Here is a 72,089-nt window from a genome sequence, read left to right as displayed (position 1 = left end):
TCATCCTCTTGTTCATTTCTAAAGTAATATTTTGATGCTCTAGTTTTAATGACAGTTTCAATAGGCTGTAGGCCCGCAATTAACAGAAGAGCCAGGGTTGAGATTGTTCTGAATGCACCCGTGAGGCGAAGTATCACTTTGCGTTGTGAAGATCTCAATCTGTTTTAAATGTACTGTTTGCTGGTTTCCATGGCCCACAGGGGCGAGCCGTAGGAAAAAATAGCATTATATATGGTAATGAGATATGTTTTTATTGTGATAATGGAAGGTTGTAGTTTGCGGAACTCAATGTGGCTAGACTGTTTATAGTTGTTTTGGCCTGGGTTGAGGGCCTCCCCCATGGCGCAGTGGTAGCGTCATTGCCTTGTAATCAAGGGGTTCGATACCCGGGTTCGATACCCGGTGGAGGCACAAGTGGTTCGGATCCCACTTTAAACTGTAGGTCCAGTCCCGATTAGCCTTACTGCGCATAAAGTGGACTTAAAACACCAAATCAAACATTTGGCCTGGGTTGTTGCCAGGGCTATGTGTCTGTTTAAAACATCTTCTCTTGAAGAGTAACACCAAGGTATATGGCTTCTCTTACTCTTTTTAAGTTTTTTTCTCTGAGTTTGAATTGAGGGTTTCTTTGTAACTCCCCCTTAAGAATAATATAATGCGTCTTTTCCGAAGCTATTTTGAGTTTAGCATGATCACACCAATTGGATAGCATATTGATTGCAGTAGATGCTTTATCTTCGATTTCCCTTCTTGAGTTACCGGAAGTGAGCATGATAATGTCATCCGCATAAGCTATGATCTGGTCTATGTCTGGATGGTCTTGTAGTTTCATAAGCGCAGGCTCCAAGATAATATTCCAAAGCTCAGGTCCCAGAATGGAACCCTGAGGACAACCTTTTGACGTATGTATGTATATATATATATATATATATATATATATATATATATATATATATATGTATATATTAGTTATTATAATATTATAATGAAGAATCTATCTCATTGTTTTACACCGCATTTGATGAATTGAAGAAAGGGGAGCCCAAGGTTTAATGATGGTCATCTTTTGCTTCCTAATTGCCACCCATTGTAGGGAAAAGTTATTCTTTCATACTCACAATAAAATATGGTAGTGTATTAACGTAATTTTAGTAACAGTCTGATAAGTAATGTCAATGACAAAAATAAAATATCAAAATGCAACATTTATTCGTATATTCACAAATTATGCAATACAAATTAAATATACATTTTTCAAAATTGTGTAGGGATAATCAAACTATCAATTGAAGCAATTTTTATAAGTAACTATCTGATTATCCGGCGTTGCCCGGGTATTTATTTATCCCAATCTTCTATTAGACAGGAAAATAATGAATTCTATTTAAATAACTATAGTGTAAAATGAACTTGGAGTTGAACGGCATTGGGAGTGTCACTATTCATCTTAGCGACCCAGAAAAATATGGATTCCACACTAATATCGGACGTTTTCGATAATTTTTACATGTCACCCCTTTCCCACCCCTAGGGGTACCTGAGGTGTATTGGAGTTGAACGGCATTGGGAGTGTCACTATTCATCTTAGCTACCCCGAAAACTATGGAATCCACACTAATATCTATCGTTTTACATTAGAGAATTCAGGTCTATCTAACGTTGAGTTTTAAACGTCATGCATTATACCAGGACTAAGATTAATATGTACTAACAAGTGGCTTTGTATGTAGCTACATACATATGAACTAAAAATTCGCAAAATATGGACTAACACATACGTAAAATTACCAAAAAAACTCCAAGGAAGACTTCTTCATAGTGATTCCTTATTTGAGTCATTTAAAAAATAAACACTTTATTATTTTCCATTGCATTAATGCACTGGTGGCGTTCTAACAGTTCACTCCCAAAACCCGTCTACACTGGTACGGAACTGCATCGACAGATAATACACGACCGACACTACCACTGCTTTGAGAACTAATAACGTGCGAAAGTGTAAAACCGCGACAATTGGAACACTCCTCCTCAAGCAGTATTATTGCCTCTCTGTGATCGGCGACAGTCGGTTGCATTTGTTTTACATTTACAAACGATGCCGGCTTCCACAACCATAACAAATACATATAATGCCACTAGACCATAACCTGCGCGGTTTTTTTCTTTTCTTTTTTTTCATTTTTTTTCCTATGAACTTGTCACTCGTCAAACCATGGCAATTTTAACACAGAAAACAATATACATCGCATTAAGCAGCAAAAATGACAGCCTCCTCTATGCAATTTCTACAATAACACGTGCCGGAGCCAAGAGTTGAAATGCTGTTGGAGCCACATAATTTATTTCTTTTGAACAATTCCAAAATTATGAAATATGAACAATTTATGAATTTCCCGAGCTTGGTTATGCAAGGTTTTTGATTTTAACTTTGACAGAACTGGAGGCATTATGGAATTTAACGTTCATTAACAAACGCATATTTTCACATACACACACACGGAATACATGCACACAACGTGAAACCGGTCAAATACTTAGTATAAAATAAAAGTATGGTGCTTCCAAACCAACAAAACTCACCGTCACTTTAACTGCCTTTCTCCTTCCGTGACAGAAATAGTGCTTCATTATTACAGTTGACAACACTAGTTACTAGCTAGCCAATGACCATGCACTGCATAAAAGAAGCAACTACTTCGTCATTCTATATTGCCACATTACCGTCCCTGCCGAACGGTGTGAACCGCGAGCTTAGCGCTATTCAATTGTTTTCAATGATGTTTGCGCGAGTGTGTCCAGGAATGGAATGAATATATGGCAACAATGGCGAAGATTGGCGAGCAGCGTAGAACACGTGATGCTAAGAGAGAGGGAGACGAAACGAAAATTGGTATGTGCGCAACGGCAAAGATATGTGTGTTGCACTTCTACAAAGGTGAGTAAATAACAGGCAGTGGCGTGAGGTGACATTTAAACTAGGGTACGCAACATGGGCCAACCGAAATGAATTATGGGGGCCAGAACCCCCCCCCCCCCCGGCCATCATGTTATTCAGAAAATAACTTTTTTCTACAATTTTATAATAGGAAATTTCTCATCCTTGTATCAATATCCAAATGTAACGAGGTAAAATATATGTATGATATTTTATATTCGCAAATATATTCTGATAGTAGCTACGTAGAGTCAAACAATTCAACTTTAGTTATTTCCTTCATGCAGTGCGATGAACATTGAACGGGAAGGAAATGGCACAATCATTTTCCGTCCTTTCAAATTTCATGTAATAAATTTGATAAATCTCAGTATCCTCTACTATTTCACATCTTTCGCAGAGGAAACCAACGAATAAGGCCAACAATAAAGTTTCACTGTTTTTCTACTCAGTCAATCACTCTGTAGAGATATTTTTTCTTCTTCTCAAAAATCAAAATGCCTAATACTGCTTACCATCCTTCACAACTCCTGCCTGAAACAATTTTATAAATCAGGAACAGACCTTCCATTTCGGATTGTTTACACGTTTTTCGTAAATTCCGAAAATCCCTTCTCCAGTATGTCATCAATAACTCCCGGTCCCCCTATTTTATCACTTCACAGCACCGACAAACAATAGAGATCCTGTAATGTAAATAATATGAACGAAACACTCGCTGCAAATTTCACACGACAGAAGAAAGCAAAAGTCAACCTCGCACGGTACGTTATGTCCGGTCCGCTATGCCCGAAAACCACGCGTTCTTTTGGACGAATGAATCGAAGTTGCCAGTCGACAAAGTATTTTGTAGAAGGAAGATAATTAAGGACAAGTAGAAAATACGTCAGCATACATCCCAGAACACTTCAAAAGCTAAACTACCGTACATCACTTTGCAATGTCTGGCGGGAGGAAGGGGGGCTCATTCGAATCCCATTGTAAGCATTGTGTTTTATTACGTTTTTCTTTTATCATTCATTCATATCGTCGGGTCAACAATCAACACCCATGCTATGGAACTCAAAGGAAATGTTGATCCCGAAAGGAGATAGACAGATACTTTCATACTCTGAGAATTGTGCGAAACTTGCAAATTGTTCACATATTTTCCCCTCGACACAGTGACAGTCCATTCTGGTCCTCACCTCCCTATACGAAAAAAAAAACTTGCTAGCGTAACTTTAACCTCACATAAATATTTTATATGTGATAGTTTACGCGTATAGTAAATATGATCTTCCACCACTACATATTCTTGCCCTCCTCTCTGATTCCTGTATCACTTTTTATAATGTATTTTTATTGCAACCCAACAGTGATCTATCTACGCGTGGCTGCTAAATGCTAGTAAGCTAAGCATTCCAGAAAAAAATATGTTGACTACTGTCAACACTGCATACGCTTTCAAAATCTTGGGTACCCTCGATTCTTAGAACCGGGAAAGAATTGAGAGAGAGGGTAAGCGCGGGCAGACCCAAACACGTGGTCGGGGCTGATATGAGCCAATGGGGTTACCTTCCGAATTTCTAGGGTACCAAGCAGAAGAAACAGCGTCCTTCTGCGGAAATCGGCAGGAACGCGGACCGGGTGGGTCCCGAAGTCACAATCGGGATCATTCGGGACTGCCTTCAGGAAGGCAGCAGCGTGTTCGTGCGGAAATCGGAATTTCTTGCAGTGGAACTGCTTTCGGAGCGATAATTGTTGAATTGTCATGTGCGGGGAAGACGAAAAAATGTTTATTTTTTCTTACTGTGTTGTAAGTACGCAGTGCGTACCTTGCGTATCCTGAATGCACGCCGCTGATAACAGGTATAGGTCAACGAACCGTCACGAAACAAGATACTCAGCATGATGCATTAATATTTCGTCGGGTGAAAGTACAAATGACACAATAATAGTAATTATTATTATTATGGTAATTTTTTTTAGTTTACTTCCATAAAAAATGTTATTTAAGTCGACTCACTTTCACCACTGATTTCAGATTTGCTTTGTCATTTGTAAGGTGGCCGCGGTGGCTCAGTCGGTAACGCGTCTGACTACCATGCTAAAGGTCCCGGGTTCGATCCCCGGCCGGTTCAAATCCGGGAACTTTTCTAACGGTGGAAGCGGCCCCGGCGCCCACCCAGCGTCGAATAACATGGGTACCTGGGGGGTAAAGGCGGTCAGGGGCGTGATGCTGATCACATCACCCCCACTCACGACCGGATCAAGAAAGTGTGGGGCGTTACCCCCGCACTACCTATACGCCTTCATGGCGTGGTGCTATGCACAGGGGAACACTTTACTTTACTTTTTTTGTCATTTGTAGCTAAGGTACAACATGTTGACGAGGTTGGTGTTATTCGTTTTTGGAATCTTCATTCTTTTAGGTATATAGTTTAGATGTAAGATACATTTTTTTCAACTAACTTGCAGTTGTAGAATTATCTTAATACATATATTAGTATAACAAATTGCTTCATGCTTGAATTTATATGTAGTTTTAACAGTCGACATGCTTCCGAAAAATTATATTCAGGCAAGAAACTCAATTGACTTCTGCTTCCATCCTATAAGTACTGCAAGCACCAAATTAACTATAAAAAGAAATATCATTTGTTAAAGATCTCATTTTTTAAAAAAGAAAGTTAATGATTTTGAATCCTTGATTTATTTTTCTCTTTCAATATGCTCCCCCTCTCTCGCTCTGATAATTTCTTTATCTAAGCTTCTCACATTTCACATCTAACATATTTTCTGACATCTTGTTTCGACGCTACGAGCCAGTGATGTGCCGTAGAGTATAAGTTTACGTCCACATGCGTTGTCTACACGTAATTTACGCGTAGATTACATTGGTTGTAGTTTACATAAACTACGTAGACAATCTAAAGTGCATTAAAATTAATTTTCAAGGGTTTCATGAAAGGAAAGTGACATTTTCAACTGTATTGGTTCCTAACGAAATGAAAAGAATCATATTTACAACAAAATTTCTCTTCTCTTCTATTACACTGTCCAACAATGGTTTTGTTAAAAGTAAAATTTCAACGGTTTCAACATCAATGTTTTGCCACCTGCTGATTCCGAAAAGGAAGTCAGAAATTGTCAATCACCCACCATTCTTTTGTCACAATAAAAATATACTTCTGCATTATTATTGCAGCATGCAGTCCATAATAAGCTGATTGGTAGGCAACATTTAAAATATTTTATGTCTTTGCTCCAACAATACACTAGTAACTCTAGGCCATTGATTCTGCATGAATGACAACAATTAAACTTGTTAAACAATCCAACTGAAAAATTTAACTTTTCAACACAATGCTGTGATTTGACTGTTAGGTCTACTTCTCATTTCAGTAGCAAGTTGTCTGGAGGAAAGAAACTTTTCCTGAGTGTTCTTTAGTTTCAGTGAGTGTTTTGAAGCAAAGAAAGAATCATGTCAAGAAGTTGCATAAACGACAGAAACAATTTCTGTTATATCTGTGGTGAGTTGACCTTAAAAGCAAGTAGGAGAACATTTACTCCTCGTGTAAGAACTGTCTAACACTTTTGAGTGGTTGGCTGAAAGGTTCTAGTCATATGCTTTTTGGAGTTCCTATGATATGGCGGCAACCTAAGGATCATATAACAGACTGCTATTTTTGCTTGACAAATATATCTGGAATAAATTCTAAATCAAGGCATACAGTTAAATATCCATCACTAGTAGAATCAGCAACTCGACCGGTGCTTCATGGACCTGGAGTTCCCATACCTGCTCCACGAGATGACATAAGTGTAACGGAAGAAAGTGAAAGTGTTCCTAACAAATGTAGTGAATTGCATAATGATCCTAATTTTGTTGGGAGTGTTTCAACAGCTGAACCTCACTTAATAACTCAAGAGGAAACTTAACGATTTAGCTCGAGATCTAGAGTTAAGTAAGGGTAAAGCAGAACTGCTTGCATTGCGATTAAAAGGATGCATCTGTTGGAGAGTGACACTAGTTACTTTTTTTCCGGCAACGCCAAAAAGACTTTGTAGATATGTATGCTGAAGATAAGGACCTTGTTTTCTGTTGTAAGATCGATGGTCTATTAGAGTCACTAGGTATTGCCCATAAAAGTGAAGAATTGCGATTGTTTTTAGACTCTTCGAAAACAAGTTTGAGTAGTTCTACTGCACAATGGAAATAAATATGCAAGCATCCCCGTAGCATATTCCTGGGGCATGAAGGAAAGTTATGAAAACATGAAACTGTTAACAAATATCCAGTACTGTAAATACTCTTGGCAGATATGTGGAGATTTAAAAGTTATTGCTATCCTCTTAGGATTGCAACTAGGTTACACCAAATTTTGCTGTTTTCTGTGTAAATGGGACAGCAGAGATAGAAAAAATCATTATGTTAAAAAGAACTGGCCGAAGAGAGTCACTCATCGCAGGACAGGAGAATGTTGTTCATCCACAACTTGTAAGTTCAGACAAAATCTTACTGCCTCCTCTCCACATAAAGCTTGGTCTGATGAAGAATTTTGTAAAAGGAATGGACCGTGAGGGAAGTGGATTTATGTTCCTCAAAGAGAAGTTTCCGCGAATTACTGAGGCGAAACTAAAAGAGGGAATATTTGTTTTGCACTCAAATCAGGAAACTAATGAAAGATAATGATTTTGAAAAGAGCCTAAATGAGCTGGAATTGGCTGCTTGGCAATCTTTCAAGGAAGTTTGCATAAATTTCCTCGGAAACTACAAGTCAGAAAATTACAGAGAACTTGTCAGTAATTTGATTCTGAACTATCATGCTCTGGGGTGTAATATGTTTCTGAAGATACATTGTTTAGACTCCCACCTCGATTTCTTCCCGCAAATCCATGGGACAATGAGCGACGAACATGGAGAACGTTTCCACCAGGAAATTGGTGAAATGGAAAGGCGCTACCATGAAAAATGGACTCCAAATATGTTGGCAGATCATTGCTGGACACTAAAAAGAGATGTTCCTCAGGCAAAGTACAGCCGAAAATCAAGTTCAAAGACATTCTAGATATGCCATTGTAAATAACATTGCATCATATCACTATAAGGCTATAGCCTATAAGATTTGTATGTACCCTGTTACTCAAATTTCATGGGTGATGGAAAAATTCTGTAATTAGATTTGAAATCAGCACATCAAATTCAATGAGAATCACCCCCCAACTTCTCATTTAACAGACAAAAACTTCAATTTTGTTGGACAGTGTTATCAACTATGGAGGAAGATAAATAGTATGCAAAAAACAACAACAGATGGCAGTCGTGAGGCAAGAGTAGTCTATTTCCCATAAAACACTAGAATTTTTCCTATATTAGGTTTCTTCCTAGGTGATAAATTGTTCGAATCTGGAAGAAAGAGTATGAAAAGTTTTCCTTACACATCAGCAACTGATACGCAGTATAATTTTCTTTTAATTCCACGGCCCCTTTGCTAAGTTACCACCTTTCGCCATGTTGTTTACATAGATTACTTAATCTACGTGTATAAAATAGTTTACGTGTAGAATGTAGGCTATCGTTGTTTACGCCTAGAAGCACATCACTGCTACGAGCCCTCGAAAACTGGAAATTTATCATGATTACATGTACAATCATGAAGTACAGGCTCAGAATTTGGTTTAGATAAATATTTCAAGTATGGATTCAAATTTCGGACGAGACCAAGAATCTCCGCTTGGTTTCGTCTGGATTTTGCAGAAGTGTCTAGTTCTCGGCCTCGCCTCGATAAATCTCGAAAGGTTTAGTCTCGTTCGCGTTTTGATCTCTGTGCTATCCCTATCTGAGGAAACCTATTTACAAATATAGCTGCTATACTGCAAATTATAAAACACAATCTCAATTCGAGATTTATGAATTACATACGTCAAAGTGTACCATGTTCACTCAAAATTTCATTCTTCCCTTTTGTGACGGGTAAGTATGATCTCTTCGTAAGAATGTAATTTTAAAATACTACATTAGATTATCTAATATCTATGATAAAATTTGTATTGATTTCACGGCAGTAAATGACCCAAAAAAGTATTTTGGAGCCAAAATAATTAAGGCAGTAACGTGAAGATACTGAGGTGAAAAGAATCATCGATTCTAACTTGGAAATTATCTTACACGTATTGTATGTACAGTGTCTCTCAAAAGTTTTAGGACAACGACATTTTAAACTAGGCAACCCAATTTATGCAAGGCGTTGGTGGGTTGCGTGTACAGTTAGGCTCAATTTCAGGGTTGCCACATGCACAATAGATATTTATAAAATACGCGAAAGAAATAAAAACAAGTATTATCGTATGAAATTATTAAAAATATCACTATTATATCGCAAGTGACAAAATTCTTTCTCAAAGAAAAAAAATAGGTTTTCTAGTATTTCATTGCTGATGAGTATACAGAAAGGAAAAAAGGTGATAGAAAACGAAAGGTGACAAAGAAGAGGAGAAAGAGAAAGCGAAAAGAGAAGAGGAAAAGTAGAGGAGAGAAGAAAGAAAGGATAGACGAGGAGAGGAAATGTCGTAAGGAGAACGGAAGAAGATTCTAGGAGAGATGAGGAAAATGGAGCAAAGAAGAGAAAAGAGAAGGAAAACGAGATGAGAGAAGAGGAGACGAGAAGAGTGGAGTGAAGAGTAGAGTAAAGGAGAGAAAAGAGAAGAAGGAAAAGACGATAGCAGTGGAGTCGGAAATCTAAGACAGGAAAGGAGATACTAGGAGTGGAGATGAGTGGGATAGAGATAAGATGCGAGTAAAGTAGGGAAGGCGATATGAGATAAAAGCAAAGCAGAAGGAGGGAAGAAGAAGGAGAAGAGAAGGACAGAAGAGACTGAAGAGAAGAGGTAGTTGCAGAAAATAACGTCTCAGCGTCAAGAATTGATGCATTGGTCAAATTATCGACATGAAACATTCGATAACATTTTGAAATGTATTGGAGAATTTATTAAATCGGTGCGAAATGCCTTTTGACTTAGTTCAGAGCAAGGTAAAATCTTCCATGTAAGATCTTTGATTTTACCTGCGATTATACCACTAAAAACATGAATGTAATTTTAATAAGAATTATCCCACTTTTGTCCACTTCTCGGTTCGTTGAAATGGAGATTTTGTAATTTAATATTTTCCCCTCCCCCATCGTTAATTCCTAACTGAATCATTCCGTTTCACATGGCGTGGACAATGAACACAATGTGATCTAAAACTTACGAAAATTTTCTGCTACCGGAAGGGTTTGAACCTACGACCATCAGATTGACAGTCCTGAACGGTAAACACTACCCTACAAGCTTTCGCTCCTGAAAGTAAGTAGAAGGAGCTGACCAATGTGAAATGTAGATGCAACTCTCCTCCTACATGTAATGTGCAAACAATACTTGTTTGTAACAAAGAAAACGAAGGTAGTACGACTCGGCGAAAACATTTAATGGAGAATTGCACATTCATTCTATATTTGCGGAGGTTTCCTTGCATTGAACTCGAGTGGGAAAAGGGGTAAAATTAGTATGTCCTGAATTTCCACAAATATAAATAGTTATTTCATTAATATTTGTCAATGTCTTTGAAGCAGTACACAATTATCGTTAGAGTATCATAATTCACGATCGTATACATGAAAATATCCCTTTGAACGTGTGTCAATTCATTTATTTCTTTATCTTTTTTTATAAATTCCATATGCAGAACAATGTAGCCACTATACACTGCTATTACAAATAATGTTACCATGCTCTTATTTAATAGAAGGGGATTTAGAAAAAAGAAAAAAAAGAACACCTAGTATGGAGGATCTAACCTGGGACCGTTAGCTGTCCAACCGAGTACTGTAATCACTATTTTTTTTATTTTTTTTTACTGCTATTACAATTTTTATTTCTATCTGGTTAACCTTTACATTTTTGTTTGACCTAAATTAAGTATAAAGCACTAATAAGAAATTTGCATACCATTTCTTCCTTGCTTGGAGAGGAATTTTTTCATATTGTTCACCACTACACCACGCCCTTACCTTCGATTGAAGAAACAATTTTCAAGTATTCTGTCCCTCCAATATTGTAAATGTCGTAGGGTATACATGTAGTTGAACTTTTACTTTAATTTTGAATTGCTTTCTTGTAGTATAGCAGATATCTTTGAGATATAATTTTCTAAGTGATGAAGAAATACGAGAATATTAGTAGTTGTGAAAATGCGAGTTATTTCTTCTAACTTATTATTGTGATTAGACATATATAACCCACAGCTCTACAGCACCTTGACGGCCCTTGGCTTACCTACCGACTGCTGGTCTCCCTCCCACACTATTCCTCCGTCACCTGTTATAGCGTGGAGGTCTCAGACTAGTATTGGGGTGACGGGTGATCAGCCCGACGAACCCCCAGCCGTTATTGTAGGTCTTCTTGACCAGCTCTCTCACTCGGAGCTCCCCAATTTCCTCACGATGGTGGGTTGCCACCAGCCCTGTACGTAGGCCGAATAAATTCCGACCAGAGCCGGATTCGAACCTACGCCGTCCCGCAGCGAGATTAGACATTATTAATGGAAAATATCTAGAGGCTTGAACATTGCAGGACGATATTCTTTTCCTGCGATACTGGAACAGACTAAATGCTTGTTTCCTGACGCAAGTCTCGTGTTCAGAAATGTATTTGCTGTTGCGTAAGGTAACATGAAACAATTACACCGTTTGCGAACTACCAAATCTGCGCAACGTTAGACTTAAACAGGCGGAAAATTTTATTCATAAAATCACTTCACATTTGACAGTATTAGTCAAGAGAGAATTGTGGGACACTGTGTTAAGGTGCTGGAGTAAATCCTTCTTATTTTTCTTCCTCGAAGAACAACAATTTTTAGAGTAGAGCAACAGTCGTTCCGCTCTTTCTTATTTCTTTTAAATTCTTCCACATTCCTTTAATTGGGTTAAAAATAAATAAAAATATTGCTTGCATTTCTGACATTGACGTACACAAATTTATATATATATTTTATTATATATTATATATATATATATGAGAGAGAGAGAGACACAGATATTACAAAATAGTTCAAATAGTGCGAGCGCCATTGAAAAGTCATGATAATTCTATGTTTAGAAAAAAATATATATATATAAATTAAATGTTGCGTACTAGGAATTATTATTACAATAAAGAACATGTCTAATTGTGAGTTAAGGAAAAAAAAATAATAAAGAGACATTCTCAAATCACGATTGCAGTTCGAAAAAGTCGATACAGGGATTGAAAGTAACGCACTGTCCTGACTAAATCGGTGAATCGGACGTCTGCTAGCCTTGCATTATGAAACTAAAAACATGCAATATTGCAGCCTGAAGACTTTTGCGCAAGAAACAGAATAATTAATGTAAAAACAAAATTGAAATGTTTACACATTTCTAAAATCGACGATGTTATTTACGTAGTTATTGATAGGTTCACATTCAAATATTTCAAGGTTCGAGGGGGCATGGCACCCATGCCCCCCCCCCTGGGTACTGGCTTGACGTAGACAGTGGGAGAGAAATTTTGAGAATCTTTCTATTAAATTTATTATTTACATCCACCTTATGCTCAGATAGGTTTATTGACAATCGTGAACTTTTCGTTTAATAGATAATATTTGGTTGTAAACGACGGGAGAACATTGGTCTAATTTCCTTTCTTGCTCTTTTGAGAGAATATATACTTCTACAATAGCAATCGCGTTCGGAAACGGTGAAAAAAAGTGACTTGGTTTTCAAAGGCAGACAAGCTTGGTAGGGCAGCTTGTTCGCGTTCAAAGTGACTCACTCACGCTATTCAAGGCCGCTTCTTATCGCAAAACAGTGTGCGTCCATGCACAGTGTCTGCACCCAGCAAGTTACAAGTGACCAGAGTCGAATTTGAAAGAAAATCTGAAGAATGATATATTTCATCAGAGGCGGCTAGGTGGGCACTAGCTCAACATGCAATATTTTAAGTGATAATTTCTGACAAACAAGAAACCTTATTGAATAAGTATTGCGATAATAATACGTATATCCGCTCCTTCTTAACAATGTAAGCTCAAAGACAATCTGTATTCCATTTGTTTATATTGGCAACTTGGTCAACCGGAGGTAATTATAAGGAACTATTTCGTAGGTGTTCATGTAAGCGTTATAAAATTACAAATAAAATATATATTCACAAGGTTAGATATACTAACAACGAAGAAATAAATTCAGAGTTAAATTACAAATGCATGTGTATAGAGTAATTCTAGAAGTACAGAGCTATATCAGAGTATTGAACTTCTTTTTGCAGGATAACGTTTACAATATTGACGCGACAGAAGAATTACGAACTGTTGATCCAAGGAAAACAAAGGGCGTAGTGTATTGGTTAGAGTTCTTGAAAGCATTGATTGCGGTCTCAGGTTCGATCCTCCATACTAGGTGTTCTTTTTTTCTATTTTTATTTCAATTCTATTAAACAAGAGTATGGTAACATTATTTGTAATAGCAGTGTATAGTGGCTACATTGTTCTGCATATGGAATTTATAAAAAAAGAGAAAGAAATAAATGAATTGACACACGTTCAAAGGGATATTTTCATGTATACGATCGTGAATTATGATACTCTAACGATAATTGTGTACTGCTTCAAAGACATTGACAAATATTAATGAAATAACTATTTATATTTGTGGAAATTCAGGACATACTAATTTTACCCCTTTTCCCACTCGAGTTCAATGCAAGGAAACCTCCGCAAATATAGAATGAATGTGCAATTCTCCATTAAATGTTTTCGCCGAGTCGTAATACCTTCGATTTCTTTGTTACAAACAAGTATTGTTTGCACATTATATGTAGGAGGAGAGTTGCATCTACATTTCACATTGGTCAGCTCCTTCTACTTACTTTCAGGAGCGAAAGCTTGTAGGGTAGTGTTTACCGTTCAGGACTGTCAATCTGATGGTCGTAGGTTCAAACCCTTCCGGTGGCAGAAAATTTTCGTAAGTTTTAGACCTATCACATTGTGTTCATTGTCCACGCCATGTGAAACGGAATGATTCAATTTGGAATTAATGATGGGGGGAGGGGAAATATTAAATTACAAAATCTCCATTTCAACGAACCGAGAAGTGGACAAAAGTGGGATAATTCTTATTAAAATTACATTCATGTTTTTAGTGGTATAATCGCAGGTAAAATCAAAGATCTTACATGGAAGATTTTACCTTGCTCTGAACTAAGTCAAAAGGCATTTCGCACCGATTTAATAAATTCTCCAATACATTTCAAAATGTTATTGAATGTTTCATGTCGATAATTTGACCAATGCATCAATTCTTGACGCTGAGACGTTATTTTCTGCAACTACCTCTTCTCTTCAGTCTCTTCTGTCCTTCTCTTCTCCTTCTCCTTCTTCTTCCCTCCTTCTGCTCTGCTTTTATCTCATATCGCCTTCCCTACTTTACTCGCATCTTATCTCTATCCCACTCATCTCCACTCCTAGTATCTCCTTTCCTGTCTTAGATTTCCGACTCCACTGCTATCGTCTTTTCCTTCTTCTCTTTTCTCTCCTTTACTCTACTCTTCACTCCACTCTTCTCGTCTCCTCTTCTCTCATCTCGTTTTCCTTCTCTTTTCTCTTCTTTGCTCCATTTTCCTCATCTCTCCTAGAATCTTCTTCCGTTCTCCTTACGACATTTCCTCTCCTCGTCTATCCTTTCTTTCTTCTCTCCTCAACTTTTCCTCTTCTCCTTTCGCTTTCTCGTTCTCCTCTTCTTTGTCACCTTTCGTTTTCTATCACCTTTTTTTCCTTTCTGTATACTCATGAGCAATGAAATACTAGAAAACCTATTTTTTTCTTTGAGAAAGAATTTTGTCACTTGCGATATAATAGTGATATTTTTAATAATTTCATACGATAATACTTGTTTTTATTTCTTTCGCGTATTTTATAAATATCTATTGTGCATGTGGCAACCCTGAAATTGAGCCTAACTGTACACGCAACCCACCAACGCCTTGCGTAAATTGGGTTGCCTAGTTTAAAATGTCGTTGTCCTAAAACTTTTGAGAGACACTGTACAAAGGCTGATACAGAGACTGTGCGTGATTTGTCTACAATGAGTTATTAAAATTTCTGCGTTCAATGTGTTATTACAATATTTACGTACTCACGGTGTCATATTAGTGAGTTAATTTGAGTTAAAGTTGGAGCAGTGGAGTGTACTGTTGCAGTGGAAAAATAAAACAGTGTTCTCTATTTCCAGAAATAACAATACTGACGTATTGGCTGAGTGGTATAACTTCGACACCCTCGTAAACAAAGGCTTCAACTGCTCAAAGAATCTCACGTTTCTCATCCATGGGTTGGGGATGAACAAAGAGGGGACACACAAGTTTCTCGTTGGAGGTAAATAACAAAGAGCGAATTGCAGAAAAATAGTGAAGAAGGGACACAGAGAGATTGAAAGGTAAGAAGATTAAGAGAGAGAAAGAAAAGAGGTAAGAAGAGACAGAGAATGAGAGGGGAAATAAAACTAGCATAGGAACTGGTATAGGAGGGAGAAAACCAAGCGAAAAGGGAGAGGAGAGATTAAGAGAAGTGAAAAGAGTGAAAATAAAAGAGAAGCTGCAAAAGAAATGAGGGAATGAGAATGGTAGAATTTAGATGGAAAGGTGCGGTACCAATTCATTTTTTTCAGAACGAATTCCAAATTTTTCTGTTAATTTTAAAAATTCGGACCATTATGTGATACTTTACCAGTCCAATAACCAAGATTTAAGTGTTATGTAGGTTGCACTTGGTATTCAAGAAAATAAAATTTAATGAAGTCTGTTCAAAATAAATCAGCAAAAATAAAGTATAGAAACGTTTGATGCAATCCTACCAACAAGACACTGGTTCAAAGGGGGAAAATAGTTTCAACGCTCTGACAAGTACGGAAAATAATTGTCATTCCATAATTTTTTCAGGTTTACCAATATATTTTCAATATTCCCTGGTTTTTCCAGGTTTTCCAGGTTAAGGGGAACCTTGCAAAGGGAAGAAACAGAGAGTGATAAGGAAAATGAGTGGAGCGAGAGAAAAAAAGGAGGGAAGAGTTTGAGAGAGAAGGAAGTGGAAAAGAAGGGATTGAAAGAATTGGAGGAGATGGAGAGTGGAAAGGAAGAGAGGTGGAGCGTAAAATAGGAAAAGGCAGACCTTATGCAAAGAATGTACCTATTAATGCAATGTCAACACAACAGCTGTTGTGTGTGGGTGAAATTCTGTGTCAACTGTATAAAACAGATCCATACAGAAAGTCGAAAAAACAGGAACTCGACTTAAAACGGCCTTATTTTTCGTCAAAGTACACCGTGTCCATAAATATACTGTCATACTTTAAAGTGGAATTACGTCGCTTTGGATAATCGTATTTAAATGAAATTGGTGACATTTGAAAGAAAAACTTAAATATTTTTGTGCATGTCGACAATGGACACCAATATCAGCAATGAATGAGATCAAACATAGAAACTGAAATAAATTCACTCCTGACAACAATGGACGATGCTGGTTCAATGTTGGATATTTAGCAGGCAGGCAGATTACATGTGAATGTTTTCCTTTAAAATTGTGTTGTTATTACAGAAGATTTAAGAACGTAGTTGGTGTGTTTTAGAATATCATTACACGCAGAGTTTGGTGAACGTGTTGGTGTGTTTTATCATTCGACGCAGAGTTTGTTGAAGGTTCAGCGTGCGATTGAAGTGGTTATAGCGACCCCACAAGAACGTAGTTGGTGTGTCTATGTACCCCCATTGCCTCAAAACCTGCAAGAACTGCAAATTCGCATCACTTCTGCAATCCAGTCCATCTCTGTGGATATGTTGGAGCGTGTGTGGCATGAATGGGAATATCGCCTTGATGTCTGCAGGGCCACTCGTGGGGGCCACATTCAATGTCCATGAGTTGTAAAATAAAATATTTCAGTTTTTCTTTCAAATGTCACCAATTTCATTTAAATACGAGCGACGTAATACCACTTTAAAGTATGACAGTATATTTATGGACACGCTGTAAATAATTATTAACGGTGAAGTAAAAATAATCTATTACTTTAAGTGCCATTATAAGTATCTAGTTACTTTCGGTGAGTGAAAACAAATTTACGTACCTAGCATGGCTTCCGCTTTCAAAGTTTAATGTTTACCCCAACAGGAAATGTGTTGCAAAGTTCGTGGACATATTGCACAAGTTCTGCCCAGGAACAAAAAGCCAACTGCTTTGTTTAAGCCTTGGTGCTCATGTTGCTGGTGCAATTGGTTCATGCGTAACTGGAGGCAACTGCAGTGTATCGATAATTGGTAAGTACAGTGCGATGCACAATTATGTTTCGGTTCGCTACTTTTCATTCACTTTTTTTCTGGCGATCAAGGAATGGATTTTTATGTATGCAGGTGCAGAAGTCGTAAGCAGCTTCTATCGCGTTTTGTTTCATGAAAAGAATGTTTCGTTTCAATTCTTGAAACACTCATTGGGTAAAATAATGAGAATAAAAATGGTGATGGACAATTTGCTTGGTAATATTTATGCATCACACTCTATTGTATTTCTAGGCAAATTGAACAAAAGCATTTCCATATTTTTTCTCTTGAAGTTGTCAGCAGCTTGTTTGGCAATTTGTGCCAATTCTTGAATCTCCCATTTGGTAAAACAAATAGAAAAACATAGTGATGAACAATTAGCCTGGTAATACATATGTACTTCACTCTACTCAATGTAGCCTACAGTGTCCGAGAAGTCCTCATACCCTCAAGGGATCCCGGGTTCGATACCCGGTGGAGGCACATAGTGGTTCGGATCCCACTTTAAACTGTAGGTCCAGTCCCGATTAGCCTTACAGTGCATAAAGTGGACTTAAAACACCAACTCAATCAATCATGTCCCCATACCCCTACTTGCATGTGTCCTGTTGCGATTGTGTTGAAAATTGGCCGGTATTCGGTGTGTCTCACTTATCGGACACCTTATTGAACACCGTCGTGAACTGACGTCACGATGAATGTTGTCGTTAATATTTTAGACATGCTAGGTTTAGAGATCTAAGCATAAATAATGCCTTTTCGGTCAAACCTCGAGAAAGTGCAGTGCATTTATGCTAAGAGAACTAAACCTATCAGACCTAACCTAACAACGAAGGCTCTCCGCGCTGACGGTGTTTAATGCGGCGTGTGATAAGTGATATCAGTGTTGGGTTGCTTGGGAATGATTTCGCATTCGTGGTTCTCATCCATGCTCTGAAGGTCACAGGCAACGTTCGCTCCAATTCGTGTCACAAGTCACGTCATGGCTGATGTGAGCGGGAATAGCTCTAGTGCTGAGGAACTGCTAGTGACGTGTGTGTGGGTGCAAGAACGACAACGCACGGGGCAATCGATGTATTGTAATATAGAGTTCCCAAGTATGTTATAATGTAAATAAATAGATACATAAGTAAGTATGTTATGATAAATAAATATGTCACATATATGTATATGGAGGTAATATGTACAAAGTAACATAATGTAGGGGTACGAGTACTTCTTGTACACTCTGTATAGTAAGCAACACGATTTTCTACATGTTAGATTTATGCAAAAAGGATTTGCACATGTGTCCACCGAGGTTAATTAGAAACATGCTAGATGGCGACATATGTCATTATTTGGTTTCTAAGAACTAATGATGTGGAATTAATTTCCGTAACTAATATATTTCAGGTGTTAACTTACATTTAATTAATTTCAGAAAAAAGACATTTCTGATTTGTTGCTGTTAATGGGCCTACCTACAAATCTATTTTGCAAAGGATAAGTTAATCGTCGTGATTACGAATTATTAGCTACATATTGCCAGGTGCTAGCCGAGTGTTGACCCGATAGTTCCAGGATGCTTCCCAGCACTCTTCGCGGACGACTCGGCCTTCTTCGCATCCAGAAGACAACTAAAGTTCTGCTACACAACACTAAGAAGACAGCTAGCTGAATTCGAACACTGGACAACGAAATGGAGAATCAAAACCAATCCAACCAAAAGCATAGCAGTTATCTTTGCCAGGAGGAGAAGACAAGAGCAAGAAACATTGAAGCTCTTTGGACAAGACATCACAAACGCCAGGAAGGCTAAATATTTAGGATTAACGCTAGACAGTGGACTTACGTTTAAAAACCACATAGAAGAAATACACCACAAAGGAAATCAGAGAATAGGAGGACTTTATGCAATCTTCAGAAATCTCCAGCTGTCATTAGACACAAGGATAAGCCTCTACAAAACTATGATTAGGACTGCATTACTTTATGCAATACCAGCATGGCATCATGCTGCGAAATCCTACATGGCAAAACTACAGATAATTCAAAACAAAGCCACAAGAATAATCAGCGGCCACGATAGATACACAACTAATCAGCAAATACATGAAGATCTCGAAATTGATAAGATAGAAGATGTCATCAAAAGGCTAACTGCAAAGTTCTGGAACGAACTAAGAGGACACCACAATCCCGCAGTAAACCAGATCGGAACTGCGGAATTAGGACGCCGCACTCACCGCACCCCACGGCCAGAGTGAACTTCAAGTAAAAAGAAGAAGAAGATAAAAACCTCGAGCGACAGTTGCAGAGGAAATCAAAATAAGATCGCACAAACATGAAAGAAACTGGGGAAAAATGGAAATAGAAGTCAAGGAAACGGCACTTCACAAAGAAAAAGTCAAGAAAATGCAACGTGCAACGTGCAACGTGAGTGTTGATTGCTCCCAGTTGGACAGACGGGTATTTTGGAATTCTTATGACTGTTCAGATAAAGTAACTTTTTGGAAACCTGAGTAAGTGTCTAAATATCGAAGATAATATCGTAGTTTATTTTTATTTTCTGCACAAATAAGTCAATATTTAAACACTGTATGCTACAAGTCACGTAAATAGGCGTCTGGGCGGGAGTACGCTGGTGACTGACACATCGAGCGAGGAACAACAATCGGTTCTCGCACACAATTTAGCAGCGTTCACAATACAGCTTTACGTGGTCCAAGCGTCAACTTGAAGCACTTCCGAATAGCTTAGTGTATAAACTTCCGTCCTAGCTAATGCTAGTCAAGGGAAAAGCTTCATGTGGTGTTTACAAATAAGTCAAAGGTGCAATTAGAGCTCAAAGTCGCAATAATCGATACTTTGTTATCTTTAAAGTATGTTCATTACAGAGTACAATAAAGGTAAATAAAGATGGAAAGAAATGAATATACGTTCTTGAAAATGCCCTTGTTTTGTCTACGTACATTAACTCTTTTACAAATGTAAAAAGTCTGCCTGATCAACACTATATAATATGATTGGATTGATTTACTTTACGTTGGTTATCAATCATTTTGGGCTAATCGTAATAATGGAGGAATGGCCATGAGATATGATAGATTGAGCCCTGGTTCTGTGTTCAGACGCCAAGTTTCGTGTTTCTGCAAGTGCAGTTTCCAGGGAAGAAAGAATATTTGGGAAAGAAAGGGTAACATTTAGGTGTTTTCCCAGAAGGACACATCTTAACACCAGAGAAGCATGTAATAAACCAAAGTAATTTTCTCATTCTATTACCATCACGATTTTTCTGCCTCGCGTGAATCTATTTTGGGGATTTCCTGTACTGTAATTCATTTATACTAAAGGGGAAAAGGCTGTTGAAATCCATGATCTTTCCATCAAATGCGTATGAATTCTTTATTTTAAGTTTTTAAGTCAACTTATTCACAGAAAGTCTAATCGGGACTGGACCTACATATTAAAGTGAGATCCGAACCACTATGTGCCTCCACCGGGTATCACACCCGGGGCTTGTTGATTTCAAGGCGAAGGCGTTACTTCTACGTCATCGGGGAGGCTCATATGCTATTCTTGCATCATGTATGAAACAGCTGTGGTGTCGATGTGGCAAGAGCGCAGATCTGCCAGCCGCCTTATTTCGTGTTCCAGAAAGTAGTGACTCTTCGAAACTTAAAGAATTGTGAATCTTTCTCTTCAGAATATAGCGCTCCTAAATGTTTTGTTTATTTGCTACAGATCTGGATTCAGGAATGAAAGCGGAGAGTGTATCCAAGCCGGCAGTTATATAAACGACAGTTACGTGTTGGATCCAAAAGACGCTTGCTCCGTGCAAACCGTCGTCCCCATGTGCGACGAGCTAGGAATCTTCTGCTCAATGAGGACGGGGAAGCTCCAGTTCTGTGTCAACGGTGGGCATGCACAGAAGAAATGCAAAGATAAGTTTCTAGAACTGTTTTATATTCGGATCATCCTGCTCATATCTTACGCGCAGATGAGAGAGTCTGGATTGTCATGTTGAAGATAACACAGCTCATTTGCTGTTCAGTCGCATGCGCAGAAGGGCAAGTCATATGCTGCTTGCGTAGTTAGCACAAATTGTACCCCAACTCAGAGCCCTCAGGAGCCCGTTCGAAGCATTTGGTTGCGGCGAAACTTGTTATTATGGAGACCATGAGGAAGCGAATGCTGACGGTAGAAAAAGCAGTCCAAATTTTTACCGCCAGGTGGAAATGTGGCGCTGAAATTGGTGCACAGTGAACAACATCCTCCAGTTGGATCATTGATCACGCTGTCTTGGTCATTCACATTGACGGCGCGCATATTGCACACTTCTATACTGACAAACTAAAAATAAGCGTTGCACGTCCGATTTCTGGATGTTGTCATTTCAGCGCCACATTTCCACCTGGTGATGGAAATTTGAACATTTTTTTTTTTCATTAGCATGCGCTTGCCCATGGTCTCCTTAGCCTCTATACCAAGTTTCACCGCAATCCGTTACCTACAAAGAACGGGCTCCAGAGTTCTAATTAGGGGAATTTTAATTTTAAGCGCCGAATTTCCATCTTGTGGTGAAAATTTGAACTACTCCACAGGACTCTGAATAGAGGAACTTTCATTCTGACCGCCCCGTACAACGAATTTCATCTGCAATGATCGAAATATTGTGTTTGATAAGTCAATCACGGCAGATTGTGATTTGATGAACTAGATGGCAGAATAAACGTGAACCTAGAACCTTGCGCAAATATGTCGGCAAGGAAACTCTAAACCTTATAAAATAAATATTATTTTTAGAATATTTTCATAATATTGTCGAAAAGCAGACTGTATAGGTACATTCTGTGGATATGTTTCTCTAATCTTGAATTTCCGCGTAAACCACATCTTTATTACTTATAGAAATAATCCACAAATCCGGTGAATGTAATTATGCTGTTTGCAATCATACCAACTACATAATACAGAGTGATAAGGAGCCAACTGACACACTTCAAATGGTCATATGGAAACAGGGAAAAATAAGCGAAACCGTCTATAAACACGTCCAAGTATGCTATTGATTACTTACAGATTATAAGATTATTTTTTTAAAAAAAGAGCTACAACAGGCATGTGGCCTCCGCTTACGTCAATGCTGTTGCAAGCGTGTTTGGAAGTTGCCGCACACGCGCTTCCTTAGGTCCTCATCAATAGTCGCAACTTGGTCAGCAATGGCTTATTTTAGTTTATGATACGTTTCTTCAAATTTCTTCACCCAAGTCAATATGTTATTCCGAGACGGTATGTGTCAATGTCGATCAATATTGATGTGTCGTCTAAAGACACGCTGGACTTCTGTCACAGGCTACATTTCGAAATAACTACGAACACAGGTAACACGTTGTTGCATTTTTCAACGCTCCCTTGCAACTGACTACCTGAAATGGCTCCCTTCTTCTACCGTTCCCCTTCCCGCCAACCAGAGCAATATATCGCGCCGGCGCGGATTTCAAATTTGAAATGAGTCAGTCGGGTCCGTGCTACCCTGTAGTAACCCTGTCAAGTCTTTAACATAGATATTACATGTGTTTCATCATCACTGCATCAAAAGCATTACAGGAAATTACATGGATTGCTTTTTTATATCAGTTATTGTACGAGGGCAAATCAATAAGTCGGTTCCATGATTTTTTTTCACAGCAATTTATTGGTGAAACAAGACGACAATAGGTGTGCAGGAGTAGCAGTTCGTTACTTATTTTTCTACATATTCACCACCGACGGAATGCATTTTCCCCACCGTGACACCAATTTGGAAGTGCTAGTGGCATAGAACGTCGTCGGCTGCTGCTGCAACCACTGCCGCACAGCATGTTGCACTTCAGGATGAGACGAGAAGTGCTCGCCAGACAATGCCTTCTTCATAGGGCCGAAGAGGTGATAATCAGAGGGCGCCAGATCTGGACTGTATGGTGGATGTTCCTTGATTTCTCAGCCTTACCGACCGATTTTTTTGACACGTTCACAGGTCGTCCGGACCGCTCCTTGTCCGTGACACTGGTGCGACCGGCCTTGAACTGCTGACACCAATTCCCAATGGCTTTTCATGCACAGAAAGGCTAATCGGGACTGAACCTACATTTTAAAGTGGGATCCAAACCACTGTGTGCCGACAGCGGAATTGAACCCAGGAGCCCTTGATTACAAGGCGACGACGCTACCACTCGCCATAGGGGTGGCACAGGAGCAATTGACAATATTCGAATAGATAATTTTTAGATTTGGAATTTCATCATTCATCATCTCGTTTGTATATATTTGATTAATTTTGTTTATTTTACTTCGTTTTCTGCCACTTTTGACTAATCGAGAAGATGAGCATGAGTGATGATGTGAGGCTGACGAAAGTACACTCGAGAAGAACATCCATGCCCAGGCTGGGATTCGAAAGCAGGACCCCTGGCGTTGCAGCGTGCAGTGCTATCCACTCCGCCACAGAGGTCGGCTATGTACCAATATGAAATATATATAAGGAGATTACATTTCCTAAGTTCGCGATTTTGAAAAGTGCTTTCCATATTTACCGGCATACGAATTTTGACGGTGAAAGCTTTACAGAGAGGCCAATTGATTTGGGATCTATATTTTTTTTGCGATACTCAACCTACTAAACCACTGAAATGTGCTTCCAGATGGAATCGAACTTGGGAAGCATGTATTAGAATAACACAGAGTTAATAAATATGAAGAAGTTCCATGGGTCTCCCTGATACTGTAATGGCTTATGATTTTGACTCGTAATCAAGGGGCCCTGATTTTGATCCAACTACGGAAGGTATAAATTGTCCACAAGTTCAAGCTTGACTATGTTGAAGCAAGTAGACCAGAAGTATAACTCGTGGAGACTGAAGTGGAATTAAACTTGAACTATCCATTCCAGGGGGCACCGTGGAGTCGTCAATGTTGTTGATCTCAGGGGTGGACGAACAATTGTCAAATTGGATCTCTTTCGGTTGTTATGGTGCGAAGATCCTTCCTCTCTTCCCCTTTTACCCTATATCGCTTACATTCTCTCTTTACAGCCGACACCCGTGGCGGAGTAGTTAGCACAACGCGATACGATGCTAGGGATCCCGGGTTCGAATCCCGGCCTAGACAAGGATGTTCCTTGTGAGTGTACCTTCATTAATTTCATCATATCATCACCCATCGTTACGATTATCCAAAACTGAAAGATAAACGACTCTAATTAACAAATTTATCTCTTTAGCTTGCTCTTCTTTTTCTCCCAGTTTCTACCTCTGCTTCTCTATTTTTCGTTTATCTTACGTTTCCTTCATGTTTCTCTGTATCTGACTTTCCTTTCACCGCACTGAAGGCACATTACATAGTGGTTTGGATTCCAGTTTAAACTGTAGGTCCGATCCCGAGTAGCTACATACGAGCACAGAGTAGATCTAAAACAATCATTTGTTGAGGAGTGTCCAGAATTTCGGTGATACCCACTTTCGGAATCACTTGTAACACTACATGTGTTCGTGTGTATGCGTCCTGTAGAGAAATGCAGTATCTTTTTCATATGCAGCTAATGCCTTTTTGGTTTTCTCTTTACAGAGAACGAAGCGATGTTGTGCTCGCACAGACAGTCCGTCTGCTTCTACCTGCAAACTCTGCTTTGGGACAAGAACAGATCCCAATCCACCCAGCGATCCCAACAACACAGCAGCCATGGGATATTTCTATGATCATAGATATGCAAACGTTAACATTAATCGAAATATCATAAAATAATCATTCATTCCTCAATTGATCCTGAAAACCAAGGTATATACCAATAGGTTGGCCTGTGGGACACGTTTATGCGTTTGAGAATATTCGCGCAATGTTACTTAGCAGCACTTACGAATTTGTCTGAAGCGACAGTTCTGAATCATTATTTAATTTCATATTTTCCGAGTTTAATTGAACGTAACTTACGCCTTTGTGGAAAATTATCGAGTGAATACTGCTAAAATTATACCAATATTCTTCAGAAAGCTATAGGCGTCCATGTGGGGTCATCCACCTGTAGAAATTCTATCTTTCCTAAGTTAATAATCCAAAATCAGGAACTCGATTGAATAATTCCCTCATCAACAACAAAATTTTATTTACATTGTTTTGGTTCTGTATACAATTTGAATACATAAAGATACACTTTTGGTGTAAAATTCTATACATAAAATTCAAATACATTCTTAAATAACGTTTTTGCATACAAATATATTCACTCATTCATTTACAATTTCATATTAACTTGCATGAAAAAAAAACAAGTATCTTATCCAATGCAAATATCTGGTGCTCACAGAAATGAAGTTCATTTTTTGGGGAAAAAATATATTAATTTTGGATAATGCTTTGTATAAAATCATTCGTTTCTCTGCACGAATATGACATTTCAAAATAAAGTGATGAGCACCAACCATTGAATTACCACAGTCGCAATTTGGAAATTTTAAAATATGTATTTTAAATCAATAATGATAAGTTATAAATTATAGTATGACTAGAACTTATAGCTGATTCTTGATGTACTTCCCCCTCGTCACTGAAAAATCTTCATTCTTGTTACTGCTATTATTGGTATTCTAGATATGATATATTCAATTATCTCATCCTCTGGTAGTTGGTACACAATAGACTTATCCTTCTCTGACTAACACGCCTTTTGGGGTTATTGCTGCTAAATGGTGTTTTTTCTTGATGAATTCTTTTTAACAAAATTGATTGCACTATATGTTGTCCGAAAAAGACAACTTTACCAGCTTCACACGACTTTGTTAAACGAATTGAACATCTATTTTCTCCTTACATAGGATATAGTCTAATTTTACTGCATTGAAGTTTTGTGTTCTAGGAAATGTACTTGTCCATGGGCCTTGATGTCCTACCTAAAGACATGTAGTATGCATCACTGTTATGTTTGACGACACCAACCTTTGTACTTAAACTTACTTTAGGATTGTTTGGGTTTTTCACCCTATAATTCCCCGTATACTTTTCATTAGATAATCCTATTTTGAATGAAACTGATCTTTTATTAGCCTTTTAACTTTTTTTTATTTCCGTTCCTGGTAGCATTTATTTCACTATGTCTAGCTTCCATTATAGTCCCATCAGCAATCATCACATCCTGACCCATGTTAGAAAATGACAAGCGTTTCTCATTCCGCTTCCTGTCTTACTTTTTAAACATGAAAGGTACAAAAATTTTTAATCTTGTAACGCAAGAACTATTTTTTCAATTCCAACACACGACCTGCAATAAATTAGTGCTCAAATTAAGTAATAAACAATTCACCACCCTCGCTGAAGAAGTGAGACTTCAATGATTCCAGAAAAGTGAATAACGAGGTCATTAGAATACATGTAAGATTGAGTCGTCGTTTACTCAAAATGCGTACGATCTGATGACGTCAAGTGGGACCGTGTGAACTTAATGCCATCATCAAGAGGAAAAGAACACGAAGTAAAAATTTGAACTCGAGAAATGCTTAGTGCCGGTAGGCTTATCTTGATATGTTAGTGTATATAAGGTTCATAATTACTAAGATTCATTGCAGTTTTTCACTTAAAGAGGTTTACAATTGCTGATTTTCAGATAAAAATGCAAATTTTCTAATGTGTAGTGCGAGACAACGCTTCAGTATTACAGATGTGCAAATTTAATGTTCTGTGCATCTATTTTATACAATTAGTATCACACGTTAGAGCAATGATCGTGCAAAGGGGAGTTTCGTATCTGAAGGCGAAGGAACTGAAAAGGAATTATAAGTTGTTAAATTAGTATGTTATCAATCTTAGTTAAAACCTAAAAACAATATAATGCATACGAATCGTAACTTCGACTCCCTGTTGTAAATTTAGTAAAGGTTTTGCTTTGTAATCTAAAAGTTGCATTGTCGAATCAGCTAGCGGAAACATTTTCCTTCTCCTACTTGCACTTTGATGATTCTGATTATTTTTGCTTTTTTAATTACATCGCACAATATAAAACATTCATGATTCCCTTAGTATGGAATCCTTAATGTTATATGTATATTTTAGTATAAATTGGTAGAAATAATTATGTGCTCTGTATATGTTTATGGAAATGTTGTATCATTAGTACAGCGAAATTTAAAATGATCAATATTTTCTGAATCGCAAAACACTGCAATATTACAAAATTATGAAACTAAAGCCTCATTGTAAAATAGTAATATCTGTGAAATCAATTTCTCAACTTAGAAAATGTACATTATTAATGTTTTGTACTTATTTTCTGTTGAACCATAAAAGAACGTCTAATTTACTTCTTTGAAATACTTAAGACTATCATATTTGTTATTCATCTGTTGCCAATTTAAGTTATTAACCCGATTATTAACCAGGTTAACCCTTACTTCAATGACAAATCCTAGTCCTACATTTCGTGCCAGATAATTGTCTGACGTTAGAAAACAATGAAAGAAATGAACATTTTTTTTTGGAGCACGTATTCAATTTTACATGAAAAGACTAATATTTTAATGTCATTATGAGGAGAACCTTCTCAGAAATCGAGCAGGTGGTTATAAAGTTTCATACGCACCTGTATATTTTCATTATTAAACACTTGTCTGTCTTACTATCCCTAGTTAACTTTCATACCCAAATAAAACGTGCGACAGATGCCCCTTGAATAAGGAACCAATCAGATCTAACATTTCACAGCGTAGCGGCGTGACAAATTGAATAAACTTGAAATTAATTGGTTCATTTTCAACCAAACTTCAGTATACTGCATCTCGAATGAGTGGATTGAATCGGTCTGACTAAACACTTGTAGGCTAACCATTTTTTTAGCGACAGTGGTGGAAAGACGGCAGAATGTTATTCTTGCATCAAGAATAATGTAGTGATTTTTGTTACAACTTCTTTGGAAAGAGTGGTTAGCACATCGCACTGCGACGCCAATGGTCCCGGGTTCGAATCCCACTCGGGCTTGGTTGTTTGTGAATGTCCATGTCCAATTTCATCATTTCATCACTCATCCCCATCTTCGCAAATTAGCCAAGAGGCACAAAACGCGAAGTAAAATAAACCAAATCAATCAATCAATCTTTGGAAAGATTCGCTCCTTTCACTAACGTCAAAGTTCCATTGCACAATGGTTCGAATTCCACTTTAAACTGAAGGTCCAGTCCCGATTAAGATATTTATGTATAAGTGGACTTAAAAAATGACATACTTCTTGTCTAGGCAAAATGGGCCCCAAAATGTTATCATTAGATGGAACCCAGAGTAAGCACAGGTAGCCAGTACGCTCCTCTGTCCAATCCTCATATTACTCGGCAACTGAAGCTTGCACATAGCAATTCTGATGCAACCACAATGGTACAATGTTTAATACAGTTAATAACAGAGGAGCTTTTCTACACGTTGATAACTTGCTTTTCATCTTTTACAGCCTTGAAGGCGTATACTACGTGAAAACAGATGACATGTTTGAGGAGTGTCTTGGTTGCTAGATTTTACACATATTCGTACAGCTACATTGAAATTCAGGTATTAAAATGAAGATGGTTTCAGTGAAAATTGTAAGCTTCTTATGTTGTAATTGTATGAAGAGAAATAATTAGCACTCATTTCTTTCTGTGCACATTTATTTTTGTTATGCGGAAACCGTAATATTACTTTTATATTGTCAAGGTTATGTTCTCATATTTACACTAATTTTAAAAAAGGAAACCGTTGGTTGAAGAGGAGATGTAGCCTCCTATATCCCCATGCTGGGCATACACAGGAACCGGCAATGAAAATGGGACACCTACGTCTTGAAAGGCTCGCTTTCCTGCAAAGTGTTATGCGTGTTGCATAACTCTACGGCGGTGGCAGAAGTTACATTGAAAATTTGCTATTAAAATCCACTTATCGCCGTTGAGTTAGGCAACACACACAACGCCTTGCAGGGAATCGAGCATTTCAGGATCTAGGTGTCCCATTTTTATTGCCGCTGACTGTACAATTTATGCTAGATTTTACTGACCTCCAACCCACGTGTATTTGAGGAAGCCAGGAGCGTGCGGAATATGTGTCGTTGTTCCCCTCTTGTTACTTGGCAGGAAGAGTGGGATGTAGTAACGGTTAACAAGCTTCGCCCTATCAAGGCCACCATAGGTGCATGCCCTTCCTCGTACCATTCCTCCCGTCGAGAAGTCATTTTAACTACTTCGAATTGGACTCAGTCGTCTCACCAACACTCAGAGAACTAAATGCATAATATCGACTGATGCACCAAAATGGATCGATTGATGCACTAAGTGTGTTTTATGGCCTCTTCAAACCATCAGATTCACATTTGATGCATTTGGGTGCATTCTTGTGTGTCGTGAAAGAAACACCAAAGTGCATCAATTGATTCAAGTGAGGATTTATTTCAGTCGATAGGCACTTCAATGCATCAGTTGATGCGTTTTGATGCACCAGAATGCATCATCCAAAAGGATGCAGGAAGGTGCATCAAGGCACATCAACTGATGCATTAAGGTGCATCTCGGCTGAAATAAATCCTCACTTGAATCAAATGATGCACTTTGGTGTTTCTTTCACGACACACAAGAACGCACCCAAATGCATCAAATGTGAATCTGATGGTTTGAAGAAGCCATAAAACGCACTTTAGTGCATCAATCGATGCATTCTGGTGCATCAATCAATATGATGCATTATGTTAGGAGATGAGGACAGCGTTTTAATACTTTTTTAGCTTTTTTAGAAAAGCGGACCTAGTAGGCTACACTGTTTCTGAGGAAGTTTTTAGCCCCTCCTTACCTTTTTTTACGCGTAATGTACGCCCTGTGCAGTTCTCTTTACAACTTTGCACTTTTAACTTTTCTCAAGATGCATCCATTTTTTAACTTCAAGTAAGGAGGGTTTTTAGATCAAAGTATTTTCGTCGTAATTTTTGCAGGGTGCAAATTCTCATATGCGCCGATGCACAAAAAATTCTAATTAATTAATTCGTTCATTCCAAAGCAGAGGGGGACTTCAACTCCTGATAACCTCTCCTGGATACGCCGCTGGTTGGAAGTAACGTGTTATGTTTTGTCATACACCATCTCCCAGAAATCTACATTGAAAAACACTGGTGTTAAAGCGACACTGGCAATTGTCTCAGGAGGTCCACACCAGATTTCGGACAATGATTGACCAAAGTGGTGTTAATGTGGTGCTGATTACATATTTATATGTGCTACTTTAACACACCGAGGTTAAACATTGACAATGAACCTCCTGGGACTATTCCCTGTGTCGTTCACATCACTTGTTTTTGCAGTTTTAACGCACTCCATAAAAAGTTGCACATGCCAACTTGAGCTAAGGTCTTCATGCTTTGGTCAAAATTCATGATAATGATAATATTAAGCTCTGCTTACGCTAATTATGCTATTTTACGTGGAATTTAAGCCACGGTCGTACTCTCCGCCACCACATCATCACGAAGGCATTAATGTAATTAACACAGACGCCCTGGAATGTACATTTTTAGTTTACTGTCATATTTTTAAGTATTGTGAAAAAATTGGATCTATTTCTCTGCAAACTGACTATAATACTACTTTAATATGATGTCAATACTTTCTCGAAGAGAAATGAGGATTTTTAGTATTTAATTAAAAAAATAAATCCCTACAGAAATATTTGTGCGAAGTGAACAGAAGTGGTAGATAAACTATAAAACTATGTATTATTTTGATGTACCAAAAAGAGAAAACACTCTGCCGATGTCGACGAATTTTCACATCTATGCGAACCAAAGGAGCATAGGTGATGCAATCAGCTGCTTCCTATGTAATCCGGCACCTGCGTTGCCCAAATATTCAGCGTTCTTCAACACCTTGTTGTTACTTATATTCAATGACAAATGTTTGCATGATAATCGTACGCAGAGAAAGTAGAGACATAATATTAATGTGGCTGACTTTTTGTAACAACGAAGCAAGGGAGGGAACAGCAGGGCACTCGGGCACAATCGAAGGGGAACATAATCGTCTGCGGTGACTGCAAGAAGGAAAACAAATTATTGTTCACTTTAGTTCGCGCGTTGGCAGCGCTGTTTCTCTTCTTGGTACGACTGTACCTCTATGATTAAAGTTCTGTTCTTTGTCCTCTTCCTCACCCCCCCCCCCGAAATCCAATGACGCAGTATGCCTTATGAACAACTCCCCTCTAGGCAGCTTATGCTGTATATTGCTCAACAACCACAAAACCACTGCACAGTGGTCCAAGTAAATGGAAAACCTGGTCAAACCCCCAAAAACTTATGTTTTGAAAAAGGGTTCGGCACTCTTGTAATTAGAACAGAAGGTTAATTCTATTGAAAACTCGCTGCGATGCCAAGGGTCCCGGGTTCGAATTCCGCTCGGGCTTGGTTGTTTGTGAATGTCTATTCATCAATTTCATCATTTCATCACTCATCCCCATCTTCGCAAGTTAGCCAAGAAGCACAAAACGCGAAGTAAAATAAACTAAATTAATCAATCTGTTGAAAACTACCAGATAAATGTCTCCTTCAGTCCGCTGGGGAAGCTAAAGGGTGTTCAAATTTCAATGTTACTTTTAATTGTACCTGTTTTTCTCTTTTTTTGTAGGAGAAGCAGCAAGAAGATGTGTGAGTTGGGAAGGAGGTATCTTGTGGTGAGTGAAAATGCAACGCTACACCATTGAACAACGTGTCTTCATAGTGAAACAGTATTACAAATGTGGGGAAAGCTGTGCAGAAGTTGGTCGTAAATTCCGTACCAAATATGGAAGACAAAGTTGTCAGTCAAACATGGAAATCAAGAGAATCTGTGCCAAGTTTGAAGAAAGTGGTTCAGTGAGGGATGAAGTTAGTCCAGTACACCGTCGTCGTGGTCGCTCCCTGGAAAATATCGCAGCCGTGAGTGCAAGTGTTCAAGAGGACCCAAACACATCAATTCGTCGCCGTTCACAGCAAACGGACATTAAAAAACCACCTTATTCAACATTTTACACAAAGATTTGCATTTAAAGGCGTACAAAATACAGTTAACTCAAGAGTTGAAACCAAATGATCACACACTACGTCGTGAATTCGTGGATTGGCCCCTAGGGCAAAAAGAGGACAATGGTGAATTTTTCAACAAAATCATCTTCACTGACGAGACCCATTTCCACCTGGGTGGATATGTTAACAAACAAAACTGCCGGATATGGGGTACAGAAAATCCACAAGGAGTATTCCAGAAACCAATGCATCCAGAAAAGGTAACAGTGTGGTGTGGGTTGTGGGCAGAGGGTGTGATTGGTCCATATTTCTTTGATTAGTGCTACTGTCAATGGAACTCGATATCGAGCGATGATTACACACTTTTTGTGGAATGCATTGGAAGCCATGGATGTCTTCACCATATGGTTCCAACAAGACGGTGCCACTTGTCACAGTGCGACCGCAACAATTGATCTTTTGCGCGAAAATTTTGGGGGGGCGTATAATTTCACGCAGGGGAGGGAACAACAACTGGCCGCCTAGATCATGTGATCTGACACCCCTAGATTTTTTTCTGTGTGGTTATTTGAAAGAACAAGTGTTTGACAACAACCCACAAACAATGCAGGACCTTAAAGACAACATTATTGCTGCTGCGCCAGCAATAGACGTGCGTTTAAGTGCAAATGTCATTGAAAAGTTCTATAAAAGACTGATTGCTTGCCGGAATTCCAAAGGGTCACTTGTCTGACATCATCTTCCATTGTTAACCGGAACATATGTTCTTTTCATTCCAATATTAAAGTTTTCACTTTTCCATTCTTCTGTGCTTTTATTTAGCAAATTAAAAGTAACGTTGAATTTTCAACACCCTTTAGAAGTGTGGGAACGATGTGATCTTTGTTAGTTGTAATAAGGAAATGTTCATGTAGTTAGTTTTATGTCTTTACAAACATTTATCAGATTGCTGTTTGAAACTTAGTTTTTATTGCTTTTAAGCTTTAATTTTTAAGGGTTATGTTTGTAATCTAGTTTAATCAAGTCCTAAAGTTAATGAATGCTAAACGGTTAAATTTTTCCCTTTCAGATACTTCTCGTAGAGGAACAAAACAATTGAGACAGACTGGAGGTAAGATAAAATCATATTATGTTAGCATAATGTTTATAGTTTCAAGATCCAAAAATAGTTTTTGCCCGTTCTTGCATCTTTTCATAAAAAGTTTCAAAATGATATTGGGTACGTGACACATATTTTTTCCGAAAAATTGCTTATTTGCATTTATCAGCTCGATCAAACTTGCAACAAAGCGTATACCTTTCGTATAAACAGGTTCTGGAAACCAAGAAGTGCTGTCCTGAAGCAATTCATGTGACTGAATCAGTCGCTGAAGTTCCCCTTCAGTCAGTGCTAGACCATACTCTCCAAGTGAAAGAAAGAGTGATTTTGAGAGTGCCTTTAAAATATCTTGGTTCTTCTTGTTAAGTAGGGTTGTGACGGAACAAATTGGATATCTCAGTATAAGAAAGACCGATTTCAAGACACAGATATTCTCTTCACGTCTCTTGTGTCGCTTCAGCTATAATAAGAATCTAAAGGCGCATCCCCACTATGCCAGCTGCCAAGGCCGCGTGCAAAAGCAGAACTGCTTTGCCGATATCGATGAACGTCCCCACAGCACTGCGGCTGCGATGTGGAAACGCATCAGTCTGGTTCAACGGCTTGTTGGCAGCACAAGTGAAATACTCCGTGAAAATGGTTGACGAAATATGTGTTTTTTTAAAAAGAAATTTTTTTTTTGTTTTAAACATGTTTTAATGAAGAACAAAAAACATGTTTCAAACAAATTAAACGTTTAAAACAATGCTAAAAAGATTTCTTTCTAAGAATAATGATTAATAACGAATTTGTTAATCATCCAAGGAAGGACTGTGTTTCTAGTTACAAAGTAAACACTTGATTAACTTCTTAACATATCTATTTACGCTACTCTCAAATCTCACGTGTAAGCTGTTCGAGAAGGATAAAGTACTCCACACTATCCACGTGCTAGCTACTCTGTTTATTGAAATACGAGTACATTTCATCATCAATGCAACAAAATATTGACATTAACAACTATGTGCAGTGTGTCAAGTGCGGAACAAATCTGTTTCATCCATATACTATTCAATTTTCTAAATCTTTTAAACACTTGTAAAAAGAAAAGAAAACATAGCCAGGTGTTTTAAACGAACCCCACGGGTACTCGTTACAATATGTTTCTTTGATAACTGTATAAATATTTTCAGCCACTGAACAGAATTCTGTGCGCAATAAACAAAATGACACAGATTGAATGAAAAGACAAGTTATATATGTTTTATATTTCTATAATGCTATAAATTGCGAGTCCGCCCACTCCAATAGGTATACGGCGTTTGTTAGAACCTGTCCCGTTTCCCGCGCTAGCGATCGCTCGACAGTTTCGGAGCCAATGAGAAACGAGGAAAAAGTCGTCTGCTGGACAGCGAGGAGAGAATGGAAGCCAGAAGAGAGGCGCTTACGTAAACGCTGTTGCCACGTTGCGTATTTTAATTTGCTGCATGGCTTTGGCTTTCCCCAGCACGGAGTTCAAGCGATCTGCAGCGGCCTATCATCGTCAACTGTAAAATATTTTTCTTGTGTATGTATCGCTTGCATTGTAGAATTATTTCTCTTGTAGTTTACGGCTGTTACAAGCATCTAAACACAATTGTTGTTCTAACGTTTCGGGAGAAGATGATGATGAATGATTTTGAATTACCTGATGATATTTGGGATCCATAATTAAAATTTGATAATATCCTCATTTAAAATAATAATAACATAGCAAGAGCAGATGGTTTGTTTCACAGTTAAGTTGCTATGTTCGAACATTGTAATATTATTGGCAAGATTAATTAGATAACTACTTCTCTTAGGTTTTTGTTAAATTCCCATTGTTATAACTTATCATTAATAGATTTAAAAGTAAATGTCTGATGAAGGGAGCGTGTGTTCTTCAGAAAAGTTACAACCAAAAATTGTGTTTTGATTATTGCAATAGCCGTAAACTGCAAGAGAAATAATTGTAAAATACTTGAACATCTGTCTTTAACAACTGTGGTTTTTATATTTCCACATTGATTTTTTATGTAACTTAATTCTTCTCTGTGAGGGTCGTAGTTTACATTGAAGCCTGATCGGCCGACAAATTCTCGTCGATGAAGGTCAGTTTGCCAAAGAGCAACTTTTTAAGGCGCGTCCCCATTATGCCAGTTGGCAAGGCGGCGCGCAAAAGCCGAGCAAGTGGATACGTGATGTCGGCCTGTGTCAACAGGCCAGTTGCCAGTGGTTTTCTTAGAAGAAAATCGCGCCAACGCTCGAAGTGGAGGACGCACCGAGTGGCGCCGAGCGTGTCTACGCAGGTTGACGAAGGATTAGGTCTTGTTTCTTCAACTTTTGATCATGTATACCTCGTTTGTTACAACCTGTCCCGCTTCCCGCGCTAGCTGATCGCTGGCTTTTCTAGCAGCGGGACGTCCAACGACGGAAATGTTGAGAGAAGGTTTTCTCCAGAACCCCGAGGAAGTGGTGCATATAACGGAAATCAACGTTATACCGTGATAGTATAGGCACTGTCCTATGGACCTGACCTAGACGTGGAGAAATTGGAGATGTGAACCAAGAAGAAAACTCAGCTGAACCTATCGGTCTATCCTTGGTTCTACATGCCAGCTTCAGTTCACAAAACACTTGTCCACCGCCCAGCGATTATTTAGGCTGCTCTTCTGTCGATAGGAAATATGTCGGAAGAGGCTCAAGAGGCCCAGCACAAGCATATAAAGCAATATCTGGAACACCATGCTCGGACCAGCTCTCGGAAGAAGAAAAATCAATGATGGACGCAATGCTTCAGCTCCACGTTACCTTCGATCCAGTCATCTCTGCACTCCGGCAACCAATGGCCGAGAGCAGTCAGAGAAAAGCCCTTCAAAAGAATGTCAGACCTCCTCAAACATCCTGTCGGTCACTGGCTGACATTGAAACCGATTCAGGCTGAAAATGTAATATGCTGAATACAACATAAGACGTGGTTTAGAATATTGTGATGGCAATCACCATTATAAATATCATAATATTGTTCAATATTTAATTATTTTCCTAAAATGATAGAGAGGTCAAAGACCGAAAAAGGAATTTTGAGCAGGTTTTCAGTGCATCTGAACCACTGTGCACTGGTTTATATTTCTAGTCGTGTATATATATTTAAAACCCTTAGTAACAATCAGCAGTGTAATGTGACGTTCGACAATCACTGGATTAGAATTGGTGTCGTACCAGGTAGTGGACTAGGTCCGTGCGCGGAACACATGAGGCACTCTTGGTCGAAATCTGCGATGTCCAAGTAGAACACGCCTTCATTTCTGAAAAAAAAAATCAGTATTTTAAAATTATGTCTATTAGTGGTTTGAATATGTGTGCTTAGCTGAATAAAGTACAAAAATCCGGATCGCCGTTGCATGAACTATGTAATTATCTTCTCTGTGACAGTAAGAGATCGATTATGTGGAGCTGTACGAAGATGGAACATTGGAAGAACGAAGTTAATGTAAACAAAAACAACAACAACAACGTGACTTCTGAGAAGTAGTTCCCCTCCACTGGTGCTATTTTCACAAGATTATATTGGTCGTACCTGTACGGCTCATAATATAAGGTTCCACAATTTCAATATAGCAGTAGGTATACTGTGGTGTAGCTTTATCACATGCACTAAATTCCTACACGCAACATTCCTGTGCAGCTGACATTGAATCAAGCAATAGGATTTCTCAGAACCAACGTGAACTTGTTTACATTGAGTTCGTTCTTACAAAGAATAGTTATCACAATTACATGTTAAGATAGAGTCAAATGATCACAAACGTTGCTGTGTTGTATAGTCTGAAATCAGCATATAGTAATTTACTACCAAGGGACTCCTGAACTTTTTGTAGCAAATCTGATGGGCATCGTTATAATAATGTTGAAGAGTCAGTCAAAACTGAAACTGTCAGGGAAATAAAAACTTACATTTTAATCTGAAAAACAGCATTTCAATGTGTATTGCCTCTTGATGTTTACCATTATCTGCCTTGTGTACCGTAAGGAAATTTAAAATATACCCTATTGGAATATTGGAGCATGTTTTAGTGATTTCATGGCAACAACAATTATCTTTTGACTATACCAAGCCTTCAGTTGTTTTCACACTTAGACACACACACACACACGTGGGGGGGGGGGAGACCGACAGTCAGATTCGACGTTCACAAGGATTATTCCCCATAGAGGAGATAGCACCAAGGCAATCAACTTTGTATTTTCGTTGTTGATCCGTCCATGCCACTTGAACTCACCAAATGTTATTTCTTTCTGTCAGTTCGAGAACCAAAGGAGGACGAGACCGAGATGAGATGAGATGAGACAGTACTGTGCCAAGGACGATTGAACTGATTTTGTCTAGTTTATTTTGCGTCGTTTTTCTGCCAATTTTCGCTAATCAAGACATGAAGGATCAAATGGACAAGATAAAGCTATCTCTGTTACGTCCCCACCTAATTCAGTAATTCGACTTTTAAATTGTTAAATTTAAAAGTAATGCTTTTGTCATATTCTGATATCAATTCTGTTATGACTTAATTCTGTTGAATGGTTATTGACTACCCTTTAAGTTTCATTCCGGTTGCTGGGAGATACTAGTTGTTTATGTGGAGAGGATGACGTAAGCTGATTCAAATATGATTTCGTATGGTATTAGAAAAACATAAATATTTAGGTATAAATTTTGGCAGGCGATTCACATGGAATACACACATTACGAATTTAATCAATAATGGCCATAAAATAATAAATATACTCCGTAGAATGACAACAATTAAATGGGGGTGGCCACCCCAAAATCTTACTTCTATTTTACAGGAATTGTTTTCGGCCAAACTTTGAGCATGCAGCCTTTAGTTATGAGGGTGCAAAAGTCAATCTTTTAGACAAAATAGACATACTACAGAGAAAAGCTTTGAGGACCTGCTTAGGTCTCATGCAGTCATGTCCTAATGTCAGTGTATATATGGAAAACAAAAGAAAATAGTTTGACACATAGATGGATCCAATTAACAATAAAATGTCTGCTCAAAACGTGGGAAAATCATACGCATCCATTCAATAAAGTGTTCGAAATACAAAAACAATGGACAGAAGCCAAAGTTATAGATCCTAAACATGTTTTCTTCTATTTTGCATATTGCCAATACATAGACCCGGAAACCCGTGCAAAGTCTTTCACCTTCCAACATCCTTTAATTTATCAATTAGACATACCCTTACATACTCAATGCAACATCCATTTCAGGGATCTCGGAAGGCATATCATGTATAAAGAGAAATGGCCAACACACCTAATCATATATACAGATGGATCCAAAGATCGCCTAGGTGTGGGTTGTGCATATTCATTTCAGATCGAAATATAAACATACAATTCCGTTTATCACCTGATACTTCTATTTTCACTGTAGAAATTTACGCAATATATAAAGCTCTCACATACGCTATCCATAATAATTACACAAAAATTCTTATCATAACAGATGCTTTAAGCGTATTAATGGCGCTGAGTTCCTCATATCCTCAGATTTGTAAACATCCATTACTTATCATCCTTATAATCCAACAAACCCAGTATGCTAATGGAAGAACTATCAACGTTCAGTTTAGTTACGTAAAGGCTCGCCAAGTAAATACGGGAAATGAACTTGATAATCGGAAATTACCTCACTTGCGAGGCTTCCATACACGGACCTACTCAAAAGAGTTAATATAAACTTCAAGATAAATGGAAACAGTGGTTTATAGAACAATTTCAATCCCCGGGCAATACATATAAGTGGATTGCAGAACATTCACAAACTAAACCTTGGTACTACTCATATAATCTTCCAAGATCAGTTATTATTTTTATAATACGTCTACGTACAGGTCATGTTCGCACTAATGAACATTTAGCACGATTACATATTACAACAAAACAAGCCTTCACATGTGGAGAAATTAATCAAGATACCACACATCTTTTTTTACAATGTCCTAATTTCGACAGAGAACGAGACAAATTATATAATGGTTTGCGTCGCCATGGAGATCCAATTCGTACATCTCTAATTGTCCTGCTCACGGATCCCATTCCTCCCATTATATGGATTCTTTATGGATATGTAAGAAGATGTAATTTGACGATCTAACAAACAATATGACTGAAATCGACTAACAGTTGATAGGGTCAGAGAAAAGAAGAAGAAGATTTCTGTAGGGTAACTGAACAAAAGTCTTTAAGCTTAACATTGTTATTTTCCAATTTCGTGTTTTCCTTGTAAGTGTAAATTACATGTATGGAACTAAATCAGTGGAAATTGTATTTAGTGTTGACTGACAGGTAGCCTGGATGCTTATTATATTTCACCCATCGTCTTAATATAAGGTTCATCCTAAGTCTTTGCGCCCTCACAGTAAGCTGGTTACGTCTCGTTGTTCTCCGCGAAGAAGTGATGGTAAATTTTGGTAGGGGAGTCAGGCGCCAGAGCCTCGTTAACGTGTAAAAATGCTGGCAGGAGTTTTCTACGTGGAAGAGAGTTGACATTTGAGTACATTCAGTGAAGGTCGGTATGTTAACCGTAAATTGTTAAATTTGTTTTGGCTGAAACCTTCAACCATATTTACCTGTTGGATGAGCTTCCTCCAAACACAGCCGTCCCTTCCTCGAAGGTTTTCCCTTCCATATTATCGCAGTTGTTCTGAGCTATCCTCCTACCAACTAAAGGCGCTTGTGTGGTTTTGCGGAGAGCCTTGACGTAGTAGCACACGGAGGATACGTGGGAGCACCTAGGGTCTTGAAAGTTGTGGCCTGAAAATCACCCAAGAAAAACAGTATTGTTGACTTTTCACAAGGAATCAAAGTTTTAATTGTTGTTACAGATAAATTTCTTCAGGTACATGGGCGTCACTAGAAACTTTTTGTAAGAGGAGTCAGACCATTGACAAAAAAAATTGAAAAGTCGAAGTATCAAATGACATTGTTATTATGATATCCTTAGGAAGAGACTTCTACTTGATATATCAGATGAGTATCTAGCACAACTACTATTCCATGGAGAATATACTGCATTAATATACTGCAGAGAATACTTACTCTCTTTTAAAAACTTGTACACACCTCACTCAAGAAAAAAAAATTGGAAAGTTAGATGGTAATTTTAGTCATGAAGTTTACGTTGCGTGATCTCTCTCTCTCTCTCTCTCTCTCTCTCTCACACACACACACACACACACACACACACACACACACACACATATATATATATATATATATATATATATATATATATATATATATATATACAGGGTGGGCACAAATTAGCTTTCCCCACATATTGGATTTCTTCATTTATTGGGGAAAGCGACTTTTTGTGCCCACTCTGTATATATATTGAAAACTCGTCAAAAATCCCTTTCTTGGAATAGGCCAATGGTAAATATCACACACAAAATTCTGATCTGCTTCCTGCGTCTTGCACTCAATTTACTGAGTGGTTATTAAGCGAGAATAATAATTAATTGAGATCTATCAGTTCAACTTTTTGCTTTTTTAAAAAAAAGAATAATAAACGGAAGATGACAATTTCGAGATGGGGAGTCGACAGACTGGCTCATTTCCCGTCGCGATGTTCACGTCCAGTTGATCTTCATAATTTATAGTCAGACAAAGCAGGAAATTGATTGTCTTTTGTTGATGCAAATTGAAAAGCGGTCTTTTGGCACGTAGGATCTATTTCAGTCTCACGCAGTAATTTCTATTCGACGTCTGTCAGAACACACTCATATTCTTAACGCAGAACTAAAGAGAATATTCTTGTATGGTTAATACTGTATATTTAGAACAGAGAAATACGTTCTTCTAATTAAATTAAAAAAACACTTTTCAAAGACCGTAAAACATTTTTAAACCACTGATTCATGAAATTACAACTTATTTACATCACTGCATTCACACTGCAAGATTTCATTACTTTTCTACAGGATGGTGAAAACGAAAAATATACATAATTTAGAATCTTAAGCAGTTTCAGCCCATTTGCATCAATATTCAAGCACAGTTTTCCAAACTGATAAATATCATAACACGATTACGTGTTTACAATTATTAACATATTTCAGAACATTGGGCTAGTTTTGCCTGTCTATTTCATGACGGCAAATTGGCAAAGAAGACTCCGCCATAGTGTAGTTGGGCAAGACAAAATTGTAACAGACTAACAAGAGCTTCAGTCACTCCTCAGTATTTTATCTTTCTCTCTTTTCTTTTTTGGTACGTTATGCCTGTTAAGTCAAATTGTTTTGCAGTGTCTGATAAGATAACATAACTTTCTTTCTTTTTTTTTTTTGATCATGCAATTTCTCTCCCTATCAAGACAGATTGTGAACATGGAAAATTTTCAGTGACCCCAAACTTATGGAACGCTAATATGAACTGGTCTAAACAATAAACAAACTTAGAAAACTAGAACAGAAACAGCGTACTTCAGATATTGCAGAAGTGAAACATTTCTTTTGAAAATATATAGAACATTCCTGACACTCACTCCATGGAAAATGAACCAGCACTGGCTTTCGCTTATACATGGGTCTATTAAAGTAGGGAGGGGTGAGTAGGGGGCACTTGCACCCCCCTGGAAAACAATTGGTGAAAATTGTCATTCTGTTCACTGTGTCTTTTCACGTGGAAAGTAAAATGAAAATTATTCCCTTTCCAAATAAGGTAGGTAGGCCGTGTTCGCAAGGTGGCCCACTTTACGAAAATCATATTAGTGTTTAAAACACCTAACAAATGGCACTACATCAATGTACCTGGCCACACTCAGTTGCAATATGCAGAAAAGCAACTGTCTCGGGCTGCTAGCACTCATTTTATGTAACCCATTGCATTGGGGAGCAGGCAGATTAGTCATCGATGTTATTTTTAGTGAAGTAAGAAGTGTGTGTCGAATATTCATGTATTATACATATCTGAAAACTCATATAATTTTCTTCTTGATCATATAGTAACATTGTAAAATTTTTTTGTGTCAAAGCAAAGATATCTAGTTTTGTTTGAAAACGTGGCTCCAGAAGAGAGTTCCTAAGGTGGCCCATGGCTGATTTGGTTTATTTTACTTAGCTTTTCTGCTACTTTCGGCTAATCGCGAAGATGAGAGTGAGTGATGATATGATGAAATCGATGAACGGACACTCACAAAGAACACTCATGCCCAGTCCAGTATTCGAACCAGGGACCCTTGCGTCGTAGTGGGCTGTACTAACCTCTCTGACATGTGGTCGGCTATTCGTCGTTACTACATGTCAACAATCAAAAGGTTGAGATCAACAATTTTTTTAATAAATTATAACTCCATTAAGCCTTGTTTCCATGATTATGAAAAACTAAAATGCTGACCAAGGCAGTAATTTATTTTATTAAAAACATAAACTAACGTAACGTTTCAACCTTCTAGCAAGGTCTTCTTCAGACTCTGTATCAAGTACAAAAGTAACCAGATACAACAAGAAGGGTAATATATATACACAAACATTACTCCCTCCAGACTATTTAGAAAGTTGTTTGGAACTTTCTAGCAGATGACTTTCACTTTCCAACTTTACTTTCACCTAAAAGGCTAAACACAATTACTTCCATATAGAATGTGGTTGGACTTTTTAATCTCACGCTCTTTTCCCTTCATTTTTCTTCCTTCTCCTCTCCTCTTTTTCTCTTGTCCTTTCCACTCTTTCCAACATCTGAAGTTAAACAAAGAATGGAAGAAGATGTTGGAAAGAGTGGAAAGGACAAGAGAAAAAGAGGAGAGGAGAAGGAAGAAAAATGAAGGGAAAAGAGCGTGAGATTAAAAAGTCCAACCACATTCTATATGGAAGTAATTGTGTTTAGCCTTTTAGGTGAAAGTAAAGTTGGAAAGTGAAAGTCATCTGCTAGAAAGTTCCAAACAACTTTCTAAATAGTCTGGAGGGAGTAATGTTTGTGTATATATATTACCCTTCTTGTTGTATCTGGTTACTTTTGTACTTGATACAGAGTCTGAAGAAGACCTTGCTAGAAGGTTGAAACGTTACGTTAGTTTATGTTTTTAATAAAATAAATTACTACCTTGGTCAGCATTTTAGTTTTTCTTTAATAAATTGTAGAAACATGAATAAACATGATCACAAACAACGTTTTCTAAGCAACTAGCAGTGTCCCCAAGGTAGACCATGTGTAACGGTTTTGTATTTTTTTTAAAGTTACAAGCAATTTTACAAAATATCCATTTGGTATATATTGTTAATTAGTTATAGGAGTTATTTTTTAAAATTTCAGAAATGTATATCTTATTGAGGTTTGTAAATTGCCCTAGAAGCTTAACTATAGCCACCTTTGGTTGATCTACCTTAATATAAAGTAAATCATATGCATTGTAGAAAAAGGTATACGTTAATGCAGTTTTACCAATCTGATATATTTATAACTAGTCTGTAAATTAATGCAATATTCTGCCATTTTGTTATTATTTATGAATAGAAACATACAATTCGTACGTCATGATTAAAACCAATTACAACATTGTAAAGTAAATGTCTAAATATGAAGTTCTTTATTAAAGGTAAAACCCATTGAATCGCCTCATCTAATTGATGAGGTAAATTCACTATTCTTGTTCTACAAGAATCATTTGCAATTTTGTATTGGTTCAGTAGATTCTCAGTTATCGCAATCAGTAAAGCTTTTAGCATAAGTTCAGCTATATTGGTTAAAATTTCGTATCAGTTAACTTTCAGTCACAAACAAAATTAATTTAAGAACAAAATGGCATCCATGTGTGCATATAATTAGGGACTACAGATATTTGTGAGAGTTAAACACCTTTTCAAACTGTATTACAGTGCATAAAATAACGTTTCATACATATCGTATACACAACAAATATTTTTCACACTTTTGAGAAACAGGTGATTACAATTGGACACATTGTATTATAATAAATATATAATGGAAAATAATCATTAATCTAAGACCCATATCTTCAAAGCAGCTTGTGTAAAGCAAATTGCTGAAGTTGTAATTATTGGTGTCTATTAATATTATGATCAACAGGAAAGAGCATTTTTCTAGTCCTTCAGATGTACTTCATTGGGACTCATTGAACAAGATGATTTTCCATGAGACTTCTCTGAGGATTTTACCTTCTTCAAATTCTCTGATATTTCCAGGTTTTCCAGGTGTGTGGTAACCCTGTAATTAGTAAGAGTAACAGAGGGCATACCGTCGTTTAAGCCTGGTTTACATTGGTCGAGTAGACGAGAGAGTAGGTGGAGCAAGTAGGGTAGAGCGTGATACTGTCCTCGTGTAAACAAAAGGGGAGAGCACTGGAGCCAGTACTTGCTCTAGTAGTCAGGACAGACGACTGAGTTGCTTCCTTCCCCCATCGATTTTTTCACTCGCGCGTAAACTCGAAAGACACTCGATCAATGTAAACGCTTCTTGAGGAGAGTATAGTCTCTGCGCTGTAGTAGAGTGTTGTGGGTTTGCTTATTATTGATTTAATTGTATTAAAAAAAAAGTCAACCATAAATAAGAGGTGATCCAAGAGTGTCCAAACAAAAGAAACTATAGGCGTATGAGGTCATAAGTGAAGATGAGGCTTGGTGTATTTGTCGTAGGATAAGTAAAATTGAATATTTAAAAAAAATACGTTATACGTACAACCACAGATTAAGTATACTTCTTGGTCTGTGGTACAACCAAGAACAATTGAAAATAGAAAAGTCAAGGAAATTAATTTTCTTTCTAGACATGTCCTCGTGCATTATTGTATTCATTTCTCGTAAAAAAAGTGTGTAAACTGTTTCAGAGCATTTTTATTAATCGTGAACAACATCGATGAGTTCATTCTGTCAAAATAGCACCAAACAGCTGCAGCTACTATCCCACTTTGCTAGAGTCGAATAGAAAGTGTGTAAACAGTTACTCGCCATGGAAGGGTCGAGTCGAGCAGATAGGCCAGTAACTCGTTCCAGTAACTCTCCCGCTCACTCGACCAATGTAAATCAGCCTTTACTCTCGAGTAGAGTCTGTTAGAAGATGGGAACGCGTTCCCTCCCCCCTCCAAAAAAAAGAAAGTTTGGATATACCCATACCCTTATAGACTAGAGATAAATCTCTGGAATTATTGATAGCAGAGCAAGAATGAGACAAGAGAGAGAAAGGAAGAAATAATGGAAGACAGAAATTGATGACAAATGATAGAAAGAAATAGAGAAAAGGAGGAAGAAAGAAAATGAAAAGTATATGTACAGAAACAGAAGAAATAAGAAAGAGAAGTGGAAAGGAAAAAAGAGAGATGAGGAGGCAGTTGGATAGAAAGAAAAAGGGAGAAAAACCTGAGAATAGCGTCGAAGATAGAACGAAGGGAGGGTTATATAGAGAGTGAAGTAGGAAAAGATAGAAAGAAGGGCGAAAAATACAGAAGAAAAAGAGCTCACCTTGCTTTAATAAAGCCAGACTTGCAAATGTTCACAATAAGAAATCTATAGCAATAATGAAATGGTTGAACTTACCAGTGCACTTAGGCTGATAATACGCCAGATTGGCGCAAAACTGCGCATGCGCACTTCGAATGTAACAAGGTCTTCCAAGTCCTCCGCAATTTGTCACAATAGCTTCGATGTGGCAGGCATCAGACCTCTCCATCACGTGGAAGTATTTCGTATCGGTTTCTCCCAAATTGAACGGTACCTGTCCAGGATCTAAACCTTTAAGAAGATAAGAGATGGCAGTGTGATCATATTTTCCAATACAGTTAAAATTAAATAGTTCTGGCTCTTTATGTATTTATAAATCTTCAGCATTATTCGCAGTTCAAAAATATACATAGTCTACCAAGTTTATAATACGTCAGAAGTTCCTAATGTATTTGTAAGAATTTGGTAGGATTTAGTTCTTCCGTATTGATTTATTTTATTAGTATTTATAAATATGTGTTAGTTCTGTTCGTGAATTTGATCTAAGCGACAGTGGCAGGTGTACAAGAATACAGAGATACTACCACCAACACGTCAATATTTCATTCGTCACAGAAGAAATAGAAGCCAGGCCTGAAAAGGCGATACTTCACCAAACAAATAGTCAAATAAAGATCTGATCTGATCTGTTCGTGAATGAAACAGGATTCCTTCACAAAGATTTGGACATGTGATATGTGATCAAGCTAAATCACAATGAACAATTCAAGGCTGCAAGTCGACCTTCCAAGAATATTCAAATATCCTTTGTTGTTCGCTCGTTCATACATCACATTAGTCTAAAGTCCCTGTGAACCTGACAAGACAATACACGTTCAATAACAAGCATACCTGCTACAGTAAATGCTGGAAATTCCCCCTCCTGTGTGTAGAAATGCATGCACACGTATGAGCATGTTCTCAAAGACACGTGACAGTTCCAAAGGGGAGATATTGCTAATAAATTGGGTTATGATTTCCTCGCAGAGAATGGGGGGACTGTTCCTTTACACAAAGCTTATCAGTAAAACTTACAGGTAATAATCTAGAGGCATGAGAACGAGCGCACGTGGCGTCCACATGCCTTTTAAGATGATCCTGTTTCAGAACCAAGCTGGATTGATTCAAATCATAAGGATTTTGTAGATATCAGAATCACTTTTTGTGAAAGAACACTAATCTTGTAATCATTTAATGGTGTTTATTAGGCTCTAAGAAAGAAAAAGAAAGGAAACAAAATACGTGGGTTGGAAATTTAATATTGGCAACACTGCTGTATATACGCCATGAAACAGAACCGGTGATTCTCACTTATACCACATGTTAGTTTGATACCTAAGATACACCCCCAGTAAATGGACTCCTCTTCCAACACTAATCGCATGTGTACTAGTGACGAGAGGAATAAAGTATCGTTGCGGTTGGCGGTCTAAAATTGTGTAGTCAGAACCACACTAATATGAAAAGTTCTGGTGATTCTCGCCGTGCCTCCAGGACAGACCGTCAATGCACAGAATTATTGTTTATTTTTTAACATAACCTGCGACCTGCGTTGCGAAAGAAGAGTGGACACTTTCTACTGAATCCTCCCATCATTTTGCAGGACAATGTTCGGGCGCATGTAGCAGAACAGGCACTGCTACAGAAATACTACGAATTAAACATCGCTGGCAACGGTTGTACACAATGCTGGTGACTATATCACAGCGCTGTAAAAGTTTCACAAATAGGGTCAAGTCCTGTAATACGGCCATGTACATTTTATTTCCACAATTCATGGTAAACTATAATCGGAAATACCTTTTATTTAGGTTTAATATGAAAGTCAATACAGTAAGTAATAAATCAGGAAAAATGGTTTACGTTGAACTTTGTCTACACACACTAATATTAATATTTTCACAAAATCACTAACTTGGCCATTTTACATAACAGTTCTTCAATATGGCCAAGGCATTACATGTGATGTTCTCAATGAGTACTACAGCCTTTACACACGAAAATGTCCATATTTTCAGCATGTGAACATTCCTCGTCACACCAGTTCCCACAGAGAGTACAAGGAACCCATATTTCACCTCCATGATCATAGCTGTAAAACCTGTTAGAGTAAGTGCACTGTGAATCGTTATCATCATCTTTTGATTTTTGTTGGGTAACTTTTTCGATCCCTTTCTGCTTTCTGTTACTCTTTCTCTTTAATTTATCCACTTTCTTCTCTGACATCTTCCTTATGTGGTCTGGTGACGTCAGGACTGCTGCTCTTTGGCATCTTGCTGTAGCTCTCATCCTTAGTATTGAAGGAATAGGGCTACACAGTTCCGTTTGTGGCTCATAGATTGCAGCACCTGTTGCCTTCACACAGTGCCTTGGTATACTACAATGAGCAAATGTTACCAACACACATCTAACACTAATGCTATGTAAGAATATAAATCACCAAAGAAACAATATGGCTGTTCTTTACTCACCTTCAGACACAGATGTTTCATTAAAACACGCGTACGGCTGAACAAAGCACGGATTTCAACATTCACTGCCACAAGACGGTCGCCGTATCTCTCACTAACAGTTCGGTAGTACCTGAACAGATGTATCTTCAGTCGTCGAGGCACAGCAGTAAGAAATATAATTTCTGGCCATTTTACAAGACTGGCCGTATTACAGGACTTGACCCTATAACTCTCTCGTATCATTTGTAAAGTAATAGTTGCCACAATTAAATACCCAACCCACGTATATGTACTGATCAAACTGTTGAAATATTTTACAGGGCCGTTTACTACAAAAAACCTTTCTGTAAGAACCAGGTATCTACATGTATGGTTCCAAAAACCACACAAGCAATTTGAAGCGTGGTTAAAAAAAATTAAAAAAATAAAATCGATTTAAATAAGAACATTCCATTAAAAATTAATAAAAAATGATTTTCTCAATAAAAATCATAATTTTTATCCACCCTGTTCTGAACACATCAGTTAACAAGGCCATGGAGACATGAGTCGTATGTATGGGACGTAGAGGAATCCTGCTCGAAGTATATATTAAAAATTTCCTCCTCGGTTATGTACATATGCTGGACGAGTATAGGTTATTGTCACAATACGTTGCCTCGAAAATATGCGCCTAAAGCCTACCGCTTCTCAGACCATCTCTTACTGATCCGGTTTTTCGAAACTTTTCAATACACACCTCACTGCATGAAGATGGTATGCTTCAGTATTGTGCTGTGTCTAAGCATTTGTAGTTTCTTGTTCGATGGACAGAACATGAAGAAATGTACCGTACTGAAAATATTAGCTTAATAAACATTACACTGAAATTATTCTTAATTAGTTTACTTTCTTATTTTGTAAATGGATTTTTTGTTTGGTTTTGCAAGAACGAACAACTGAACACTGAACAGTGCATAAACTGATTTACATAAAATATGATAAAAATATTGAGACTGTGTGTACTTAAATTTGGAATTGCTTATGAATCTCTCTTTGAAAATCAAATGCAAATCTTCAATTGATACTTTTAATATTGAAATTTAGGGAAACATGAAAACCTGAAAATCAAAATAAGTTGATATTACTCATTGGATCCAAATCCCCAAGTTTGGTGTTTGTATCTCAAATATAACAAGAGATATTGTTATTTTGCACTCCTAATATGGTAAAAAAACGCATGACGCATTATCGAATTATACGAAAACAATATTTATAGTAAAGTGTCTTTCTTTCAATTAGAGTTAATTATAAACTACAATTCTAACTTTAGATAATGAATAATGAAAAATGTTCAACGAATACAGTGAACAGCTCAAAAATGCTATCTGCCAAGCCGTGAGAAATTCATCAATTCGCCAGCGCCTCGATAGTAGTTGTTACCCTCTGGCTCGGTGGTACGATTATTAATTTAACGGCTAAGGAACTTTGGGTTCTGGGTTCGAATTTTGAATATGATATAGTGTTCCTTTGGGTGTTTTTCTCTCCATTTTGGTTATTTTATGCTGCTCTTTTACTTGATCTATTATGGAGACGACGAAGACTAATCGCGAACTTCTATTTGTACATTTGTTATATAGCGTCTCATTTCTGCCACTTTTGGGTAATCTCGACAACGACAATGAGAGATGATTGGATGAGGGAACACACACAAAGAACACTCAAGCCCAGCCGGGACTCGATCCAGGGAACTTCGGTGGAAAGGTCGAAAGTGGACTATAGAGCCGGCAATGATGAACTAGTGAAATAGATGGTAAGGCAAATTCAATGATAGCTATGCTTTTCACAAGGTTCGAACGTTGGACTTCTGGCTACGTGGCGTGTCTTGCTAACCACACATACACGGAGGACGGCGTTCTTTTGGGGGTGTGTTTGTGTGAGTGTGGCAAAACCCAAGCCAATTTAGTATATTTTTTGGCTCCAATAACACTTTCAAGTTAATGAATTGCAATGATGTACTTCTGGTACCACAAAATAGACAGAAATTAATGAAAGGGTACTTTTACCAACTGCTGTCCGTGTGATGCACTAAACATGAATCAATTGTACAGATCAGAAACGATCACATCAAGTAAATCTAAATTACACGTTTAACTGTATCAATGGATGCTCTAAAAGTGTATCGTCCTTCGTCCTTCATTTCATGCATTTGGAGTTATATGTGTTACCAGCTGACCTCCGTTGCAGAGTGGTTAGCACAGCGCGCTACGACGCCAGGGATCCCGGGTAGAATCCCGGTCTGGGCAGTGATGATCTCTGTGAGTGTCCCTTCATCGTGTCGTTGCGATCAAAAGTGGCAGAAAAGCCACGCGAAATAACCAAATCAACGAAATCAACATTACTTACCAGTTGGGGCAGAAAAGCGATGGAAAATAACAGAAAAACAGGAATCATACACCTACCAACCAACCACACAGAACAATTGGTTTTCACACTCTCCCCGACGCCCGCACACACGTGACTTCCAAGGCTGTGACCGACGCAGCGGACTTTCTTCTTACACTCGTCATACAGGGCGTCCACAAATTTGGCGATACATCTCCCGACGGGGTACATGCTCCTCATGGCACCTTGCGGGCATTGGAAGGGAGCGTAGTAGGACCAGTCCAAGCCAAAGGTGTTGGTTCCGTTGTCAATGAGAGCTGCAATAAACAAGAAACAGTTCGTGAGTGACCAAGGGTGAAGGTATTTATTTAAGAGCACAGCAATAGGGAATTTTACATTATTATTGCTTGCAGTTGGGTCATATTTAAATTTACAAATTTCTTCTTCCTTACTCTTCTGACTATATAAAACTGTTTCTTTTCCTATGTACACAAATGTGTAATGCTTTACAATTATATTAGCATATTATAAATACACATAATACAGAAAAAGATTAAATAAAGAAAATATAAATACTTAGAAATAGAGATCAAAATTATGTATCTTATGTAGTAATAAGGAAAAGTTATGGAAGTAATTTTACAAATAGAGTATATATGAGTAGGCTATATAACATTTTTGTTATGAGGCTACTTTATGCACAGATAGGCTACTATACGGAACTGGCCCTAGAGTTTAAAGTGAGCTCCATACACACACACACGCACACAAATACACACTAATTAACCATTTGAAGCTTCAAAAATGCTGAAGAATGGAGTGTGTTAAATGGACGGATAAAGAAAGAAATAGTTGATGAAAGAAGAACAAAGCTGAAAGTGATCAAGAATGAAAACGAATTTAAGTTTTAGGCAACATATTAGAATTATCCAACGTGCACAACCTAGAAGTAACAAGAGAGAAATGCATATTTTGTTGGTTAGATTCCAGCCACCTAACCTACTGAAACGGATGTTTCTTTTAATTGAATCTCCATGGATTAAGAGGATGTTGATTTATATTGTATACTAGCTGATTACCCGGCGTTGCCCGGGTGTTTATTTATCCCAATCTTTCAGTAGACAGGAAAATTGTGAATTCTAACTATACTAGTGTAAAATATAACTAATTTTAAATGTGATCGTGAATGTCACCAATTAGCTTAGCGACTCCGAAAACTATGGATTCGATACTAATCTAGGTCATTTATGGCATTTTATCCCCCCCCCATGTCGATAGGTGATGGACTTGGAGTTGAACCGCATTGGGAGTGTCACGAAAACTATGGATTCCATTCGCAACACAGCCTGAATGTTAGACAACCCGAGAAACACTATTGTTGTGCGGATTACATAGAGTCACGGATGTCTGTTTGTGCGGAATTTAATATCGGTGGTTCTCGATTATTTTTACATGTCACCCCTTCCCACCCACACCGCTATGGGTGCCAGGGGTGTCTTACCCCCACAGTATTTCTTTCCAGGTTGAAAGTGATACGCGTACCAAGTTTGGTTGAAATCGCTCCGGGCGTTCGAGAGTTATGCCAGAACAAACATATATACCCACACACACCCTTACAACCATTTTTATATACCGGGTGGTCCAAAAGTCCAGGAACGGACACATATCGTGATAAATACACATCTAATCGGAAAACGAAAAAATACGTGTTGAATAAGTGAAAGAAAGCTATTCAATGATATCACACTTGATTCCCCACCCCCACCCCCTGAGGGTGGGGCGGGGGCAACTGTGAAAATTTAAAGGGAAACCCGCACAGGGTCAACGCTTCCCGCTCGCCCGCCAGTTACCAGTGCCACCTGTATCGCTGTTCTGCGACATTTTGTTCTCGTTTTTATACCAGTGCATATATATTTCGTATGCCCAAGTACATGAAAACACGTCGAACCAAATGGATAGTAAGTCGCTGTCGAAAGAAAAGTGGACTTCGAATGTCGTTCTTTTAAAGCAGAGTGGAGTGAGAATTAATTTGTTATTGAATTAGATGGCAAAGCATTTTGTTTATTGTGCAGTGACACTATAGCTGTACTAAAAGAGTACAATATTACGTCGGCATTACCAAACTAAGCATTCGACACAATATTTCCAACTAACAGGAAAGGAATTAGAAACTTTAAAACGGAGTATTTCATTACAACGCAGTTTCTTCACGAAAATGAAAAATAATGAGGCTGCAACTAAAGTAAATTTACGAATAGCTCATTTGTTAGCCAAGGAAGGAAAACAGTTTACTGATGGTGAGTTAATTAAATCATGTTTGATTATAGCTGCCGAAGAAATGTGTCCAGAGAAAATTGATTTCTTTAATACTATCAGCCTTTCCACGAGAACAGTTTCTAGAAGAGTTGAGGATATTGGGAGCAACATCAGTAACCAATTAATTGACAAGTCAAATGATTTCGAGTGGATTTCCTTGGCTCTTGATGAGTCGACAGACGTTACAGATACTGCTCAGTTGCTGCTGTTTATTCGAGAAGCCAATGTTGACTTTGAAGTGACTGAAGAATTAGCTTCTATGAATAATTTGCGTGGAACAACTGCAGGCAAAAACATTTTCACAGAAGTTGAGAAAACGCTAACGAAGTACAATCTGGAGTGGATTAAATTTTAATGTGTGTGTTTTATTTTCAGATATTTTTATTATAGTATTTTAATTTAATATCATAGACTTTATATTCTTCCTTTTAACGATTTGTGTAGGCTTTGTAAGCTGTAAAATGTAATTCGATAGTATGAAAACGACTTGATGTATGCAGATCAACTTACCATCTACTAGATACTTCATACTCTGCTCGTCCATTGTCTGACCCAAACCGTGTATGGCGATTACATTAGGCTTATTGCAAGTCCAGCCATGCTGCTTTATTTTCGCCGTGTTGAACTCTTCCACCAATACCTTCTGGGTACGGTCTTTGGTCCTAGAAGGTAATTTGATAACGTGAAGCAAATCCATTAAACCTGTTGTTACATACACAATTGGACCAAATAATGTAAATAGTTTGCCAAAGAGGAATAGAGATGGCAGCACTAGGAGTGCAAGACTAAGAATTAGCATAATATATGTGAATAACCTTATAAATAAGAACAAAGAAAATTGGAAAGATGAAAAACAATAGAATCTACTATAAGAAGATAAAGAATAAATATAAAGGAAATAAATTAATGTATGTACGCGATAAATTAAACCAGTGATCATATGTAAATTGATCAGAAAACTAAAGAAGTCAAAGCAATGATACAAATTTGTATCTTTGAACATATATTACATCTGTCTGATTGATTTATCATTCCCATAGCGGAAATTTTGTTTGCATCAGTGGCGACGCGTTCCAATCGATGTCCCACAGCACTTTTTGGTTGCACGTTTCAATCGTAGCACCTACTTGGATGCGCGTGTCAGTCGTTAGCACCAAGTATACACTCTGTTGTACCCAGTTAGTTTTGGCGCGTTCCAATCGCAGCCTCAAGAGAGGATATTAGTACTATTCCAAAAGTTTAAAGGAAAAAGCTGGAGAAGGATAAAAAAATTCATTAAATCGTCAAAAAAATGAAATCCAGAAGGAAGTCCAGATCCCGAACGTCCATTAAGAAGGAAGTCAAGATCCTCCATATTGACAAGAAAGTCTAGATCCAGACTGTCCATTGAGAAGGAAGTCAAGTCCAGATCCAGACTGTCCATTGAGTTGTTGTTGTTTTAAGTCCACTTTATGCACAGTAAGGCTAATCGGGACTGGACCTACAGTTTTAAAGTGGGATCCGAACCACTTGTGCCTCCACCGGGTATCGAACCCGGGACCCCTTGATTACAAGGCAATGACGCTACCACTGCGCCATGGGGGAGGTCCCGAGACTGTCCATTGAGAAGGATATCCAGATCCAGACTGTCCGTTAAGAAGGAAGTCCAGATCTGTCCATTACGAAGGAAGTCTAGATAGAAGAATATTCAAATAGAGAAAAGAAATAATAAAAAGCATATTGAGATGAAAATTTACTGTAAACGAGAATTATAGAAGAAAGTAGCTTATCATGTAAATATTCTTACTCCATGTATCCTGTGTTTAAATAATATATTCGTTTAAACGTCTCCATTGGAAGACATCCTGTCTGGTTTCGTTGTCTACAAAGAACCCTACCCTGTAGATAAGCTAGATGAGGTTTAAGATTACGATTTATGCTCCTTGCACCAAATGGAGGTAGCACTATCCACAGCAATGGGGAAAATATTATTAGAATGACAATTTCTAGGTAAATGCATGTTTTGTTAAAAAATGTGTATAATTACAAAATTAATTGCTTCGTTATGTACTTTGACATATAAAGTAAATATATGAAACCTCACTCACTTATTGTTTCATATTTTAGTTTGCATATACTGTGCATATTTTACGGAAGAGCTGGTCAACACGCCTTATTGTATTAGTAATTATTCAGTGCACTAGTGCAAATATTCTTACGTTCAAAGAATCACCAAAATATGCCAAATAAAAGTGCACCCATGATCTAATATTTTCCATACAAATATCCCAAAACTTTTTAAAATATATGTCCTGGTAACAATATAAATATTTAATTAATAAATTGTGATTTCTTGTACAACTTTCTTATCAGGGTGAATTATTTATTTAAGAATAAAGAAAAGAAAAGCAACTACAGTATGACATTCACAATTGTTTCTGCATATTTATAAACAAAATACCATATGCTGGGACAGGGTGCGATTTGTTACTCCACAAGAAGAAACATGGACGCGAATAAAAACGGACTGCTACTTTCCCCTTTCCCCGGAAGAGGTCGCAGAGCTGAGAATACAGACTTCTAAGAAAGTCAACAACTTTGGTGATTATGGAAGAAGAAACGAAATCCTCTTCGTAAATACTTTATACCTTGAAAAATAAAAAAAATATGCTGAATATGACAAAAATGGTTCATCTATGTTCAACTGCACAGAAATGTCCAAATATCCATAGATTTGCCCTAGCCAATAACTTCAATTAACTTTTTTCATACCATAGGATATTTCAGGAACATATCACACTCACCAAAAAGAAGGTGCAATATCATGAAAATATCAGCCATATTCATTACATTGTTATGCAGTTGTTATGACCAACTGTAGCAATGGAACCGATTGAATTTTAAAGATATTGGACTAATGAAATTCAAGGTTTTAGCATTTAATGTCACATCATTAAACTCACATTCATAATAATAATAATAATAATTGATTTTTAAAAAGAGTGTACACTTTATTTTTTACTTCGCTTTAAGAAAGTTTTAAATTTCGGTCCTAGTTTTCACTGAATCACCCTGTACATAAGTTATGATTAAACCTGGTTGAGGCACTTACGGGTAGTAGTATAGCTTGAGCTTCGGATCAGGACAGAATTTATCTCTTGTTCCATTCAAACACTCATCTGGAAGGTTGATCTTTTGTGAAAGGGACGAAGTATCGCATGATATAGTCTTTCCAGCTATTTCAACTAAAAAGAGAAACAACTATTTACATTTAAATAAAAATACACACATGAGTCAATTTTATTATTAAGGAACAATAGGTTTGCATGGCCTAAAAAAGAAAAAAGTTGAAGCTGCGTTTACGGTGAGTACTACTAATCAGAAACTGATGACACATCGTTGGTTTTTCAGATATTTCAAGACATTGAAATTAGGTTCGTTGATACTGCGATCAACATTTTGTCATTTTTTTAATATTTTATTTTTGCCATTTCTAACACACACACACACTCTCTCTCTCTCTCTCTCTCTCGATTGCCACCCAGGAGTTCAGACCTCACGTCTTGTGACAACGCTCTGTGGGGTATTATCAAGGAGAGAGTTTCACAAGAGCGATACCAGAATACCCAACAGTTGAAAGAAGCTGTTCGGGCAGCCTTTGCAACAAACACCAAAACACAACTTCGTAAAGTATCACACAGGATATGGCGCCGCATCATTTTGTGCTATCGATGTGTGACGGTGCCAGAGTCAATGAAAGTGAATATACTAAAATCAGTACATGTGTTTGATATTATTATATTGTTCCTCTATTTTTCTTATTACTTTTCGGTAGGAGGTGACAAGACTTTCGGACCACCCTATACATACATATATATGTTCGTCCGATTCTTCATTTGATGGCAGGAATGGGGGGTGTATATATTTATATATGAATTTATGAAATCAAATTCAAATTCAAATTTTCTTTATTAAAGGGCGAGGTTCAGCCTGTGGCTGTTCTCCCACCTAACTCCGTTTGACGTTTACCTAGTGTACATAAAACAAAATCATAGAAAAGAGAGAAGAAAATTCAATAAAAGATAAGAAGAAAAAAATGGTTACAAGGAAAGAACAAAGACAAGATTTTAAAAAATCAAGACAACACATAAGAAATGAAAGAAAAAAACACATTCACACACACGCACACACACACACACACACACATATACTAAACATTTCGGAGCAGGATATATACGCACGGATGTTGAGATTGATGTACATGATTATGCTAGTTTTGTGAAGTACGATAGAACAATGCATAAATAAATATTACAATACGGTTGAAGATTTGTCAAGGATTGGTTTGGTTTGGCGAGGCTCATATGTAGTAGCTATAAACTGTATTGTGTAGTGTTGGTCGTGGGGGCTTGAACAGAGATATTGCTCATCTAACAGAAAATTCTTTAGTTTATTTTTAAATTTATTAGGACTGGGGAGGGAGGTAAAGGAGGGCTGGAGTTCATTCCATTTTTTTTTTTTTGCCGCTGAAAGTGTAAAAGACGATTTGAAAATGTCCAGCGAGTGTTTGAAGAGTTCAAGTTTTGCTGTTCCTCTTGTTTTGTAGTTGTGTATTTCCCTTCTGGTTTTTATTTTCTCGAATACATTTTCGGGTATATTTTTATGCAAAAGATTCTGTATAAAGCAACAGAAATGAAGTCTGCAACGTCTGTTCATGTTTAGCATTTTGTTCTCGTTCAGAGTTGGAAGAATATGATCGAAGTTTTTAATGTTATATACGAAGCGTCAACCCGAAATCCTCTGATAACAAGTCGACAGCGTTACAACTAAGGCATCGGGGAGACACTGACCTAGAATAAGTAGACTGTATTAATTCTTCAATTCGCAGCTCTTCCTTCGCACAAAGCTTCATAATTATAACTGGAATAGTTTCAGGTTTAGACGATATGTATTCATCACATATAACCCAAATCGTGTCAATTGACACATACGTATATGTTGACAAATAACACATTAACGCGTATAAACTGCAAATGATGCACTACTTGGCGTGGCAAAATACTCACATAAATGCATAAAAGGACACTTTTATCAGCTGGTGTTCCGTGTGATGCACTAAAAATGCATCAATTTGAAAGGTCAAACAATATAGTTTCAAAGATAAGAAAAATTATACATTTAGCTGTATTATTGGTGCATTAAAAGCGGTTTTGTTACCTTTGTACCTGTGGGCACAATAAAACATTCGCTTGAAATTCGAATTTATATTTTGAAATATTTGTACATTACTCTTTCCCGCAACTTTCACAAGTATCTACTAAACAATATTCATCTTAGCGACACCGACAACTATGGATGCCACACTAATATCGGTCGTTTTCGAATATTTTTACTTCCCACCCCCACCCCTAAAGGTGGCAGTTTATAATTCTAAAATTGCAAATTCTAAAATTGCAAAATAAAACTTTTTCACAAGAGAAATGTTATTCATCCGGAATCTAGTCTTATTCTTAAAATGGCCAGTCGGTGTGGCGGAGTGGTTAGCACATCACGCTACGACGCTAGGGGTCCCGGGTTCGAATCCTGCCCTGGGCATGGATAGATGTTTCTGAGTGTCCATTCATCAATTTCATCATATCATCTCTCATTCCTATCTTCGCAAATTATCCAAAAGTGGCACAAAAAGCGAAGTAAAATAAAGCAAATCAAATCAAAAATCAAATTATGCTTAAAATGGCATGAATATAAAGGAACATCTCATAATGTAAAAAAAACAACTAATCCATGCTTTCATCGATCTTGTACCCTCGCGTACATACATTTGATATTAAAATCTATAATTTGTTACAGTTTCATCTGTCATAACATCTTTGATTTTTAACAAAGTGTTTACAATTTTTCATAAAAATAGAATGTGCCACTGCTATTTTCAATATATTTTCATTTATTTGTGTATTTTCCTATTGTGAAGCGGCCCCCGATTCCCTTCTTTAAATCCGGCCTTCTGGATTAGTTCCCTGCTTTAATCCTCTCTAATCTCTCCTTCCACAACTCTCCCTGGGTGCCTATAACTTGACAAGTTTAAAAACAAGACGCTGCAAATTGCTGTTGCGCACCTCACACCACATTTCCCCACTCCATTCTTCGCGGCGATGTTGGTTCGCAGTGTTGCAACCTGGAGGGAGCGGAATGGTCTGAGGATTTTCAACGAAATTTCTATTCGCTTCTCCCGGGCTGTTTTCTACTTGTCGGGGTACAGAAATTCAGCTCATCTATCGCCAACGACTCTTTTCCTTCTTTTAAAACTTGACCTCCCCGATGGCGCAGTGGTAGCGTTGTCACCTTGTAATCAAGGGGTCCCGGGTTCGATTCCCGGTGGAGGCACATAGTTGTTCGGATCCCATTTTAAACTGTAGGTCCAGTCCCGATTAGCATAAAGTGGACTTAAAACAACAAATCAATCCAATCCAATTATTTCAAAGCTTGAGAAACCATCCATTTAGATACTCCGGTGGCGGTGATTGTGGACTCGACATTGTTATATTTAAGTTTATGTAACTCCTGATTTCGCAAATATGTTGTAACATTGTAAACAATTTCTCTGGCATGTCCTCTAAGGGGCTTTCCAGAGCAGATTGAGGATTTCGAGGAAGTCTGGCTCGAGCCGTGATCCGGGACGGTTGTGTTTGCGCGTCTCTCTAATAGCTCGAAGTCACGTAGCGCGTATTACTCGCGAGTATGGTTGAAGTAAAACACGACGATGCTGCCAACATCGTAATCAAGAGATTGAATACACTAAAACTGAACTTCAGTCAAGTGCGAAGGAAACCGACTTCGACGGAAATACACAATTGGATAAGCAAGACGATGAAATTGAAACCGGAACAAGTAGTAAGTATTGAAGTAGACAATTATAGATGTTGTATCTTTCTGAAACTACTATCGAAAGTATTGTGTGAACAGTCGTTGCTGCAGTCAAACGGAGAGTATAAATATAGTAACGAAGACGGGGATTGTCCAGTGCTTGTTACGTGGGCGGATCGAAATTACGTTATAGTTAGAGTGCACGTTGTACCGAGTGAATCTGAGTACGTATGGTCAGATAATATCCCTGGACGATGAACGGTATTCCAGTGATCATATTTATCCTGTAAGAACTGGCCGAAAAAACGCCAAAATTAATCTAACTCGTGCGATTCCATCGTACGTCACAATCAGTGGCGATACTGGGTGACATATAGCGGTCAAGACCGTACTTGCTCTTACTGTGACCTTAGTGACCATTTTCACGTGACCTGTCCGTCACGACGTCGTCAAATTGAGAAACCCGACGGTACGTCCTATGCCTGGGGTGGCGCGTCCTGTCCCGCGGAATGTGCCCGCTGCTGAGAAAATGCTGACCCCGACACCCACTATACTACCTGTGCACCGGAAACGCTCCGGAAACCGGGATAATGAGGGCAACGTACAAGCTTCACTACAGGATGTACCTAAAACTACCGTACCAATTTCCACTTTACCACCCAGTGTAGGAAACAAGACAACAGCAGACGTTCCTATCCCCGTCAGTGTGGACCAAGCGAATGTCAACCAAGCAGCCCACGTAGCAGAGAAGAATGGGGAAGAAACAATAGACGTTACCCTAGAGGTGCACCATAGTCAGATGCAGCAGGCAGATGATGATCATGCAGTTGAAGGTGGGAACTCCGAGACGGCGTCCCCCGCATCAGGAGCTCTGCCTAAAATAACGAAGGAACCAAAAAAGAAGAAGAAATGCAGTCTCCCTAAGAACGATACGGCGTCGACTCTGCGGCAAGATGGCCCTCATCGTTCGGTGTCTCTAGTGTCTCGGCGACTTCGTAGAACGATGAGTGCGACAAGAGAAGAAAGTGAGAAATCTGCCAGCGGCTATGATTGGTCGCTTGAAGTAAATGCGTGATATATGTCTAACATGTCATAATTATGAAGTGTGTTGTCCTCTTCACAATGTTATTATGATTATGTTTGTCGTTTGTCTTATTGAATTTGAAAAACGTAACTTGTTTAACATCAGTAACTGCACATAACATTCCCACCGGGTACAATATAATAGAATCCCACGACACCCATATATCATTTTGAAACAATAAACATTAACAAGATGAAATCTAGTGTCAATCATCATGCATTCTTAGATTATATGAAGCAAAGTCACCTGGATGTAATTTTCCTGCAAGAAGTCGGCATCGATGATTTCTGTCTGGGCAGTGAATATACCGTGTACAACAATTTAACTCACAATTCTCTAGGAACCGCCATAGTTGTGAAAGAAGGCCTATCGGAAGTTTACCATCACCCGTCTGGTCGTATCACATGTATCCAAATAGGCAACATATGGTTTTGTAATGTTTATGCTCCATCAGGTACCAACGCTAGAAATACTAGGAACATATTTTACGCTACAGAAGTGGCGAAGGCATTAGGTGGCTCCCGTCAAAACATTGTGCTGGTTGGTGATTTTAATTGTACTCTAAGAAGACAGGACCTATATCCAGGATTCCATCCGTCACCTAGGCGTTGGTTGAAGGGTTTAAACTGTACGATGTTTGGGTGGCTAAAGGTCCGAATATAAACGGCTTCACATACATACGTGCCGACACAGCGAGTCAGCTTGATCGTTTTTACGTGAGTGCACACATGATTAACAAAATATCTGCGATCAGAATTTTCCCAACGTGCTTTAGTGATCATTTAAGTGTCCAACTTGACATGAGTTTGGATGTACCTTCAGTTGGACGAGGGTGGGGATTTTAGCAGTTCAATGTACATTTATTGGAAGATGAACAATTTCGTACCGAATTTAAATAAAATGAAAGAAGTGGGAAGAAATGAGCGTGCGTCAAACTGACATTATTACTCGCATGTGGTGGGATTTTTTTCTAAAACCTTCCATTAAATATTTCTGTTTAGCATATAGTCGTGAAAAATACTCCGTTTTCAATAAGAAATATAACTTTTACTACAGAGTTCTTTACGAACTAACAACACAGCTAATACAAGGGAAGCCAGTGCTTCACGAAGTGAAACGAGTGCAAGCAGTGCTGCTGAGCATGCAGAGAGAGCGTATGAAAGGTTACAATGTTAGGAGTCGTCTTCCTATGTTTAACACACAAGAAGAAGCCTCGCTGATGCAGGTGTTAGCAGAGAGGCGCAGTGCACAGCGAGAGAGGATAACGTGTCTCGATACAGCCACGGGAATAATAACCGAACCCAAGTTAATACGAAATTACTTACGGGACTTTTATGCAGATCAGTTGAAAGAGAAGGAAGATCAACACTCCCATCGTCCTCCACTGCAAGGGATGGACCTCTCCATGTTAACGGAAGATGACCGTCGCTATTTAGAACAGCCATTCTCAAAGAAAGAAATGCACGAGTCTGTTCACCGTTGAAAAAAAGTAAAAGCTCCGGGAATCGATGGTGTAACGATAGAATTGTTCCAAATCTTTTGGACAACGGTGGCTTCATTGTTCACACGCTGGCTCAATGCTGTGTTTACGAAGAAACGCCTTGGAAGAACGAGTCTCACGGGTGTTTTGGTTTTGATTCCAAAATATCTCAGCCCAGAAAGCCAGAAGACTTCAGACCAATCACATTACTATGTGCTGATTATAAAAATCTTTGCACGTTTGATCACCTGAAGGTTGCAACAATTTGCGGATACTTTATTAGGGCCGTATCAATATGTATATGGTACAAGTGGTAAAATATTTCACATTCTAACTAGTGTACGTGACATCATCACTTCTATGCAAGATATTGAAGGTTCTCAAGCTGCTTTAGTGGCGTTAGATTTCAAAAGTGCCTTTGACTCCCTCAGACATGACTCTCTTTTCCAATACTTTGGAAAAGTGGGATGTGGAGATTTCTTTGTACAATATATACAGAGATTATACAGAGAAGCTCGAGTTCAGTTATCTATCGATGGTTTTCTGTTGCAAGCCTTTTCTATTCAGCGTTCTGTCCGTCAAGGATGTCCGTTTTCCTTATTTGCATTCTGCGCAGCTCTGGCCCCATTTTTACGAATGATGCATGAAAAACTTCAGGGACTCAGGCTTCTTGGGAGAGACCACAAAATATGTGCGTACGCAGATGATGTGACCGTAATCGTGAAAGATCGGCTAGACTTGACTCGTATGGAGGCAGTACTTGAAACGTTACGAAAGCAGACGGGGCTTAGTTTGAACCAGAAGAAATCTAAAATCTTACCCCTAGGGTGTAACCCCACTCTGTGGACTGAACCTGTAACTATACTCATTGTAGATAAAGTGACAATTTTGGGAATAACCTTCACTGTGACCATCACAGAGACTGTCTCCAGAACCTTTACAACTATTCTCCCAAAAATCCAGGCAGTGTTGAACATGAACCGTTATAGACAACTATCCTTACGCTCTAGAATACAGTATGTGAACATGTTTGCGTTATCGAAGTTGTGGTATGCTAGGCAAGTTTTGCCTGTCCCTGCGAAAGTCGCTGCGCAAGTACGAAAGATGATAACGCGCTTCATATGGCATGCACATTTGTTTCATGTCGCACACGAAACGTTATGCATCCCAGCAAGTAAAGGAGGACTGAACTTGCGCCAAGTGGAGAGACAAGCCTCAGCCTTGTTTCTACAACGGAACATTGAGTTGCTCCTGCACTACCCTGATAGTTTAACGCAAGATTACTACATACTCTGATAGATGAAGTGGAACTGCGAACACCCATTTATCCAGGGAAGATCCCTTCCCACTACAACTATTTGAGGACAACTAAGTTATTGTCGAGTTTTGCTCTCTCCTAATCGGTTCACCTCACATGGATGTCGATGGCACGACAGTAAAATTTTTCTATAACCAATTGACTTGCAGGTTACATCACCAGCCACGAATTGTACTTCTCCGAACTAATGTAGTGTGGTCAAACGTATGGAGAAATATATCTGCATCTCATCTTTCTAACCGCGTTCGATCTCTGTGGTACCTAGTAGTTCGCGATGTCATTGCGACCGGTACTCGAAAATGGCCATACCAAATGACTGACAGTGCTGTATGTTCCAATTGACATCAAGCTGAAGACACTATGACATTGCCTCGTAAAATGTCCCGCAACGGTAGATCAATGGAAGCATTTGTGTAAATGCCTTGGTACTATATGAAGAACATCTAACTAACTAACTCCCTAGCCTTCTTAAACCCGAAGGTTCATGGCTGCAGCAACATAGGCCTTCCATCTGTCCCTATCTTGAGCAAGTTCTATATACTCTTTTCCATCCCTACCGATTTCCCTTAGGTCCATCTCAACGTTGACCCTCCATCTTCGTCTTGGCCTTCCTACAGGTCTCTTACCATCAGGTTTCCCAACAAGAATCCTCTAAACTCCTCTTTCCTCTCCCATTCGTGCCACATGGCCTGCCCACCTAAGTCTTCTTGATTTAATTATTCTAATAATATCTGGACATGAATACAAATTATGTAGTTCTAAATTATGTAACCTTCTCCACTCACCTGTCTCCTCATCCCTTTTAGGTCCAAAGATTTTCCTAAGGATCTTATTTTCAAATACTCTCAATTTATGTTCCTCTTTCAATGTAAGGGACCAAGTTTCACATCCATATAATACTACTGGCAAAATTACTGTTTTGTATATTTTAACTTTTAGTTTCTTAGATATTAAACGAGAAGACAAAAATTTATGAAGAGAGAAGTAACATGCATTTCCTGAATTAAGCCTACTTTTTATTTCCTCTTTAATATAATTTTCATTTGTTAATATTACTCCTAAGTATTTGAATTTGGAAACTGGTTCAAACGAGTTGTTATCAATAATTAGATTTTGATTATTACTTAACACTTGCTTTCGGCCTGTAAGCATATATTTAGTTTTCTCTTTGGTAACTTCCAAACCTATCTCTTTAGCAGTTTTGAAAAATATTTTAGCATTATTCTTAATTGTATTCACATCATCCCCCAGTAGGTCTACATCATCTGCATATGCTAACAACTGAGTCACACCATTTAATTTTAGTCCTTCTTTAGGTTCTTTTACCTTCCTAACAGCATATTCTAAGACAAAATTAAAGAGCAATGGAGATAATGCATCTCCTTGTTTTAACCCATCATGAATTCTAAATTTGTCAGACATATTAATACCCACACGAATTTTACTTTCTGTTTCACTGGTGCATATTTTTATCATACTAACAAGCTTCTTAGGTATTCCAAACTCGACTAATATATTATATAATTTATCTCTTTTGACCGAATCATACGCTTTTTTAAATCAATGAATAGCTGATGGACATTTTGATTATATTCCCACTTTTTTTCAAGTGTCTGTCTGATGTGAAAAATTTGATCTGTAGTTGATCTGTTACGTTTAAATCCACATTGATAATCACCTATAACTTCATTAGCATATGGGGTTAGTCTTGTTAAAAGAATGTTAGACAATATTTTGTATGTTGTTGAGAGTAGAGAAATTCCACGGTAATTACTGCAGTTCATTTTATCACCTTTTTTAAACACAGGAACAATTATGGATTCTTTCCACTGTTGAGGGATTTCTTCTTTATTCCATATTAAACAAATTAATTTATGAATTAGACATATTAATGAATTTCCACCATATTTAATTAACTCAGCTGGTATTAAATCAATGCCAGGTGCTTTGTTATTCTTTAGCCTTTTAATAGCATCTTTAACTTCAGTCAAGTTAGGTTCTGGAACTAAAGGTTATGCTGTGTGTACTTCATTTACTTCTGATTTATCTCCTACATGGACATTTAAAAGGTCATTAAAGTAGTTCTTCCATCTATTTAGAATATCGCTTGGGTCAGCTAGAAAATCACCGTCTTTATCTTTTATCAAGTTTACTTTAGGTTGCCACCCATTTCTAAACTCATTTACACCTTTATATAAATCTCTGATATTTTTATTTTTGCTGTTTGTTTCAATTTCGTTAATCTTGCTTTTGAAGTAATCTCTTTTTTTACTTCTAAATGTGCGGTTAACTTCTCGCTTTATTCTATTATAATTGTTTAGATTTGTATCATTAGAGTTATTTAACCACCTAAGTCTAGCCTGATTTCTCATTTCTATTAGATTATGACATTCATTATCAAACCATGGCTTACTTTTTCTCGGTTTATGGTATCCTATACTTTCTTTAGCTGCTGATTCTATTGCATTACGTATGTGCTCCCAATTCTTATTTACGTCTTTTTCATTTATATTTTCATCATCATTTAAATCCTGCAAAACATCAAATCTATTTGACAGTTTAATTTGGTAATCTTCCTTAATTCTTTCATCAGTTTACTGATGAAGAACATCACCCGATACATTTACTGTAGATCATTTATTGTTACCAGATTTTGAGTTCTTCCCTCTTACTAAAGTAAGAGCGGTTCAGTTTTTAGTAGCCTAATATATTTATTATTTTTTAGGACATAATTCAGTGCCAATGCAAATTTCTCTGCAATATCACTACAGTGAGATTTATTACCGCAAAACACTCTATGCAAATTTCTTGCAGGCCCTTTTCTTGTAAGTCCACCTAATTATGTAATCTAGATCTGATATATGTGTAATGTTATCATAGGATCATGTAAGTAGTCACTACTGCATAAAATAAAGATTATTAAAAGGAGGAAAAAAGACGGCACAGTGGTAGTAGCGTCGTCGTTTGTAATCAAGGGGTCCCGGTTTCGATTCCCGGTGGAGGCACATAGTGGTTCGAATCCCATTTTAAGCTGTGGGTCCAGTCCCGCTTAGCCTTACTGTTCATAAAGTGGACTTAAAACAACAAATCAATCCAATCCAATTCTTTTAAAACTTGAGAAACCATCCATTTAGATACTCCCGTGGCGGCGTTTGTGGACTCGACAACATTGTACTTAAGTTTATGTAACTCCTCCTGATTTCGCAAATATGTTGCAACATTGTAAACCATTTCTCTGGTCTGTCCTCTGAGGGGCTTTCCAGAGTAGATTGTGGATTTCGTTGGACCCGGCATGATTTGATTTTTGCATTTCAAAAATATGCAGCCAAGAGTAAAGAGCAAGAACATTTCAATGGTTTAAAAAATAACACAGGCAAGCGTGTTATCAGATTGCCTTCTCGTAGCGATTGTTGTACGATAAACAAAATAACCCCCACCCCACTCGGCTTTAAAAAAAAAAAAACAGGCCACTGCTCGATGTTACACTCAGAAAATGAAGTCATTCGCGCTGTAGTTTCTCTTCATTATAAACCTTAACGCGCGTGCGTAACACAACAGTTTACGATCCGCGCACCGCACGCATTTTCAATGAACTGATTAAATCAAATGAACCACTGATAAACTGATATAATATGAGCCGGCACCGTCAATGTACACAGTAAAAATAGTTTGTCATATTTGTTTTAGCTTAATTTTGCTGAGTTGGCACCACTTGTACTCTCAAGGCCAGATCAGTACGTAGAAGAGTGGTGGGGAGGATGATGTAATAGGAAGTGCTTCGCAGCGATCTACGCATATCGGGACTTAACTTGTCAGGTTATAGCGAGCAGATTGTAATAACGCCGGAATTACGAAAAGGGGATTACACATAACATGTATATGTTTAGTCCCTAGGTTCTTTAACAAGTACAGAAAGTGAATAAATATCTGGTAAAAAATCAGTACTGTAGTTCTTGGAGTTAAATCAGAACATTTCTTGTAGGATTACATGGTTTTATTATACGTTGCTTTTATATACATATTTACATAGCGTTTCCACATGTGTCTTGCATTGACAAAATTAACGTAACTCTAAATCAATAAGATGCGGCGTACACCATTGGCACTTCTCTTACCGCAGGCTTAGCAAAACTATCTCTGCAGGCTTACCCTCGATTTAATGATATTCCGTTCTTTTCCTTGCGTTTCGTTGCGACTTCACTTCTTTCCATTTTGGGCATCAATTTTCTATATGGAAATATCTAAATAATCAAAGCTCTTATAAAGAGGACTTTGAGACAGCAACAGGCGTTGGCTTACACCAAATGCTACATTCTTTTTATCAGTCTAGTCACCATAAGTGGACTAAACTCGAGGAAAAAGCTGTTTTTCGCTTAAGCCCAACTGGTCTTTTTTTATAGTCGGGGGTGGGAGTTCGTGGACGTCCACCCCGTAGCACTGGAATTTTCCACAGCAACGGTCTTTAGAAAGGCAGCTCCCCCAACTGGGAAGCTAAACAACAGAGGAATCTAATATCCAGTAAAAAGCACATTTTCTTACAAGCCATAACATATGAAAATACACAGATGGAAACATATTAATTAACCCTACATCTTGTAGCTGACCAGCAATTAATTAATACAATACCACAAACCAGTAATGCTCAATCCGACCATTACACTATATAAGCTGTATTTTCAAAGTATGTGTGTATGAGTTTGGTTTTAAGTCAAGTTATGCATGGAGAAGCTAATCGAGACTGAACCTAAAGTTTACAGTGAGATCCGAACCACTAAGTATCGAACCCGTGACCCATTGACTGCAAGCCGAAGTCGTTTCGATGAATTAGTTTTGACGAAGTTATTTATCATTATTTCTCTTGCGACAAATACAGATGTTAGAGCTCCTGTATGTTGATAAATTAAGTGCGCATTGAATTCTGTGAGAAGTGGACCACTTTGTTGGGTGGTGCATAAATGTCTCATAGAAAGTAAAAAATCGTGCTAAATTTCCATTTAAACTTGGTTTTATGTAGTTGACGGAATTATTATTCCATGTACAACATCTATCTTGGAATTATTTTTGCATAAAATTTCGAAAACGTGCACGTTGTAATGCGTTTGGCTTTTCGTGGTGTTTCTAGTTTTTTAAGTACAAATTTTTTTGAAGTTCGCGAAAAAGGCCAACATTCGCATTTTATGCCAAATTCGCGTTATTTCGCGATTTCGTACGGATGAAAAATGTGTTCAGATCATGTCACTGTACATACATGAACCCCCTTTTTTTAAGTAATTTACATATTTCGGTGTTATAGCGTTTGCGAAAAGTTAAAGTATCTGACAGAAGTATACAGTAAAGGACAGTCCTGAGTAAGAATCCCTACTGAGTTTCAATGGGATCGTCAAAAGTGCACTATAGTGTATTATTACTATATACAGTGGACACAAAAAAGATCGATTTATCCTAAATTAGAATGAACAAAAACGTATCATTAAATATGATTTAAAAGGGCATGAACTTCTGTTCGATTTATGGAGTAATCGAATTATCTAACTTCGAATTAGAAAGAGTCCACTGCAATTGCTCAAGGTTGTACATCATTCCCACGTTTTCTTCCGATTGTATTGGTGCCGTTGGTTTCCCATGGGGTTGTTACAACCCATAATTGTCCGTAGCCGTATATACAGGACTCAATCTCCTGGAAGATAGCAACACTAGTCAAGCCCAGATGCCTGGCATCCCCCCGTTGGATGAGAATTAGACAAGGGGTGTTACTGTAACCTTCGTTTTCTCCTCAAAATACGTACATAGCGAGGCTGGATGGTCCATCACTAATTCTCTAGCTATATACGTATATGCACTACATATTTTTCGTACTTACAGGAAATTGCTTTCGCTGCCACAAATAACAGTGGGATTGTTAGAATGCACTTCATCTTCAGCAGAAATAGCCAATCAAGTGGTGAAGGAAGCTTTGAAGAGCAGCTCGGATGTAATGCAGCAAAACTGGGAGGTTTGACTATTGATATGGATCTTATATAGCTCTAACCGTCATTAATTGACTTCCTGAGTTTTAGTGCTGACATCTATATTGATTTTTTTTAATGTTGTGGCAGCAGTAGAGATGTCTATGATACCGTAATGTGGGCGTTATTATTGGGTTTTGAGGATATAGCTTAAGGAAACTATCGTAGTGTACCTCACATTTCTGAGCTACCCTGGCTTTCGTAGAATGAGTTGTAAAATGGAAATAGAGGAGACAAAAGGAGGGGGAGAAACGGAGGCAAGGAGATCGGAGGTGAGAGGTAGGAAGAGAGTCGGTGTTTGACTTTGAAAGCGAGAGGATAAGAGAGAAGTTGAAGAGATAGATGAGTGAACAAAGGAGGATAATCGATCAACTATTCAAGTACGAGACAGGTAATTCGTTTCTCTAATTATGTCCCTGCCGGTTCAGTCTTAAAGATCATAAAACCCCAATTTGTGTGTCGACATTCATTTAAGAGTTGTATAGTTTAATACTTATCTAGGTACTTCTCCTGATGAAGATTAAGGCTAAATATAAGCGAGTAGCTATGAGCTAACGCCACCCAGATGCGATCCCAGCACCGCTAGCGGTGGTATTATACGCTATTATCTGCATTTTTTTTCGTTTTATACAGTTTTTCTGCCTTAGAGATTGAATGTAGTGGGATGATGACTATCAACGTTGTGTTTCCTGTTTTATTTATTACTATAGGAAATTGCTAAAGTACTACAAGAGCGGCTTAAAATAACGAAATGGAAAAGAAAATGTGAGCAAGCGACTGCAACGGATGGCTGATTTTAAAGAGGAATTTTTCCGGCAATGCCAATGCAAAAAGCGGCTCTGGGGACCAATACTTTTTTTCTGTTTCCTGCAGGAAAGAGGGTTTTCTTATAGATTTTGACCTCCAGAGTTCGAATCTACAATTAGTTTTGCTTTATTACCCAAGATTTTTCTGAAATGTGACTCTCGCCATGAAATTCGCTCATATAAGCCTTCAAAGTAAAACGTTATAATGAGTCTCTTGTTATTATTACCTGGAATTTTGTAATGCATAAAAGCAGAAGTTTTAAATAACTGAATTTGATGTAAAAAGTAAAGTGTTCCCCTGTGCATAGCACCACGCCATGAAGGCGTATAGGGGGTGTGGGGGTAACGCCCCACACTTTCTTGATCCGGTCGTGAGTGGGGGTGATGTGATCAGCATCACGCCCCTGACCGCCTTTACCCCCCAGGGTTTCCCCCAGGTACCCATGTTATTCGACGCTGGGTGGGCGCCGGGGCCGCTTCCACCGTTAGGTAAACTATGTATTTCAGAAGTGTCATTCGAGACTAGTTGTTTCAGAAAATAGAAATGTGCATCATGGAACTACAGAGAAAAACACGGGAAAGTAAACATGTATCATATTCGTTCATACCCATTTAATTGCTTCTCTTCACATTAAAATGCATATCACGCATTAAAAGGATACATTTGGAAGAATTGCTTTTTCATCTAAGTTTTAATTTTGAAAAGCATTGCTGATTTATCAATGACCAACTGTTTCTCTCTAATCACACACTAAGCAAAACCAATGTGATAGTCTTGCATGAAATCTACACTAAAAGCAATTAAGAATTATATAATCATATGAATGAAATGTTAAAGAGGAACCGGATAGACTTATTACCCATTTACCCTTGGGTCCTCTTGCATGAAACATCTATGGCGCAGTGGTAGCGTCGTCGCCTTGTAATCAAGGGGTACCGGGTTCGATACCCGGTGGAAGCACATAGTGGTTCGGGTCCGACTTTAAACTGTAGGTCCAGTCCCAATTAGCCTTACTGTGCATAAAGTTGAATTTAAAACACCAAATCAAGCAACTAAGTAAAATTTTTCGACATCGATTGTCTTGGATACATGTGTGACTTGTACTTATGTCACCAAACCTCTAACATAATTTCAGCATGAGAAACAACGTCTAGAAACATTTTTCAAGCAAAAGTATACAACAAACTCGCGAGCTAAGGTGCACAGTCATTTGTTTTCTCTTCTCTCGTGCCTGTGAGTCCTGTAAATACAGAGTCAGAGGGGCATTCTTTTTTTGGTTTAGCTGTAGCAGTCGGAAACATGGTACCTCGGAATATGCCACATTATAGGGATAGAAAATGGTATTGGTATTACATGTAGCCATGTCCTCGTAACTGCACAAATCAAACAACGTATCTGTGGGGCCAGGGGTGCCAGTCCCCCGTTCCCCCAATCATGTGATAATCCCCATAAAGTATTTAATTACAACAGCGTGTCTGCTGAAAGTAATTTTCTTTTAGTTTTACTCAACAATATACTT

At 38.0% G+C, this 72,089-nt stretch overlaps 1 protein-coding gene across 1 annotated transcript; it reads right to left on the bottom strand.

Moving 5' to 3' along the window:
• Positions 1-25,375: 25,375 nt before the first annotated feature.
• Positions 25,376-69,768, bottom strand: LOC145987761 (phospholipase A1 2-like). Its single transcript, XM_083122435.1, has 8 exons — positions 69,619-69,768; positions 56,125-56,257; positions 53,544-53,695; positions 50,795-51,034; positions 45,958-46,152; positions 40,036-40,219; positions 36,619-36,704; positions 25,376-27,062 (listed from the first exon to the last, which is right to left on the bottom strand). The coding sequence occupies exons 1-8, from the start codon at positions 69,671-69,673 to the stop codon at positions 27,013-27,015; spliced, it is 1,095 nt and encodes a 364-aa protein (XP_082978561.1). The 5' UTR covers positions 69,674-69,768; the 3' UTR covers positions 25,376-27,012.
• Between the last annotated feature and the right edge of the window lie 2,321 nt (positions 69,769-72,089).

Source organism: Lepisma saccharinum, chromosome 5 (assembly GCF_977018435.1).
Source record: "Lepisma saccharinum chromosome 5, izLepSacc3.1, whole genome shotgun sequence".
NCBI lineage: Eukaryota > Metazoa > Arthropoda > Insecta > Zygentoma > Lepismatidae > Lepisma > Lepisma saccharinum.
Note: the sequence above shows the minus strand (reverse complement) of the source record. Positions and strands in the feature narration are given on the sequence as shown.

Excerpts from the sequence above, each read along its gene's own strand:
- LOC145987761 (XM_083122435.1), bottom strand. The coding sequence starts at position 69,673 with ATGAAGTGCATTCTAACAATCCCACTGTTATTTGTGGCAGCGAAAGCA. Across the intron at positions 36,705-40,035 it reads GGAGGAAGCTCATCCAACAG|AAATGAAGGCGTGTTCTACT; the intron begins GTAAATATGGTT and ends TTTTTTTTTCAG. Across the intron at positions 27,063-36,618 it reads CGGACCTAGTCCACTACCTG|TTCCTTCGCCTTCAGATACG; the intron begins GTACGACACCAA and ends ATTCCTTTTCAG.